At 37.8% G+C, this 72,089-nt stretch overlaps 2 protein-coding genes and 1 pseudogene across 3 annotated transcripts; 1 reads left to right on the plus strand and 2 right to left on the minus strand.

The window, feature by feature from the left end:
• The first annotated feature begins 24,286 nt into the window (after positions 1-24,286).
• On the plus strand, positions 24,287-25,275 carry LOC143604323 (fasciclin-like arabinogalactan protein 12 pseudogene; annotated as a pseudogene).
• A 1,095-nt stretch (positions 25,276-26,370) lies between these two features.
• Positions 26,371-28,754, minus strand: LOC143604325 (zinc finger protein JACKDAW-like). Of its 2 annotated transcripts, none has more exons than XM_077080841.1 (3): positions 28,146-28,754; positions 27,445-27,838; positions 26,371-27,332 (listed from the first exon to the last, which is right to left on the minus strand). In XM_077080841.1, exons 1-3 carry the CDS (start codon positions 28,279-28,281, stop codon positions 26,540-26,542), a joined length of 1,323 nt encoding a protein of 440 aa, XP_076936956.1. In that variant the 5' UTR covers positions 28,282-28,754; the 3' UTR covers positions 26,371-26,539. The 2 variants fall into 2 exon arrangements, with proteins under 2 accessions (XP_076936956.1, XP_076936955.1); XM_077080840.1 differs by having other exon boundaries at positions 27,445-27,844; positions 28,146-28,747.
• A 22,642-nt stretch (positions 28,755-51,396) lies between these two features.
• Positions 51,397-55,607, minus strand: LOC143604324 (MLO-like protein 6). Its single transcript, XM_077080839.1, has 15 exons — positions 55,448-55,607; positions 55,293-55,350; positions 54,919-55,154; positions 54,702-54,818; positions 54,492-54,552; positions 53,816-53,904; positions 53,657-53,731; positions 53,469-53,563; positions 53,266-53,315; positions 52,845-52,885; positions 52,600-52,773; positions 52,442-52,477; positions 52,240-52,307; positions 52,103-52,163; positions 51,397-52,013 (listed from the first exon to the last, which is right to left on the minus strand). The coding sequence occupies exons 1-15, from the start codon at positions 55,568-55,570 to the stop codon at positions 51,597-51,599; spliced, it is 1,701 nt and encodes a 566-aa protein (XP_076936954.1). The 5' UTR covers positions 55,571-55,607; the 3' UTR covers positions 51,397-51,596.
• Between the last annotated feature and the right edge of the window lie 16,482 nt (positions 55,608-72,089).

Below are 72,089 nucleotides of genomic sequence, written 5' to 3' on the forward strand. Positions count from 1 at the left end.
CTAATCCTCCACCTACCGATAACACGATTCCGAGTAATGACGCACCGCCTACGGTGGTCGCTACCGACAGTAATGGCCCTATACCTACCGTAGAGACCAACCGCACTGGACCATCCAGGGGTTGTTCAATCAAGGACTTTATGTTATGCAAGCCTTTAGAGTTTAACGGGTCGGAAGAACCGAATGGGTTAGTGAAATGGTTAGAGAAAATAGAGTCAGTGGTGAATATCAGCAACTGTCCGAGGATTGTGTCGTTAAGTACGCCACCTGTACGTTCACAGACCATGCCTTGACATGGTGGAACACCATAGTACAGACTCGAGGTCAGGCGGCGACAAACCGCATGACTTGGACAGAGCTTAAGGATCTTGTTTTGAAACATTTCTGCCCAAAGAATGAATTGCAGAAACTGGAACATGAGTTGTGGAACCTAGAGATGCATGGGGTGGACCACTTGGGATATACCAACCGGTTTAATGAACTGTCACTGTAACACCCCGACCAAAGGCGGATTATACATCGGGGCGCCACATATTGCTTCATTACTCGCGACACTATTGGTGTCAATATTTATTAATACACATTTTATCGCGCACGCGCAGCGGGGAAAATAAAGAACATAAATCAAACATAAATCAATATATTATAAATTATAACATTCAAACAACATTAACTTGTCTTGATACATTTTAATTCTAGGTCCAAAAGTAAAAACGTCCTACGTGTCCACAAGCTCCAAACAGCTACTGCAAACCTGAACATGTGTTAAAATAAACGTCAAACACTTGCGTGTTGGTGAGAAATCAAGTTTAATACAATACATAGATAATCATAAATCTGCGCGCAACACGTGTATGTCTAGAGTTTAACAAGGGTGTAATCAGATTGTGATCAAGCCTAAGATAGTTCATAGATCATAGTTCAATCCATGCTCCCAATTGAGCATAAAAACGAAGAAAACATCTGTGCAAGTGTAAAACAAAGAAAACCGTAAACGATAGGTCTCCCGTGTTCAACTAATGGTACCAACGGAACTGCGGAATAGGCCGAACAAAGCGGTTAATGATACACACATACAAATAAACAGCCAAGTAAACGTCCTCAACACATGGGATACTGCGCGACTAAAGTTCATAAACAAGTTTAAGACTCAAGTTTTGTATGAACACATGAACATCCCAAAGCATTTAAAATAAAAAGGGATAGATACGAGATAACTCACTTGATAAACGATGCGGTGATAGATAAAGCAAGAACCAACTTTTAAACAAGCAAGGTTAACCTATAATTAAAGATTATTGTTTTAATGATTTGTTTCAAGTCTTGATTATAAGTTAGCATAATTAATAAGTAAATTATAATATATATTACCGGAAAAGCAGGAAGAACAAGGAGGAAGACGGAGGCAGAGAGGAAGACGGCAGAGAGAGCAAGGAGCAAGAGAACAGGAGAGATCAAGTGTTTTGTGTGTGATGTGTTAGAAAAAAATAATACTATTATTTATAGAGAAACCCTAGGAGACATAATCCCTAGAAAAGGGGAAAAGATCTTAAAAAGCAAAAGATATCAAAAAGCATAAGAATCCAAAAGCAAAAGATATCAAAAGATATGGCAGCTGCAGGGGCAAGATAAAGCTGTCAGGGAAACAGTAACAGGCATGGGCGGGTCAGATAAAGGTACTGGTCAAGCATGGCAAAAGCAGATCTCAAAAGATAATGTCAGTCACTTTTTCTACCAACCAATGGGGGTTGGTACGCATGCTGCGCCGAAAGTAACTATTCAGACATTAGATAGGTTAGGTCAACAGCACAGAAGATAAGACAACACAAAAACAAACGGCTAGATTAAACAGAAGATACAAGGGTTAAGCGCGGAAGGCTGAGTGCACGAGCGCGAAGGCTGGCACAACATTCCTTAGCGCACTGCGGGAAGAATCACAAATCCTTAGCGTGCTGCAAGAATTCTAAGCGCATCGCGGGAAGAACATACATTCTTAGCGCATTGCGGGAAGAACATGCATTCTTAGCGCGCTGCGAGAAGAGTTCTTTTCACGCATCGCAGGAACAAGATGTCTTCACGCAGGCTTCCATGTAAGGAGTCTGGCGCGTGGAGCTGCAGACATCCTTAGGCGGGAAGAACCAAAGGACAAGCAAAGAGGAGGGAAACAAGGCGTAAGGGCGGGACGGCGACAAGAGGGAAAAGAAGGCGGAAAGAGAGAAGGAAGAGGGACGGGACGGCGGAAAGAAAGAGAGAGAGAGAGGCGGGAAGGAAAATATATAGTATTATTAAAAGTAAAATATAAGTATAAATATTAAATAATAAAAGAGAGATCGGGTCAGAGAAACGGGTACCTGGGTCGGGTCGGATCGGGGCAGATGTCACAGTCTCCCCTACTTTAAGAAATTTCGTCCCGAAATTTATCTCGAAGTAGGTTGCGCAGAGAACAGGTGCGGGTACTTGATCTTCATTTGATCTTCCCTTTCCCATGTAAACTCGGCTCCGCGCTTGGACTCCCAGCGAACTTCACGATAGGGATACGACTGCGCTTGGTTTGCTTAACCTCGCGTTCCATAATCTCAACAGGCTTCTCAATGAAATGCATAGATTCATCAACTTGAACTTCATCGAGTGAAATGTGAAGGTTCTCGTCAGCTAAACACTTCTTGAGATTGGATACATGGAACGTTGGATGCACATTACTGAGCGCGGGCGGCAGGTCTAGTCTGTAGGCAACTTTTCCCACACGCGCGAGAATCTTAAATGGACCAACATAACGAGGAGCAAGCTTACCTTTCTTCCCAAAAGCGGACAACACCTTTCCAAGGCGACACTTTGAGGAGAACAAGATCACCAACTTGAAATTCGAGAGGCTTTCGCCTACGATCTGCGTAACTCTTCTGTCGGCTCCTGGCAGTCAGCAGATGATCACAGATCTTGGCGATTTTATCAGTTGTCTCTTGAACAAGTTCGGGTCCTGTGATTTGAGCTTCTCCCACTTCGCTCCAACAAATCGGGGAGCGGCACTTACGACCGTAAAGCGCTTCAAATGGGGCCATACCGATACTGGAATGATAGCTGTTATTATAAGAGAACTCGATCAAAGGTAGGTGTGAATTCCAATTACCTCCAAAATCAAGAACACAAGATCGGAGCATATCCTCAAGAGTTTGAATAGTTCGCTCAGACTGACCGTCAGTCTGAGGATGATATGCCGTACTCATGTCCAAGCGAGTTCCTAGCGCAGATTGGAGAGATTTCCAAAAGCGAGATATAAAACGGCCATCGCGATCGGATATGATGCTCAAAGGAGTACCATGGCGGCAGACGATTTCCTTGACATAAAGCTGCGCGGAGATGCTCAACACGGTAGTTTTCACGAATGGGCAGAAAGTGAGCAGATTTAGTCAATCGATCCACTATTACCCAAATGCTATCATGCTTGCTTGCGGTCAAAGGTAACTTGGTAATAAAGTCCATCGCTATACCTTCCCATTTCCACGTAGGAATTTCTGGTTGTTCGAGCAAACCAGATGGGCGTTGGTGTTCAGCTTTAACTTTAGAACAAGTCAGGCACTTAGCTACGAACACAGCAATATCCTTTTTCATGCCAGGCCACCAATAAGTAATGCGCAAATCCTTGTACATCTTATCAGCGCCAGGGATGAATAGAATATCGAGATTTGTGCGCTTCACTCAGGATATCAGCGCGAAGATCCTCATCACAAGGGATCCAGATGCGATTGAGATAGCAGAGAATTCCACTCAGATTAGGGACAAAGAGTGCTTCCGCGCCACACGCTAACTCGGCGCGAAGGTTACCATTACTGATGGATGCGCGCTGCGCGTCACGAATACGCGATTCAAGGTTGCTTTGAATCGGCGCGAAGTGAAGCTGGGTGCGCGGCAATATACAGTTAAGCTGGCAGGGTTTTCGGCTGAGCGCATCGGCTACCACATTAGCCTTACCAGGATGATACCGGATCTCACAATCGTAATCGCTGATGAGTTCGTTCCATCGGCGTTGCCTCATGTTAAGTTCCTTTTGATCAAAGATATGCTGAAGGCTTTTATGGTCAGTGTAAAGGATACACTTAGTACCATAAAGGTAGTGTCTCCAGATCTTCAAGGCAAAAACAACTGCACCAAGCTCGAGGTCGTGAGTTGTATAATTCTTTTCATGAACCTTGAGTTGCCTTGATGCGTAAGCGATAACCTTGCCTTGTTGCATAAGAACACAACCGAGACCTTGGTTGGATGCATCGCAATACACGACAAAATCATCATTACCCTCAGGTAGCGCAAGAACAGGAGCTTCACACAACAAACGCTTGAGCGTCAGAAAGGCTTCTTCTTGCTTCGAGCCCCAAATATATGGTTTACCTTTGTGCGTCAGAGCTGTTAAAGGCAAAGCGATCTTTGAGAAGTTCGAAATGAAACGCCGGTAATAACCAGCTAAGCCCAGAAAGGAACGGATCTCAGAAGGAGAGGATGGCGTAATCCAGTTCTTGATTGCTTCAATCTTGGATGGGTCGACATGAATACCCATCTTGTTTACAACATGACCAAGAAACTGTACTTCATCCGACCAAAATTCACACTTGGAAAGCTTAGCATAGAGTTGCTCGGCTCTAAGCTTTTGCAATACCAATCGGAGATGTTGCTCATGCTCGGCCTTGGTCTTAGAATACACCAGAACATCATCGATAAACACAATCACGAATTTATCCAAGAAAGGCCTACACACCCGATTCATAAGATCCATGAAAACGGCGGGTGCGTTGGTTAAACCGAAGGACATGACCAAGAATTCAAAATGGCCATAACGAGTACGAAAAGCAGTCTTCGGAATATCTTCATCGCGGATACGCAACTGATGATAGCCAGAGCGGAGATCGATCTTCGAGAAACAAGAGGCACCTTGGAGTTGATCAAAGAGGTCGTCAATACGCGGTAAGGGATACCGGTTTTTAATGGTGAGTTTGTTCAACTCGCGGTAATCAATACACATGCGAAACGATCCATCTTTCTTTTTAACGAACAACACCGGAGCACCCCAGGGCGAAGAGCTAGGGCGAATGAATCCTTTAGCAGTCAACTCTTGAAGTTGGCTGGCCAATTCTTGCATCTCAGCGGGTGCAAGACGGTAAGGAGATTAGCAACGGGGGAAGCACCAGGGACAAGATCAACACGAAACTCGACTTCACGAGCGGGAGGGATACCAGGAAGATCATCAGGAAAAACTTCAGGAAAATCACGCACAACAGGGATATCGCGAAGCTTCTTTCCTTCATCGGGTTTAACCACATGGGCTAGAAATGCAATACACTTCTTCCGCATGAGTCTTTGGGCTTCGGCGCAAGACATAAGTTTAAGACCACTGGAGGGTTTTTCGCCGTAGATATGAAGATCACCATTTTCTCGAGGAATGCGAATCATCTTCTTGGCGCAAATAACTTCGGCGCGATTCTTCGAGAGCCAGTCCATACCAATGATAACATCAAAGCTTCCAAGAGGCATAGGGATGAGGTCGATTAGAAATCGTTTTCGTTAAGGTTAAGCGTACAATCTTTAATCACCGAGTTTATTAAAACAGTTTCGCCATTAGCCAATTCAACTGAAAAATCTTCTTTTAAGTTATCGCGCGGGTCGCGCAAGCTTCCGCTCAAAGGCGCGAGAGATAAAACTTCTATCGGCGCCAGTATCAAAAAGCATAGATGCATAAAATCCGTTAAGCAAAAATGTACCATTAACTACGTCGTTATTCGCTTGCGCTTGGTGCGCGGTTATGTTAAAGCTCGGCCACGCGTCACTTGGTTCGAAATTTGGTTCACCGGATTCGCTTGAGTAATCTGAACTTGTAGCCTTGGGCACGCGTTCCGGAAATGACTTGGATCACCGCAGTTAAAGCACGATCTGGGTCGTGGGTTTTGGTAAGTTGGCTGTGGGTTCTGCGGGTAGGCTGGTGGTGTTGGCGCAATCGGATTGGAGGGAGGGGTTCTACAGTACTCAACGGAGTGACCTACGCGGCACATCGGTTACATTGTCGACACGGGACTTGAGTGGGTGATGAAGTCTACAGGTTGGGCAAAAGGGTTGGTTTCCTGTGTAAGGTTTCTTAGTTGGCGGGGCAGTAAGTGCTGGATTGGTTAAGGCATAGTTGTGGACTACAGGAGGTGCTGGGTAGGTTGACAGTGGGTTAGGCGCGTAAACTGGTTGATAAATTGGTTTGCTGGACAATGGGCGGGTTGGTAAGCGCATAGGCTTGTCTGCGCCTACGTTTCTGGTTATGGTTTGAGGGTTCTGGTTTGGTTTCTGTTGGTTCAGGGACAGTCTTGGGTTTGGTCTTCTCAGTTCCCCGCAGGAACAGGGTTCCTGCTCTGACATGGTTGTCGCTGAGCACAGCGGCCAATTCGATGGCGTCAGAGAGGGTTACTGGGTTTCTGGCCCATACAGAATCTTGAATTTCCATGGGGAGACCCCAAGGAATTTCTCTATGGCTCGGCGGGAAGGGGGTAACAAGGTGAGGGACCAGTAAGCTTAGCTCGTGGAAGCGCGTCGCGTACTCGCAGCGCTTCACCGCTGTATTGCTTCAAGTTCCAGAATTCTTCCTCCAGGCGCTTAACTTCGTTGGGAGGGCAGAATTCTCGCGTAAGAATTTCCTTGAATTCCTCCCATGTCATGCTAGAAGCAGCCTCTGCGCCACGCGCATGAGCTACTCCATTCCACCATGTAAGCGCTCTGGATTCCAAGACACTGGAAGCATATAGGGTTCGTCTTTCTGAGGGGCATTGGGTATGGAGGAAAGCGTTTTCAATCTTCTCAAGCCATTGGAGCATCACGGTGGCTCCTTCAAGACCTGTGAACTTCTGAGGGTTACCCGCATTAAAGGACTTAATGTTATAACTGGAGGTATTAGCATTGTTTTGGCTCAAAGCTTGGGCTATTGCGGCGGCCATTTCCTGGGAACGTTGCTGTCTACGCACGCGCGAGGCTTCTCTTCTCTGAAATCGGCGGAGATAGCGGAGGCATTCTATAAAAGTTTTAAATTTTTAGTTAATATCTTGGTTTTAGCGCAAAGTTTTAATCTTATAAAGCTTGGTTTCACGGAGTTAGGTACTATCAAAAGTTAAAGTAAAATAAATGATCCTAAATGCAGACTTAATAAAGGTAACAAATTCGAATCAAGAATCGACAATTCATGTATCACCATGACTTTCCGAATTCCCAATTTAAAATATATGGGCAAACGAGTATTGGAGATTGACGATTCATGTATCACCATGACTTTTCAATCCTCAATATAAAACATACAAGAAAATGAGTATTGGAGGTTGACAATTCATGTATCACCATGACTTTTCAAGTCTCCAACCTCAGAACATAATCGTAAATGGAAATTGAAAATCAACTATTCATGTATCACCATGACTTTTCGGATTTTCAATCCCAACAAACGAATATGTAAGTAAAATCAATAAAAATCGAAATTCACAAAAATCGAAATATCGCGGAATAAAATCATATACTGCGCAAGCGCGAGCATATTCATAAATAACGAGTAATTAACAATAAAGCGCGCAAACATGAGATTTCTCTCATGCGCGAGAAGGGACTCTTAGGTATTCTAGGCCGTTACGTCTAACCACCTATCCTAAAGTCAACGAGCTCTGATACCAATCTGTAACACCCCGACCAAAGGCGGATTATACATCGGGGCGCCACATATTGCTTCATTACTCGCGACACTATTGGTGTCAATATTTATTAATACACATTTTATCGCGCACGCGCAGCGGGGAAAATAAAGAACATAAATCAAACATAAATCAATATATTATAAATTATAACATTCAAACAACATTAACTTGTCTTGATACATTTTAATTCTAGGTCCAAAAGTAAAAACGTCCTACGTGTCCACAAGCTCCAAAACAGCTACTGCAAACCTGAACATGTGTTAAAATAAACGTCAAACACTTGCGTGTTGGTGAGAAATCAAGTTTAATACAATACATAGATAATCATAAATCTGCGCGCAACACGTGTATGTCTAGAGTTTAACAAGGGTGTAATCAGATTGTGATCAAGCCTAAGATAGTTCATAGATCATAGTTCAATCCATGCTCCCAATTGAGCATAAAAACGAGAAAACATCTGTGCAAGTGTTAAAACAAAGAAAACCGTAAACGATAGGTCTCCCGTGTTCAACTAATGGTACCAACGGAACTGCGGAATAGGCCGAACAAAGCGGTTAATGATACACACATACAAATAAACAGCCAAGTAAACGTCCTCAACACATGGGATACTGCGCGACTAAAGTTCATAAACAAGTTTAAGACTCAAGTTTTGTATGAACACATGAACATCCCAAAGCATTTAAAATAAAAAGGGATTAGATACGAGATAACTCACTTGATAAACGATGCGGTGATAGATAAAGCAAGAACCAACTTTTAAACAAGCAAGGTTAACCTATAATTAAAGATTATTGTTTTAATGATTTGTTTCAAGTCTTGATTATAAGTTAGCATAATTAATAAGTAAATTATAATATATATTACCGGAAAAGCAGGAAGAACAAGGAGGAAGACGGAGGCAGAGAGGAAGACTGGCAGAGAGAGCAAGGAGCAAGAGAACAGGAGAGATCAAGTGTTTTGTGTGTGATGTGTTAGAAAAAAATAATACTATTATTTATAGAGAAACCCTAGGAGACATAATCCCTAGAAAAGGGGAAAAGATCTTAAAAAGCAAAAGATATCAAAAAGCATAAGAATCCAAAAGCAAAAGATATCAAAAGATATGGCAGCTGCAGGGGCAAGATAAAGCTGTCAGGGAAACAGTAACAGGCAATGGGCGGGTCAGATAAAGGTACTGGTCAAGCATGGCAAAAGCAGATCTCAAAAGATAATGTCAGTCACTTTTTCTACCAACCAATGGGGGTTGGTACGCATGCTGCGCCGAAAGTAACTATTCAGACATTAGATAGGTTAGGTCAACAGCACAGAAGATAAGACAACACAAAACAAACGGCTAGATTAAACAGAAGATACAAGGGTTAAGCGCGGGAAGGATGATGTGCGCGGAGCGCGAAGGCTTGGCACAACATTCCTTAGCGCACTGCGGGAAGAATCACAAATCCTTAGCGTGCTGCAAGAATTCTAAGCGCATCGCGGGAAGAACATACATTCTTAGCGCATTGCGGGAAGAACATGCATTCTTAGCGCGCTGCGAGAAGAGTTCTTTTCACGCATCGCAGGAACAAGATGTCTTCACGCAGGCTTCCATGTAAGGAGTCTGGCGCGTGGAGCTGCAGACATCCTTAGGCGGGAAGAACCAAAGGACAAGCAAAGAGGAGGGAAACAAGGCGTAAGGGCGGGACGGCGACAAGAGGGAAAAGAAGGCGGAAAGAGAGAAGGAAGAGGGACGGGATAGCGGAAAGAAAGAGAGAGAGAGAGGCGGGAAGGAAAATATATAGTATTATTAAAAGTAAAATATAAGTATAAATATTAAATAATAAAAGAGAGATCGGGTCAGAGAAACGGGTACCTGGGTCGGGTCGGATCGGGGCAGATGTCACAGTCACGATTGGTGCCGTGGTTGGTCACCCCAGAGTCAAAGAGGGTGGAACGTTGTATTTGGGGACTTACTCCAGTAGTGAGGAGTATAGTTAACGCGGGAGGACACCAGACATATGAGGGTGCAGTGACACAGGCTGGTATTGTCACGTATGATTTCTTAAGGAGTGGATCGCTAAAGACGACAGGAGAGTCGGCTGGAGGAAAGCGAGGTACGTATGACAATAGGATCCGGGAGAAACAGCAAGGTAAACGTGCTAGACCCACTGCCCAGAACTACGCCATGACTAGTTCGGGCGGAAGGCAAGAACCGCAGAGGGGAACGTTTCCTAAATGTGGGAAATGTGGTTACCACCATGGTGGCGCGTGCAAAGAGGTGGTGTGCCACCGGTGTGGCAGGTTTGGGCACTACGCACCCAGTTGTAGGACAAACTTGAACAACCTGAACCGTCAACCGCAACCTATCCGTGCGCAATCATTTAGGAACCAACCAACCCAACAGCAAAACCCCCAAGGAAACCAATTGGTGACCACCAGCCGTGCTTGCTACGAATGCGGTAGCACAGATCACTTCAGGAAAAACTGTCCGAAGCTGAATCAAGGGAGAAATGGGCAGCAACCCGCGGGTCAGGCATCGTCGTCCAACCCGGCGAGAAGCCGAGCTTTCGTGATAGGGGCGAGCGAAGCACGTCAGGACCCCAGCGTAGTGACAGGTACATTCCTTGTTTCTGACCATTACGCTTCTGTATTATTTGATACGGGTGCTGATAGAAGTTTCGTCTCCGTTAAATTCCTGTCATTAGCAAACATGCCGGTTAGTGAATCCATAGAACCCTATACCGTAGAAGTTGCTAACGGTAAGACCATGATAGTCAATCAAATTGTTCGGAATTGTCCTTTTATTCTAAACGAACAATCCTTCCTGATTGACTTGTTACCAGTAGAACTGGGTAGTTTTGATGTGATAGTGGGAATGGATTGGTTAGCACGCAACAAGGTAGAAATAAATTGTGAAAAGAAACTCGTCAAAATCTGGGTGTCGGATGACGAAGAAGTGTTAGTGCAGGGTGATAAATCGGGCAATATGATGCCATTTATATCTCACCTCAAGGCGCTAAAATATATGCGTCAGGGATGTGTGGCGTATCTAGCGAGCCTGACGGCCACTGATTCTGAGGAAAAACGAGTGGACGATATTCCCGTGGTACGCGAATTTCCACAAGTTTTCCCAGAAGAACTTCCTGGATTACCGCCAACCCGACAAGTCGAATTCAGAATCGACTTATTACCTCAAGCCGGCCCTGTTGCTAAGGCCCCTTACAGACTTGCACCGTCCGAGATGCAAGAACTATCCAACCAGTTGCAGGAATTGTTGGATAAGGGATTTATTCTTCCCAGCTATTCCCCGTGGGGTGCACCTGTACTATTTGTGAAAAAGAAGGACGGAAGCCTTCGAATGTGCATTGACTACAGGGAATTGAACAAATTAACCATCAAAAATAGGTATCCTCTTCCCCGAATCGATGATTTGTTCGACCAACTACAAGGTGCGAGCTATTTCTCAAAAATTGATCTTAGATCGGGATACCACCAAGTTAGAATTCAAGAGGAGGATATCCCAAAAAAAAACCGCGTTTCGGACTCGCTACGGCCACTACGAATTTTTAGTTATGCCTTTTGGGCTAACAAATGCGCCAGCGGTGTTCATGGATCTCATGAACCGAGTCTGTAAACCCTACCTCGACAAATTCGTCATTGTATTTATTGACGATATTTTGATATATTTAAAAAGTAAAGAAGAACATGAGCGACATTTGAGGTTAATTTTGGAGCTTTTGGATCAGGAGAAGTTGTATGCAAAATTCTCCAAGTATAACTTCTGGTTACAAGAGGTGCAATTCCTCGGTCACGTTATAAACCACCAAGGAATACACGTTGATCCGAGTAAAGTTGAAGCAATTAAGGATTGGCAAGCGCCTAAATCTCCGAAGGAAATCCGCCAATTCTTAGGCTTAGCTGGATACTATCGTCGATTTATAGAGAACTTTTCCAGCATCGCCCAACCTTTAACCCTCCTGACTCAAAAGGATCGGAAGTATGAATGGGGTGAAGAGCAGGAAGCGGCGTTTCAAACGCTAAAGCAAAGGTTGTGTCAAGCGCCAATCTTAAGTCTCCCCGACGGAGACGATGGATTTGTTGTATATTGTGACGCATCCCGTAAAGGGTTAGGATGTGTGTTAATGCAAAATAAAAAGGTCATAGCCTATGCGTCTCGACAGTTAAAAGTTCATGAGAAAAACTACACTACTCATGACTTGGAACTGGGAGCAGTCATCTTTGCACTTAAAATCTGGAGACACTATCTCTACGGTACAAAGTGCACCATATTCACTGATCATAAAAGTTTGCAGCACATATTCGATCAGAAAGAACTGAATATGAGACAACGAAGGTGGGTCGAATTATTAAGTGACTATGACTGTGACATACGATATCACCCCGGCAAGGCTAACGTCGTAGCCGATGCCTTGAGTAGGAAGGATCGGGTTAAACCATTGCGAGTGCGGGCGTTGGGAATGATAGTCCAGTCAAACCTTTCGGATTTGATTCGAGTCGCTCAACGCGAGGCGTTGAAAGAGGACCAATTGGATAAAGAAGGACTTTACGGGAATGAGAAGAATTTCGAACAGCGTGTGGACGAAATTCTCTATTTCAAAAATCGGATTTGGATTCCGACCCTCCATGACCTTCGTGAATTAATCATGGACGAAGCGCATAAGTCGAAATATTCCATACATCCGGGATCTGATAAAATGTACCAGGATGTGAAAGAATTTTACTGGTGGCCAGGTATGAAAAAGGATATAGCCACATACGTCGGCAAGTGTACGACGTGTGCGAGGGTTAAGGCGGAGCACCAGAAACCTTCGGGAATGTTACAACAACCAGAAATTCCGGAGAGGAAGTGGGAACAGATCACAATGGATTTTGTGACGCATCTCCCCAAGACGCCCCGAGGTCATGATGCAATTTGGGTAATCGTGGATCGATTAACCAAATCAGCACATTTCATTCCAATTAGGAATAATTATAACACTGAGAGACTTGCGCAAATTTATATAAATGAAATAGTGTCTCGTCATGGCATCCCCATCTCGATCATCTCCGATAGGGATAGCCATTTCACCTCCAAACTTTGGCAAGCTGTCCAAGAAGCATTGGGAACACGTATTGACCTAAGCACAGCTTACCACCCTCAGACCGATGGTCAGTCTGAGAGGACCATTCAAACTTTGGAGGATTTGCTTCGTGCCTGCGTACTGGACTTTAAGGGAAATTGGGATCAACATCTCCCACTCGTTGAATTTTCCTATAATAACAGTTACCATAGCAGTATAAAGGCAGCACCTTATGAAGCATTGTATGGGCGGAAGTGCCGATCACCACTTTGCTGGTCTGAAGTGGGAGACCCGCAGGTCATTAGATCGGATCTGGTCCAGGAGACGACCAGCAAGATTCTTGAAATTAAGAACAACTTGAAAGCCGCGCGGGATCGGCAGAAGAGTTATGCCGATACCCGTCGAAAACCGTTGTCATTTGAGAAGGGTGAAAAGGTATATTTGAAAGTATCATCGTGGAAGGGTGTGGTTAGATTTGGAAAGGCGGGGAAGTTAGCCCCGAGATACATTGGACCATTTGATATTATTGCAAAAATCGGTCCTGTAGCTTACCGATTAGAACTGCCTGATGAACTAAGTGCAGTTCATAATGTGTTTCATGTGTCAAATTTGAAAAGATGTCTGGCGGATGAGACATCGGTGTTACCCTTAGAGGGTGTTCAAATAAGTGATAGGCTCAACATTGTAGAGGAGCCCATAGAAATAGTAGACGGGAAAATCAAGCAACTTAGACACAATAAGATCTCGTTGGTCAAGGTTAGATGGCATTCGCAACGAGGCCCAGAATTTACTTGGGAACGAAAGGACGAATTTCGGAAGAAATACCCCCACCTATTTCCTCAAAAGGAAGTAGTTGACGCGTAAAATTTCGAGGACGAAATTTTTATAACGGGGGGAGAATGTAACGATTCCGGCAAATCCAGGTATACCCTAGCCGGTATATACTATTTACGTGCTATTTAATATTGATTATATGAGTTATAGCACATTGATACGAATATATATGGTTCACAGTATGAATCATACTCAATTATATAGTGAATCGTATTGGAATTACAATTAATAAATGATCGGTTATTGAAACCCGAACGGATCGGGAATTACATTATAGACGATGTATATAATGTTTAGTGATATATACGAAGTATTAATGCTTCGGGATAGGTGAATTATAGCACAGAAAAAGGATTTCGATTTAATGGTACGTCGGTACGCTAAACGAAACCTTTAACACCAAACCAAGCAAGAGACGATCAATCAAACCGAAAAAGATGCACAAATACCGACAATATGATGTTTTAATGTCATGGGTTAAGTTTTTAAAGTTTTTAAATCAGTTTTATGTAAATTTTATTTTAACCCGAAAAACGACCATTTTATGCTCGTTTTAAGCCGAATTACGAGTTTAAACGAGAAACGAACTGAACCAGACTATCCACAACATTATCTGGATTGTGTAATCCAAATGTGTGGCCATGGTTTGAGATGTGGGCCCCCCACACACCACCAATAGAACCGGCCACCCACACCCCCATTACACATTACATTTTCTTTTTTTTTCACATCAACTCTCTCAATTCTCTTCATATCTTTCAAGCAACCATCTAATTCCTTGATCTCTAACCAAAATCTTCAAGGTATACTCATGTTTTAAGGCTTAAATTCTTGTTTATAACTTTATAATCTTGAGAAAAGGAAGTTTCATGTGAAAAATGGGTGAAAACCCGAGATGGAACCGATTCTCGTGTGATCAAGGGATGTATACAAGTTATACAAAGGATCTTGATCTAAGTGATGAGTTAAAAGTGTTTAGAACGAAATTTTACGGTTGAAATCTTGTCAAATGAGTTTTCCAAGTGGAAGATGGGTGAAAACCCGAGATGAAACCGACTCTTGCACGATCAAGAGATGTATACATGTTATACAAGGGATCTTGGTCCAAGAAATGAGTAAAAAGAGTCGAGAACGGATTTTTACGGTTAAAACCTTTGTTTTTACATAAAAACCGACACTTTGAAAGAAATGGTTTGATTGTTGGTATAGTTTGCTTGGTATAGTGTTATGGTGCTTGTAAGTGTTGTATCTAGCGGCTAGCAAAGGCTAGAAACCGAGATCCTTGCGATCTAAAGCTAGAAAACACAAGATAGTTCGGTTTTCGTGTGTATATGAGATTTGGACAGATTTTCGTGTGCTTAGAGTCGGGTCACGAAATTTCACAGAGATGATCTACACATGAAAATATGAGATCTGTGAATGTTTGGTAATTTTTGGATAAAAGATAAATATTTGGTGAATTTAATGCTCGGTTTTGGCCAAAAATAGTGAAAAATAGCTAAACATGATGAAAAATTCTGGAAAATTTAAGATAAGCTTTTTATAACATATAAAATTCACCCACAAAATTTGAGCTCAGTTGGAAAAGTCTAAGTAGGCTTTTCGGTGAAACGAGTTCTAGGGCTTTCTAGCTCGGTTTTGGGTGAAAATGGCTTGAAAAATAAGTTTTAAATTCTGGAAAAATTCCAGGAAGTTATGAGGATGACAGAGATCATCCCAGAAAAATTTGGGATTTTTCTAAAGTGTTTTGTTATTTTTGACATATTTAGTGTTTTAATAAGATTTAAAAATAGATAAATAAATGTAAATATAGGAAAATAAATCTGGAAAAATTCCAGGAAGTTATGAGGATGACATAGATCATCCCAGAAAAATTTGGGATTTTTCTAAAGTGTTTTGGTATTTTTGACATATTTAGTGTTATAATAAGATTTAAAAATAGATAAATAAATGTAAATATAAGAAAATAAATCTGGAAAAATTTTGTAAAATTTTCTTTCTGTCAAAATAAGTTTTGTGCAAAAATTCAAGACCCGAGACTAAACGGGTAATTATTTGTGCTAAAAAGAACGTAAAAACAAATATTTAAAGCTTAAAACGTGTAAACCGGCAAAGTTCGCATAAGCGAGCTGACTGGTACACGAAAACTTTAAAAATGGACTATTTTCATAAATCTAAGTAAATTAAGTAGAAATAAATCATCCGAAAATAATTCGGATGATTTGGGTAATTTTACCCGATTTTACCGTTTCCGGCACCGAAATACCGGAAGCGGGCCCCGCGGCCAAACGGGGTGTCAAACCGAGCTATAATTTCATCACTTTAACTAAATTGACTGTCAAACTCTAAGCAATGTTACCATCTGAGTCCTTAGAAGTGTCGCGGGGTTAACGTTGTCCCCGGATCGAGTACAGTACTGGGTTAACAATGTCCCCAGATGTACCGATTAATACGGATTTAGTTTATGGGAATTATATAGTAACGACTAGATATTATATTACAGATCCAGGCACGTAGCTGTTCATTGTATTACCCACAGACTCACAAAAAGGTGAGTTTTCACGAGCCCCTTTTAATGAACTGTTTTAATATTTTTCCCGGGCGGAAAGCATGATTGTGTTAAATTATCTAAGTACATACCGATCGTATGGAAACACTTGTATATTTTTATATATATATATATGGTATGATGCATAGAATAGATAATTTGTTTATCGGGTGGAATTGTTCTGGGGTAACTTAGTTCCCAGAGGGTTATTGGATATATTTCTGGGTTAACAGTGTTCCCAGAGGGTATTGGATATGTTTCTGGGTTAACAGTGTCCCCAGAGGTTATTGGATATGGTTCTGGGTTAACAGTGTCCCCAGAGGGTATTTGATATGTGCTGGGTTAACAGTGTCCCCAGGGGTTATTTGATATGTACTGGGTTAACAGTGTCCCCAGGGGTTATTTGATATGTACTGGGTTAACAGTGTCCCCAGGGGTTATTGGATATGTTCTGGGTTAACAGTGTCCCCAGGGGTCATTTATTGTGTTTTTGGGATTAATAGAGTTTTCATTAACGAGCTTAGCATAATTTCATCGTTAACATATGATTTTTATACTGATCTATGGTTTATTTAAATTAGTGAAACTCACCAACTATTCGTAGTTGACCCGTTTTCTTTACATGCTTTCTAGGTATGCCCAGGTTGGAATGATTGATATGTGCTTAACTATCTGTGCTACCTGTTGGAAGCTTGCTGCTCTGTATTTTGTAATGAATATATATTAATGTCTTATTGGTAATATATGTGTGTGACACCTAGACAATAACGCAACTCGCAACAATGTAATATGTTATAAATTAATGTAGTGGTATTTTCTTTATAAGCAATGCTGTTGATATCAGATGTGTCTGTTGCATCCCGTGTACGTTTCCGCTGCGGTTACGGGGTGTTACATTTTGGGCGACCGAGGGTGAGAACACCCCCCCCCCCCGCGCGATTTGTGGGGAGATAGGGGGACAACTATTTGTCGCTCTTCTCTTCTGCTTCTCTTATTATTATTATTATTGATTGTGTGATATATATATATATATATATATATATATATATATATATATATATATATATATATTAGACTACAACACCATTACATCTCAAAAACAAAAGCATACAATTTGCTGATTGGGCGCCACATAGCGCAAAACACCCCATTTTGTAGGCCCTCTACTACACATAGCCTAAACATGTTAGTTTGATTTGCCGTCTTTTCGAATTGGTGTTTATAGTTTGGCTAATAAATCTTAGATCACGACTTACTTGCTCGAGGAAGCAAACTTAGAACGTGAATGAGAGTTAGAAAAATGAACGAAATAAATGATAAGGCAAGTTATTGTATGTGAAAAAACTAAGGGTGATTTTTTTAAATTAATTGTGCTTTAAAATACATAACAAAATTGGTTACTATAATGAACTATGAGATGTTGAGAACTTAGAAGGGATGAGTATGTTTATTTATAATTTCTTTTAATTTTGAACAGTGTTTTTTTTGTTTATGAAAATAGTATGTAATTTGTAAGTATATAAAAATGCAAGGGAAAAGATAGCACCACGGGTGTATAAGGTTTCATTGGATATTAACAAATCCATATTACTTCTTGATCATTATCTTTAAACCAGTAGAGATCGTCGTGACAACGTCTAGCTAAAAAGATAGTCATCACCTCTTCACATCTCATATAATTTTGTAGTGATCGCTATTTTAGCGCCACATTAAGAAGCCAATGAGCCCCATAACATCTTTATATAGTTAGACATCACCAATAATCATCTCACTAATTTGTGTAATGATCGCCTGATAGCCTTCTCACTAATTAATCTTGGTAGTTATCTCATCTACGCTTATCATTATTTGGGTAGTGGTCACCCCTTTCAAGTTACATGCATAAAGTTGGTAAATGATAGGTCCTTACAATTAATAAGCACACCGACTCATTTTATTTAACATATTACTCATGATTATAATCTAACTTAAAAATCATTGTATTATCATTTTAACCCGTGAAAGGTGTTAGACTCATTTTGCGTAAGTATGTGGACCTAGTTGTCGTATGATTAACTTTAAAAAGGATGTAATGCTTATATAGCCATTAGCCAAACAGGGAGAGGGGGTAACAAAGTTGACTAGTATTAGTACAGCCGATCCATGGTCGCACAGTCTATCGATTTTGTATCAACTGTGGGACGGCTAGTCTGCCTTTCGTCAAAGAATAAATTTGTTTCAATAAGTCCAAAACTGTTCTCTTTCCATACCTTATTCAATGACCAAGTCAGTTCTAAATTCTAATCAAGTGGGATCAAAGTTGTTTTACTAAATATCATTCCTTATGTTGAAAGATTTGGCTTTGTCTCATTCCCCAATTTACTTTATCTATTTGTAGTTCATGCTATTTATTTCTTGCTGAGCAATTTTGAATCTAAAATTAATCTTCTAAAGAAAGATTCTTTCAAAACCTTTGATCAAAAATAGTGTTGAGAGTTTATAAAATCGCACCTGACTATTAAGCCAATAAACTGTCAGAAATGAATCAAAAACCAATCTGTTTGAATCACAGACTAGCCAACTTATTTTATTTTTGACCAGTGTCAACGGTTTGCAAACGCTGATGTAGCGTTTTTTAAGTTCTACTCAATCACCTTTTCAATGATTTTTCTCTTTACATAATACATATTCTTTTATTGTACTTTGCTTTTTTATAAATTAGTCATTCTATTTGCATTTTAGATTCTTTGTCAATTTACAAAATCCTTCAGATAACTTTTTCACAACTCTATCCACTCCTCGTTCACTAACATGCTCAAAGCACCATCAACATTGATGCCAAAATTGGAATATTGGATATCCATCAGAAATGCCACAAGACTTGTAATGTTATATCAGACAACATTATCTATTCATCAATGTCATAAACAGTATAGTAAAAAGATCAAACAAATAATTCAAATAAAAGTGACTCGCTTTTAGAGTGAGACAAAATTTAAAGCATATTAAGTTATGTCTGGCACATAGTTTCTTTTCATTCTGTTTTGATTGTTAAATCTTTAGCTTAAATTTTGTGAGCATAAGTGCAAAAAAGAAAAAAAGAAAAAAAAAAGACACTTATTTAAAAGACCATTTCAAAATAAACTCCGTGTTTTTCAGTATATATTGCCATTTGATTTAGCGAAACATCATTTCACAATAATCAGATACATGATCGGTTAGTGTTTGAATAAAAACGGCGATATTGGGTAAGTTCCGCAATTAAGAAACGAGTTTATTTATGTAATAATATTAACTGATGATAAGTTTACTTGGTCATATTGTTGGTTTTTCAGGGTTAATAGTTTTGTGCAAGAAGACTAGTTTCATTCACCAAGTAGTGGCATATATTCTTCTTAAAGAGGCCCTGCGCGATATTGAAAGAGACTATCATTCAGTTTTATCTATTTCGAAGTAATATATTTTGTGTTTGTTTGGTTGTCTAAGCTCATTATACAACATTAGTTCTAAAGAACATGAATATCTTGAAACTAATCATGATATTCTAAATATGGGTTTTTGATTTGATGCTTTCAATTGGCATGATCACGAATAGTTTGAATCAACAGTTTTGTTTCTCATCGAAGTTTTATTGTTCTCTTTGTTCGTCATTGTGATATGGATTTATGTCATATGTGTGTTAGAACTTTGAGTTAACTACACAAGTAGTCCATGTGGTTTGGGAAAAATAACATGTTTGAATACCAAACAAAAACATTTAACTAGTTTGGGTTTCGTGCTTTCAATTTCGTAGCAACTTTGGGCATTAACAGTAACTTTATTTTCAGTTCAGTTCAAATGGGTAAAATAACCTTTAGTATTGAAAAAAAAAATAAAATATAATACATAAATTAAGTGTAACAATGGGGCTGTGGGTGCCATTCCATCGGAGTGGTCGTTCACATGGCAAGTGATGGATGACCCGGCCTTTGGCCTGGGTTCGAATCCTGATACCGCCTAGATTTTACCGTGTGTTTCCAGACTCATTCTGGTTAACTCGACCGTCGTGCCTTCGTGTGGGTTGGGGCTGTCGGGTTTTACTAGGAAAGCCCAAGGCAAACTCGGATGCCAGCGTGGATCCGGCTAAGACAACATAGTCTGGCCTGAGTGGGGTGGTGGGGCTCCTCTCGTAGGAGTTGTGATTACCCTTAAATGAGACCGTTTGAAAAAAAAAGTGTTACAATGGGGCCCACTTCTTGATGTCACATAGATGTTATTACTTTATTAGCCCTTCTAGGCTTCTTTACATTTCCAATTTTCCATGATCTTTGTTGTGCTCTCAAGTCCTAAGCCAAAGGTGTGATTTTGGGCTTAGAGATGGGATAAGCTTATATTCTCGCCATTCGAGGCCCAACCGCCAACATTGAAAACATGAACAGTAGGCAATGTGTTGTCATGACTCATAACACAAGGGTGTTTTGGGTGCCAAATCAGTACATTAATATCGGCTACACTGCATCGGGGTGTTAATGTGATGGAGTTATGAAGGGGGTGGTAACTGGTAAGCCTTTAACAAGTGTTATGGATGTTTAATGTGTTGGGTCAATTCAAACAACTGGTCAAACTTTTTATTTGTTGTTTCTTTATGTCTACTTCAAAACTAGCTATTAAAGTTAGCTAACTCACAACGCTTAAGTTAACATGTGAGTCAGTTAAAATCACATTACATAATTGACAGAGACTTAATGCTTTAACTTACACATGCTAGTTAACATAGGCGAAGCTTCTTTAGCGTCCGGGGTGGCCCCGTCCCCCCTGTTTTTTTGCGCAGTAGTGTAAATTGACCCTTTTACGCACGAAAATTTTGTATACGTAGTGTAAATTTATCCGTTTTTCCCCAAAAATTTGAGCCCGGCCCCCCTCTTTTATGGTTTTTTAATACATATTGAGCCCCCCCCCCCCCCCCCCCCCCCGACAAACTCATCCAAACTTCGTCATTACTAGTTAACCAAAACACATAATTAACAACCTTATAAGCTAGTTATCCGGTAAATAAAAACATATAGCTCGAGAACTGATTATAACGACGAAAGATATAGTGAAATGGTAATTTTGTCCTTCAATTAATTATTAAATACTTTATCTTAGTTTTCGATAATGCGTCTAATTCATAATTATAAATTCTTTTGCATTGGATTTAATCATTTGGAGCTAACTTGATTTAGTTTGGCACACTCTTTTTTCAACAAACTTTTTGGTTAAGAAATATAACTTCTATAACATATGGACTTTAAGCAGCGTTCAGTGGACGGTGGTGGGCTATCTTGACTTTCTACGAAGACAACCGGACGAATGACGATACCGATTAAATTACTAAGAGCCGATGAAATCCCACATGGACTTTAAGCAGCGTACGGTTGACAGTGTTGACAAAGGAGCAATGAGATGAAGGGTGATGCCAGGCTGGCACGACAAGTCCCGTGTCACAAAAGTTCAACCCGAATCAAGTGTTGTATCCCAATCTCCATCCCGATTGCTTATTGTCATTGTTATATTATTATTGTTGTCATTGTTTTCTCAATGACTATTCTTTTATCGTTATTAATAATATTTGTATTATTCTTTTAATAATAATTGCTATTAATAATTATTATATTTATTAATTATTAAAATTTTAATCACTGGTGTAGATGCAGAGTGAAGGAGAAAAGAGACTTGATGTAGATGAGAGAGAGAGAGGCATGTTGCGAATTATGGAAAAAAGAGGGTGACTGCAATGTTGATCATCGTGACTCACCAGTCAGTTTCATTTGGAGAAGCAAAGAGAAAATGTGTGCATGGCATGAGATAGGGATTGAGTTTCTATTGACGATAATAAAAAGTCTAATTTTCTAATTGTGTTGACTCGTAACTTATTAATATTATGTTACTGATATTTATTTACATTTAGAGCAAGTGTTAAACATGTATGATTTTTAAATTAAAGTAACTCAATTACCTTTAGTCCGAGTGTCCAACCATACCATTGAGCATAGCATTGTAACTAGATAAGTTTTGATATCTAATAAAACTAAGAAATTTATTTAACTCTCTATTTATACACAACTTTTTTCATCAATTTATATCGTTTAATATATATGACTTCTTACGCATTGGAAACCTTAAAAAAGAGTTGAAATCACATTATTATTATTATTATTATTATTATTATTATTATTATTATTAGAGATAGAAAGACATGACCCCGTTTGGATATTTAACTTTCTGTGTTTCCTGCCTTTCTAAGCAAAACTTATTATATGGGCCCACTCTTTATGGCCCATGATAGAGTGTTTCCGTTCCACTTGTAAATAATACAACCACCATAACAAACTCGCATATTAAGAAAGTTAACCAAAGATATAAATCATTACATGTTGTATTTGAGTATGAAAAGTAAAACTCAAATATTTGATTAATCTGAGTTACATTAATGGTATAATATGAAAAACTCTTGGGACATGTAGTGGATTAACTTGGTCGGTTTGATTATTATAATTCACCTTTAAATTACACAAGAAGTACGTAAATACATAAAAACACTCATTACATTCACATGCAAAACAATTACAAATGAATTCAGTCTAGCAGCGATCATAAGTTGGAGTCAACGTATAAGCATTTAGTCAAACCCTACACTGGGTTGTGATAGACTACGGCTGTTAGCCTTGCATGATTGTCATAAATAGGTAAAATTAGTTGATCACCAAAATACTTGTGATTGATCTAACATTAAACAATGTTGCAAAAGTCGCTAGACGGTTCCTAGGCGGCCGACCCCCTTGGAGGGAGTACTCAGAGTACTCGGGGAGTACTCGGACATGGTAAATATAAAGAAAATTAATATTTGGTTATTATATATATGTCAAATATCATAAGTTTACTAATATTTATAACAAAATAGGTGAATATCAATATAAATAAAAGAAATACATTTTTAAATTTAAAATATTTTAAAAATTACTAATCATTAATTAAAAAAATGATATTTGTTCTTTAACATTATTGAAATAACAATTATGTTTTATTTTTTTTGAGTCAAAATCGGTCCAAGTTCACCGATAAGATGTGATTCTGGCTGAGGTTGACCACATTTGACCGATTCTTAGTAACTAGGCGGATTTACAGAAACTCGCCTCGGTGACATACCTTGTAGCGAGTACTCGGAGAGTACTCGGCCTTGTAATCCTACTTTTACAATATTGATATTAAGTAGAACCTTTGTCATTAAATATGTGTTTTTATCATATTTCCTGGTCTTCAAAGCTTGTTTTTCCGATGATGACAAAAATAGGCGCCGGGAAAAATTTCAAAAACCACCTTGGCACGGTATGCACGTACTTGTGCCGAAAATGGGAATATATGGACGCCCCTGTGAAAGTTACTTGCTCTTAAACGCCCCTAAATTGCATCCCAGTTGAGTGTCGACTAACTTCGGTCAACTCTGATCCTTCCTATGAATGGCCTTCTTTCATGTCTCAACCTACATATATTAGCAACATATGTGCTCATCTACCGCAACACTATGATGCATACGAGTACTCGAAGTTACGAGTCTCACATAATATTTGATACAAAAACATGAAACTTTGGTTGTGAATTCTTAAAGCACTTTAACTCTTCCTCCAAACGCAAGGACATCACAAACACTCATGTGAGCCCAACATCACATTCATTCTTCTCTATTCGAAACATCGAAAGAATTAACAAATCTTTCCAAATCTTTCCCAAAGTTTTTTCTTTCAATGATTCTCTTCTCTATTCGAAACATTGAAAGAATTAACAAATCTTTTCCAAAGTTTTTTCTTTCAATGCTTCTCAAATGCGACGTCTATATTCATATGCTTCACGTATGAGGAGCTGGAGATGGTAAAATCAAAATTCCGCATATATCATTAATAAAACCATGTTATTTTTTCTTCATCATATATATAAATCAGTTTCTAAAACTTATTAAAATAATGTCACTTTAATTAAAAAAAATTAGACATTTGAAATGACAATTTTAACTAAAATCACAACCTATCACCAACTTCAGTTTTTACACATCAACTTAATAGCCCCATCTCACCAAATAATCACAATACTCTCATCCTCCACTTTACCCCACCCTCACCCTCACCCTCCACCCTACCCCACACCCTCTCCATATAAACCCTCACCCCATTCCAACTCATCTCACATTCTCACCCTTAATTATCTTATTCCATCCTTAAAACATTAACAGAGAAAACAAAATGACACCACATTTTGCCTCCTTCCACTACTTGCTACCACTCATCCTCCTATGCACCACCGTCACCACCACCATAGCCCAACCCGCAGCCGCACCCGCTCCCGGACCACCACCACCCACCAACATCACCAAAATCCTAGAAAAAGCCAGCCAATTCACCACCCTAATCCGCCTCTTTGGCATAACCAAAGAGGGAGACCAAATAAACATCCAACTCAACAACTCCGATAACGGCATAACCTTATTAGCACCACCCGATAGCGCCTTCTCCGCACTAGCACCCGGGGTTCTCAACTCGCTTAACGACCAACAAAAAGACGAACTAGTTCAATTCCACGTCATCCCTACATACATTTCCACGTCACAATTCCAAACCCTAAGCAACCCTTTGAGGACACAAGCAGGAGATAGCACATATTATAACTTCCCATTGAATATTACGACTAACGACACTTCGGTTAATCTAACCACCGGTATTGTTAATGCCACGGTGGGGAGTACAGTTTATACTGATGGGCAACTAGCTGTGTATCAAGTGGACAAGGTGCTCCTGCCCATGAACTTGTTTGGTCCTCAACCACCAGCATCCGCACCCGCACCTGAACCCGAGAAGAAGAAAAAGAAGAAGGATGATACGGTCACTGATAGTACTGCTTCGTCTGGTGTAGATTTATGTGTTGGTTTGCATGGCTTGATGGGAGGATTAATAGGTTTCATTGCTACGTTTTATTTGTAACGATGATGCCATGTTGGAAACGTGATGTGGGACAACTCTTTTGCCAGTTTTTTTTTTTTTTTTGGTGTTTTTTTTTTGGGATTGTGATTTAAGAGTAATGGTTTTGTGTGGTGAGTGACTTTTGAATATATTCTGTGACCATTGTAATCTACCGTTATTTTAATTTCCATCATTATTTTTTCTTTTAAAGTTGAAATGAAATTCAGTTTTTTTTCTATTATAATATTTGATTATTGATTATTAAATATGGATGCATGTATGTATGTAAATATAATTATGAAAAAATACTTATAAATTAAGAGGAACAACATGATTTTGTGTCCTAAACAAATGATCGAACAATTGTGAAACTTATTGATTAAATCACATTCACACTTTATGCATGTAAATAACTCGTAATTGTATATTCATAATTATGTGGACTTCATGTACAGCAAAATAGACTATTTATTAAAAGTTGTTTCTTAAAGTATAACAATATAATACTTCAATTATAGAAAATAAAATGCTCAATTTTATTATAGGTTTTTGGTTGACAATGAAGTATATATGTAAAAGCTATACACATTAAAAGAATAACCGATTAAATAAAAAGTCAACATAGATTTTCTTCACTTTTTACAATTTTTCTAGAAGCTAATTACATGATTATCGTCTTCTTCATATAGTTTATATTGATGATCATGTTTACTGGATATGTTTTACACCTCTTTTTTGTTTTTATTTGGTAGTTGATTCCTCTCCTGTAAATTAATTCCAGCATATGCATTTCTTATTTATGTATAATATTATATTATATGGTAATACACTCATACTTTAGAAACGTAGTAGCCGCTTACATTGACTTTTCATTCTGTAGTTTTGGTCCATTTCTTTTAAACAATAACTAAAAAACAAGAAAATTTCGTTCAAACACTTTAATTATTATTTTATCACAATACCTTTGGTACAAATAATATTCCAACCTAACATTCCAATATTTTATATATGGAAATTCCGTATATATAATTGATTATTGTAGTCACATGACATGATGGAGAGATGCACATCCTTTATGTCTCGATAAACGAAGTGCAACAATATTAAAATTATTGTTTAGGTTCACTATTTAGTATGTACGTTAATTTGCCTCAAATTCATTAGCTGGAATATCTCTATCCCCAAATATTCTTGACACGTATCGTTAAGACTCAAGCGTTGTTGACTATTTAACATGTAACATTATACATGTAATTATCTCAATATATATATATATATATATAATTCAATCCACAAGATCGAGTTAACACAAGTGTCATTTTGAGATCAATAACTTGATTACCATATACGATATATAGCACCTTAGGGTCACCTCATTATTATTTTATTACAACCATTCACGGAAACAATTAAATAGATTGTTTACCTAGATAACTAGCTAGATACACATTCTCATTGACTTCCATTGAATCCTATGTTTGAACCATCATTCATCGGACAACTAAACTTGATTAACTCTTGTTGCAAACTAAATGCTCTTCTCTCGTTCCCTTCCACACCAAGAAAATCTCTAGTCAAATTCCCTTCGGCCCCGCCGCTCTTTTCCGTCAGCCCCGACATCATCATCATCAACCCGTCCCCGTCCATTACCCCACTACTGAAGTTCTCGGATCGGTTCAACGACTTAAAACCCGAGAGCTCACTTGTGTTCATGAGTCCAAACCCACTCGAGGTTGTACTTCTCGTTGACCCCATTTGAGACGCCTTTTGCAAGAGCGCAGTGGCCGACATATGTGGTGGTGGCGCATGATTCGTTACATTCGTACAACCACCATAATTATTATACAATGGATTCAAGTGAATCTCATTCTCCCCTTTGGTGGTTTCTTCTTCATCTTTTAAGCATAACCCTTGTGGCATTTCAGCAAAGCCTTGATCAGTTGTTGGCTCCTGACTTCTACACAACCACTGCATCATGTCTGATGATAACATCCCACCATTGTTAATATTATTATTCGAGCTTGATGACCCCAAAAAACGCGAACTTGTTCCCATGTTTTCCATGGGATTAATATTAATAGTATCATGTTGTTGCTGCCAAATTGGTAATCTTGGTTTCATCATCATCAAATCATTTTGGAAACCGATATTCGTGGCGGTGGACATGAATCCAAACGATGTCATTCTTGAATTATCTTCCGTTAATGCATCACAAAATGCTCTATGTGTTATGAAGCTATCTTTCCTATACCATTTATTAAATGTTTAAATGTTTAAAACATAAACATGCAAAATGTTTCAAAATTAACACAATGATTAGTTTTGATAATCTAATGATTAGAATTCGAAATTAATACCTTGAAAAGAGTGTTCCACAATCACATTTGTATTCTCTAGTCCCACAAATTTTACTATGTGCTTTCCAGTCCGATTTAACTGCATACTTCTTCGAACACTTGTCACACTTCCATTTCTTTTCACCGTGTTTCCGGCTGAAATGCTTCTTAACACCGGTGAGATCTCCGAGAGCTCGAGACGGGTGGTGATGAACACAGCTTGTTTCCGGGCATATGTAAACCTTCTTCCTCACAACTTCTAGTTTGTTTCTTTGCTTTAGCTTCCAAGGAAGATTGTGACCTCTTCTATGAAGCTGCAAGTTTTGATCTCTCTGGAATCCCTTGTTGCAAACGTCACACACGAACCGGTTCGTCTCCATCAAAGATTTCGGTGATAAAGCTATTACTTCTGCATCTGGATCTATAATAATTGAATTCAACATATGAAATAAATTTGGTATTTAATCTAGCGAATTAAATTTAAGGGTCATGCTATAGCTACACCACCCCGTTTGATTTCACACCATCAAACGGCCGTTCACAAAATACTCAGATGACCGTTTTGACCAAAAGAGTCAAATTTTGAAAATTAGTGGTAAGAACAGCCGTTTGAACAATATCTGGACTGCCGTTCTGACTAAGAAAGTTTTTAGTCAAAACAGCCGTTTGACCTATATTGTGGTGCTAGATTTCAGACTGTGCGTGTATAGCTGACCTCTTACCTGGGTTTCCAGCTAGATTACGTTTTCGTTTAGCTGAATTTGAATTTGAAGCATTAGGGTTAGGGTTTGTGATGGGGTCATGGATTAAAGGTGTGTTGGAAGGAGGTGGTGATGAGACTCCATCACTGGACATCATTATAGATTAAGAGATATGCTGAGTTTTATGACGATAACAAGAACAGAATAAGGTGCTAAAACTAGATGAAGAGATGAAGATAATGATGATGTATGACCATGTGATTCATCTTCATCAAGCATATATATATATGACGAAATTATCCCGGAAAAACAACCCGGTTGATGACGGAATTTAGATAAAGAATTAATAAGCTTTTCTTACAATATATATTAAAGGTATATATGTAGCTAGAGATCTTGTTTTGGTTTGAATCTTCATCGTCCGACAGAACACGTACACAAACGATGGAGAATATTATTCATACACTAAAACACACACCACAGGGAGAGAGAGTGTGTGTTAAGTAAGGTACACGGGTCGTATGTAAAGTCCGTCAGGCAGAGACTCCAGTGGACCACAATAGATACCTTCTCCGTGAGTTACTTTTGACTTTTACTTCCAACTCGTTTATTAACATTTTCTCATCAATTTATGTTTATAATTACACTTATAATAATTAGTATAAGTGGCTAGTGGTGGCTGAGCATTACGACGGTGAAATTAACATGGAAAAAACATTTTATTTTGGGTAAGACTTCATGTTTAATAAGCGTTTTCTTAAAATTCGAGAAAACATTGGAATACCGGTAGCGTTTATGATAATATCAGTATTGATACCGATGTTTAGCCATAATCAGTTCGATTCATCACAGTACTTATACAGATTCAACACATGTATAACTTATAATACTAAAAAAATACTTCAAATAAATTAATACGATACCATTGGCAACAAATATTTTATTAAATTGTGGACAAATATCAAATTAAATGACAAATAAATATGTCAAAGGAACAAATGACAGGTGAAGACGCTGTTGATGTAAGAGACAAAGAGAAACCCTTAAATTCTCACGAAGTTCAATTTATGTCTAATATCAGACAATACTGATCAAACAACTCGCCGCAACAATTGTAACGTATTTTTCAAAGTCATGTCAAACTCCACTTTAAAATATCATTTAACAAAACATCGGAAGACACTGAATGCAAAAGATGAAGCAAGATCCCCAAGGACCCCGCAATTAAGAACTAATCAAAGATGAATACAACAATGATTATGATATCGATCATTATATAAAATGTACGTTGTGCCGTTTTTCTTTTTCATTTTATCAATACTAATTGGTTGTTTAATTTGTTACAATTTTACCTATCTGGTCATACATGTTAATGATTTTGAACTACAGAACCGGTTAGAAATCATAACTTGTTATTGACAACAACCGATTTTGTCCATTGGGCCGGCCAATATGTAACTAATTAAGTTTAATAACCAATATTTCAACTAGTACTTTACCCGTCCGGTGGACGGGAACATCGACTCGGGAATGTGGCACCCACATTAATGCCACAAGCTAAAAATCTCCATGCAATTGTTGTGAGACGATCGATGAGATTCTTTCTTTTTCTCGCAATCTAATATGTATTTCAAAGCATAAAAAACGGATTTCCTACCTCAACCCTGTTTTCCTACACATTCAACAATCATATATAATACATCAAAATTATTAAATAAAATGACAAAAAACATTGACTTGGCAACCTAACATTACCCAGCCCATTTTCACCCGAAAAAACGATATCCATTTCAACACAAACCAATATGAGTAAATAGATAGCTTTGATTTATTCTTTATTAAACGAAAAGGTTATATATTTAAAATAAAAGTACAATTAGTTTCCCTTAAGAGTAAAAGGAAAAGGACGACCAACTTTATTAAAATAAATACAAAGCAATAAATCAGAATAATCATAACAATATTAATAACATTGCATGAAATGATCTTAAACATTTTCCATCACTACACAAAAAATCAACTAAATTATATCAACTTATTAATACACAGAATAGACATCATAAACATAGTATAAAAAACGTAATCACCTCGTACTAAAAAAGATCATATCAACTATTACAGCTAGGCTTAATAACTGTTTCAGCATTCTGCCATAATTTCCCAACAAAGTCACACATTGACCAACCCAAGAAAAGGTCAAAGTCCGCTACTAAGATTGCACCTAATCAAAAGCTCTCTTTATATGTTTTCAAGAACATCCTGCATATAATATAAACATCAAATTTATGATATCTTTGTGCATTAGCTACTTGTACGTTTGGGGTTCATATCATCCTGCATATAATATAATCTCCTCTTTATGTGCTTTCAAGAAGCAATCCAGATGCAAAATCACATAAATGAACCTAAACACAAGAATGGTAAACTTATTAGGCGAGATGAAAAAAAAATGTTTGGTAAAAGATTCCCGTTATATATACACCACATGACATTCACATAGAGCATGCTTGGAAACCGATTATAAAATGAGTTGAAAGTCACCCAAAACGTGACTTTTTAATGCATAAAAACCTCCTAAATTAGTTTATTCAAATTTATTCTACTAGTGAAAATTATAAACTTAGTCATATTTTACAAGTTAATTGTTCATAAAAGTTTTCAACAGAATAGAGTAAGTGTTTGTATTTGGGTTTACCCGGGCTTTTTTTTTTTTTTTTTTTTTTGTTGACAAGTACAACAAATAACATATTTGTTGTCCAATATCAAGCTCCCCATTATTAATTAGAAGACAGAAAATATCGTTTAGACAATTCACAAGCCCTCATGCCTCCACCGTGCCATCTCTGTAAGAAATCCTAATACACAAAATACAAAAGTAAAATAAAAAACGATCTTAGGCAAGAAGTGGTATTAACAACATACCTATAACCATGAAATTGGTCACCGATTGAGCAATAACTCGATGGATTTTGTGTTTTTGTATGGTACCCCGGGGGGGGGGGGGGGCTTAGTTGTGCCGATTGTGTTCTCCGAAACCTTGCAAATGCATTACATTCATGTTTGTCATGGTTTAAATGTGCAATGTTATGAATATCATAAGAAATGCAAAGCGATTGTCATCTTTCATACATTTTTTCATGTTTTTTTTCCTCTGCTTCTGTGAAGAAACACTAACCAGACCCCGGACAGATTACTGGTAACCTGGGGGTTAGATAGATGTTTCCCACGAGGGGTTAGACCCTTGGAAGATGGTTCTTCTGATAACCTGCAAAACAGACACCGTGAGCTCGTCACTGAGAAGAGGGGGTTCCTCCTTGTGACCACCCTCCGGCGTGAGAATCAGACTAGATTGCTCTTTAAATATAAAAGTATATTAAGAGATTGCTAGAGCAGATATCAGGTATATTATGATGATAATGTGATATGATATGATTATACAAGATGAGATGAGATGGTCATACCATTTGTGGTATTTATAGCCGAAGGTAGGTTTCCAAGGAGGTATGGCCGGCTGCAACAGTGTTCCTGTTCACCAACAGTAGCCTACGCACGTGCCCTGCTGGTAGTTGGTGGGTAGGTAGCGGCTGATAGCGACCAGGCCTGCTGTATACTATTCCTTTTCCACCAACTGTCAGCTACGCACGTGGTATGACAAGAGTTGGTGAGTAGGCAGCGGCTAACAGTGACATACAGTGTAGGAGCATGCTGCTCGCCATACTGTTGTCTATAAGCTGTCGTATCTTTAGTCAGATCTTTTTCCCATACCTCGTCAGGTACAGTACAGAAGATCCTCCTGTATCGTACGGACTGGCTTATTTGGGCGGGAGTATTCCCCCTCCCGCCCTTGTGCGGGATTGTTCCCGGCTTCGCTCATTCCTTCAGGTGACACTGAACGATTGAGAGCTAAGTGCCTTGTGCGTGTAGCCTTGCTGCGCGGGTGGCCTTCCCCAATGGCTTGTATCCGAGGCTGCGGGGACAGGCGGAGTCCTTCACCATTGGGAGGCATTTCCTGCGGGACCAGCTTGCGTACTGCGCGTAAGGACGTCACGTCTCTGAGCATGGTTGGTCCTGCGGATCCAGTTGGTTTCTGCGCAGACGTCCCTGTTTGAGGTGAGTCCTGCGGGTCCAACTGGGCTCTGCTGGGACCTACCTCTTCAAGTCCCCCAAGTCCAATGTTCTTCTCATGCGTGTTTAATAAAGTGAGGTGAACTTTTGGACTTAAGCAAGGGGTTTTGAAAAGGGTTTTTTAAGGTTTTCCATGGGGATTCCTCCCGCGGAAGTCCTTGTCACTTGCAGAAATTCCCGAGTTTCCTGCTTGGTCTTTGGGTATGATGCGGGTAGGTCTGTAACCTCCTCGCAAGTCAGGAGCGTTGAGTCCCACTTGTGTGGACTCTCCATGAGGTTTTGGTAGTTTTGAACATAGTGATCAATTATGTTAAAACCACCAATTCCATCCTGGAGCTTCAAACAACGTAGTTCTCGACGTTCCCGCTATGCGGGGATGTTATTTCCTTTTCCGCAAGCATTGCCCAGAAGATCCTTCTTGGTTTCAATTCCCAGCGGAGCGCTAGGTATGTGAAGGGTTTTGCCTTAACACTGTACCAACGCTCGTCTTACGGTTACTTTACTTCCAAGGTATTCCTGGCGTCAATTCCCTGCGGGTGCTAGGTATGTGAAGGGTTTTGCCTTTACACTGTACCCGCATCCGTCTTATAGTTACTTGGTTGCCGAGGAATATTTGGCTTCAATTCCCTGCGGGTGCTGGGTATGTGAAGGGTTTTGCCTTTACACTGTATCCGCATCCGTCTTACGGTTACTTGTTTGCCAAAGTTTACTTGGCTTCAATTCCCTGCGGGTGCTTGGTATGTGAAGGGTTTTGCCTTAACACTGTACCCGCATCCGTCTTACAGTTACTTGTTTGCCAAGGTTTTACTTGGCTTCAATTCTCTGCGGGTGCTAGGTATGTGAAGGGTTTTGCCTTTACACTGTACCCGCATCCGTCTTACGGTTACTTGTTTGCCAAGGTAAGGGGTATTTTCCCGCTTACTTTTTAATATTTTCAGAATTTGAATTTTGAAATTCGAAGGGTTGGTGGAAAGATAGGAACAGTCCAAACCTCTGAAACGTCGTGCGACGGTTTCTTCTGACTGTGTCAGGACGTGCAGGAAGTTATGGTGACGTGACAGTACATGGTCATTCCAGACGCTTTTCAGGCGCGTGGGCGCGATTTTTCGGGCGCGTGGCCGCGAAATTGCTGGCACACGTCCTGTCAACAGCTGTTGCCAGCCTGCTCTTTGCCACGTGTCATAGTTTCATTGCACCTTCGATTTCTCTCTCCTCCGCATTAAATTCACCGCATTAATTGCGATTAGTATATAAAGGGGGAGAGGCCTCTTTGTAATCCACACTTTCACCTCTTCTTCTTCTTAGCGATTTCCGGCAAATACTCCCCTTTTCAGGCAAGCATTTTCCCGAAATCGCTTTCTTCTTTCTGCAAAATGTCTTCTCATGATGCTGAAGCTGTAGCCGACGATAGGAGTACTGCTGGCGAGTGCCAGTGTGCTCTACCTGTCGATCAGTACCAGTACATCGTCAGGAAGTTCATGCTTGAGTCTCTTGAGCCTGAGTTTCCTGAACCCCACCAAACTGTGTACGATGCCCCCAGTGGCAAGATCGGGGTATATGCTGCATTCTTTGTTTATGGGAACCTTAGGTTCCCATTGACAAAGTTTATGTACCGTGTCTTGGAGAGGCACGGTGTGCACCTAACCGAGTTGCATCCGATGGCGATTGCCAAGATCCGGCACTTCGAGTGGGTGTGCCGGATTCTGGGTATTGAGCCCTATGTGGACCGCCTGATGACCTTCTATACTTGGAGGTGCATCCAGGGGTGGTACACCCTGACGACCCGTATCAAGGGTTTGAAGATCTGCGTGACCGAGCGCAGTCTCCGATCGTGGAAGCGGGAGTTCTTCTACATTTCTGCCCGCGCCATCCCCATTGCCATGAAGTTTAAGAAGGGACAAGCGCTTCCGAGCCTTCACGCTTCCAGCTACCAGGAGGCGGAATGGTTCGCGAAGATATCCCGGGTCCAATCTCCGGTTTACCGGTTTGCGGAGTCCGGGATGGTGATGCTGGGGATGAGCCGGGTATGGAAGGATGCGTCCCGGTTTCCCATCCTTCTCGAATACGGTTTGAACTCTATTCCTTATGGTATGTCTTGTCTTTTTTGCTGATTTGAGTTTGTCTTCTAACTGTTTCTTTTCTCAGAGGGGAACGATTTGGAGTCGCTCCTGTACCCGCGGGAAGCTGACGGTCCCGTGCGGGTGGGCACTCGTGCTCTAGACGAGAATGAGTTGCCCATTCTGGAGCAAACGGCGGATCAGTTTGTGGAGGTCTATCCGCCGGGCCAAGAGATCCTGAGCCACCGGCGGCCAGGTAAGGCGATATTCTATCCTCAACCCCTCAATGCTGTACCCGCTGCTGGAATTCCTTACATCCTGTCTTCTTCTGAGGAATCCGCAAATGGTCCTCCGCTGGTGCGGAAGAGGAAGGCTGCCGGCGGAAAGGGAAGCAGAAGGTGGCCTCCACAGCTGATCCGGTGCTTCTATCTGACACCGAGTCAGATAGTGAAGAGGTGGCGGGGCACCCCGGTGGTGAGAAGACCACTGCTCCGGAGGCTACAAATGTTACCTCCGGAGAACCAACGTCGACGACGGTGACCGGCATCAAGAGACCGGCTCCATCGGGTTTGTCCCCGCCTGTCCGTACGTTCAGGCTCAAGAAAACCCGTAAGTACAAATATCCTTGTTTTTGTAGATTTAACATACTTCATAAATTTATTGCTTTAACACTTATCTTCTTGTGCAGGCGTGGATGTTGACGCATTCCCGGGTTTAGCGCATTCGAGTACCTCTCCGCCGATGACGGTAGGCTTGGTCAGCCTTCCTGAGGCGACGACCCAGGCGCCTGCGCCTGCTTCCGCTGGATCAGTTGCTCAGTCCCCTGAGCCGACTGTTCCAGCCAAGATGACGTCACCGCCGGTGGTAAGTGCGATATTTACAGCATCTTTCACCGAGCCGGCGGTTACGATTGCTGCAGATTCTGCGGCAGTGACTGCGGCGGCTGCCACCATGCCCCCGCCACCGGCACCGACGGCCGGCCCATCAGGTACGCATGGGAGTATTCGCCAATCTTTGCCACCTTCCCATCTGCCTGACCTTTTGGATGGGTTTCCTTTGGGTTCAGGTGATGGGTTCGGCGGCTATCGGCCTGTTATAGACCCTACAGGTGCGTAGGGTTCCTTTGGCCCTTTTTCACTTATTTTTTATCATCTTTTCCTAACTGCTTTTTTGTTTTTTGCAGTGTCGGATTCCAATGAAGTGTATGTTCCGCGATGGAACATACGCCGAGGAACAACCCTTCGTACCCCTGTGGAGTGCGTGGAATGGGCTCGCCACGCTGCTCCCCATGGTGCGTTGGGGGAAGCCATGGCTAGCTACCAGGAGGGTAGGCTAACCAATGAGCTTCGGGTTCTCCAGGCCCGGATGCAGCCACGCGTCGAGCTGCTTTGTCGTGAAAACGACAAGTTAAAAGCAGCTCGCGCCAAAGACGTATCTCAAGCGCGGGCTCTTCGGGAGGAGAACCAGATGTTGGCCGCAGCTGCTGCGGAGAAGGAGAAGGCCTTCAAGGCCCTCGAGGTTGAGGTTCAAGCGCGACTCGAGGCCCGCTCCAAGGCTGCCCAAGCTGTTAACGAACAGCTTCGGCTGGCTAAGGAGACTGCGAGGAACGCAACCGAGAGGGCCACCAAGGCTGAAGCCGTTGCTGAGCCTTTACGCGTGGAGAACGAGGAGCTCAAGGCCAAATTAGAGGCTCTCCAACGTGCTCATGATGCCTTGGCAATGGAAGATGCCAAGAAACTCCAGGAGATCCTGGACCAGAGGGGCGTGCTTGATCACACCGAGCGGAAACTTAAGGGCGTTGAAGAGGCTGCTGCAAAGGAAGTCCTGCTTGCCAACCTTAACAAAAGCGCAGCCGAACGCGCCTGCACCCAAGCTCAAGCCGCCCTCCAAGAAGCTCTGGTTGCCAAGGAATGGCTTCTTCGAGAGGCGTTGCCTCAGGTATGTTTAGCTTTACGTCTTCACGCTTTCCTTTGTACATAGAAAAGGTGTTTGACACTTGTATATTTTCTTTGTAGGTTGTGCATCGGGTCTTCTCAGAGACTACTTACGATGATGCCATGAGCGCAGCCCTCAACGCTTCTCACGAGGATGGGGAACGGGCCGGCTTCCTGCTTGGTCTAGGGTTCGTTGAGAAAGGCTTCCCGCCTTCCAACTTCCCTTTGTACAATGTTGATACTGAAGCCATATACGACCAAGCAGTAAATCAATACGCCACCTTCCCGCATCCAGTGGTGGAGAAGGTGAACCAAGTAGCTGCTGCTGATGATGGGTTAGCTATCCTTAAAGCTTTCCTCGAACCGCCCCGTTCTGATGGAGCGGGTCCAAGTGGAAGCGGCCCTGAAGCCTGATCCTGAAGATCCCTTCCCACTGCTAGGATAGTCTTGCACAGATGTATTTATTTTTTTCTTTTCGTAGGCGGGTAGTTACCCGGCCATTCTTGTAATAATTCATTTGTGAAATATAAATCTTTTTGCGTATAAGATTGTTATTTCCTTCTTTGGGTTCCTTGCTTTATAAACTTATGACTTGCATACTTAGTTTAAATTAGCAATTTTCCAAGTGTTTAGAATAAGTTAACCTGTTGAACGTGGTTGATAATGGGTTAAAGTTTTGCTTCCTCTTTCGTGATTGTGCGGGTAGAACCGTCACTTGCACTTAGAAGGATGGCTAAAGTTTACCCATATCTGACCTGCGTGTAGGTTTTCCTCATCTTTTGAGGATAAGTTAACCTTTGAACGTGGTTGATAATGTGAAGTTTGCTTCCTCTTTCGTGATTGTGCGGGTGGAACCGTCACTTGCACTTGGTAGGATGGCAAAACTTTACCCTTATCTGACCTGCGTGTAGGTTTTCCTCATCCTTTGAGGATAAGTTAACTTTTGAACGTGGTTGATAATGTGAAGTTTGCTTCCTCTTTCGTGATTGTGCGGGTGGAACCGTCACTTGCACTTAGTAAGATGGCAAAACTTTACCCTTATCTGACCTGCGTGTAGGTTTTCCTCATCCTTTTGAGAATTTTGTTTTGAACCGTTCGACGCGCGGTTGTTAATAGGTTAGTGTCCAGTTTCCTTTCATGATTCATGCGGATAGACCGGCACTTTCATTTAATGGAATAATTGAACTTTTCCCCTTTAACTGACCTGCGTGAAGGTTTTCCTCATCCTTTTGAGAATTTTGTTTTGAACCGTTCGACGCGCGGTTGTTAATAGGTTAGTGTCCAGTTTCCTTCCTGTTATTGGGTTTGTGCGGGTAGGACCGCCTTCCCACGTAACGACTTCACGTAATGTGAATGCCGTCACCAGTGTTGCATAGTTTAACCGTTCGACGCACGGTTGTTGATAGGTTATTGTTCAGTTTCCTTATTATGATTCGTGCGGATAGACCGGCACTTTTATTTTTGGGTGCTGAACCTTTCCCCTTCAACTGACCTGCGTGAAGGTTTTTTCACATTATTGGGTTTGTGCGGGTATAACCGCCTTCCCACGCAACGACTTCGCATAATGTGAATATCGTCATATTAGTGCAGAAAAGTAAAATCATCAGCTTCGATGTTCTAAAGAGAATCATTTCCATTAGAAGTGGCTCTTGGCCTTCTTTACAAATTGGAATTGATTTACATGCAAACTGTGTAAATGAGCTCCCTTCCATGTTGTTGGGATGGGAGTGCCATCGAGCCGATACGCACCTGGTTCGGGATCTCGTTCTTTACGCAGCATGTAGTCTCGATATTGAAGCTGGAATTTTTATTCGTGTTTTCCCCAGCTGGGGTTCTACACGCACCCGCCTGCTCAGCCTTTATTGCGCCACGAGGTGCGCGAGCGTCCCATCTCTGACAAATGCTTCAACCATGTCTTTTACGTCTATGCATTCTTCAGTGTTGTGGCCTTTTGTCTTGTGAAAGTCACAGTATTTGCTCCGATCAGCATCGTGACGATGTCGGATTATTGGAGGCTTTGGCCACGGGAGCTCTTCAGTGGCGAATATCTCAGTGACGGTTTTGGTGAGTGGCGTCCATCTGGAGTTTCGGTGCGGCTGTACATTATCCCTTCCGCCCAATCGATGTTGCAAGCCGGATGAGGTGTCAAAGTTTACCCTTGACTGCCAAATGCCTAGCTTCCGCTTTTTATTTAATCGGGCGGTGAGGACATTGTCTTCTCTCGTCTTCTGAGTGTAGAGGTTTGTGCTCTGTGGGAGATCTCTACCTAGTTGCTTCTCCGTTTCCGCATAGCGTTTTGCTGCTGTCATGATGGCATCCCATGTGGATGGCATACCATCTTTACCCGTTAGGGTGCGGATGAGCTCTGGGTCATGCGCGCCCTGGATGAAGGCTGCGCGAACAAGATCTTCGCTGATATTGCCCAAACTTAGCTTCTTTGAGTTGAAGCGAGTGATGAAGTTTGGCAGAGATTCATCTTCTTCTCGTATGCATTTGAGGATTGTCCATTGCTCCTCGGTATACTTCCGTTGCTGGCTGAAGTGTTGGCTAAACTTCTGCTGGAAGTCTGCCCAGTCGTAGATGTGGTTGACCGGTAGACGATCAAACCAAGCTCTAGCAGCCCCAACAAGCGTCATTTGGAACATATAGCACCACGTGGGTTCCGTCCAATTGCTGACGGTTGCCCCTGCTATGAACCTGTTCAAATGATCGTCTGGATCAGATATACCGTCATATGTGCCTATGTTAGGCATTTGTTTGGCACTCCTTGGGGCGATTGCCTCCGCAATGTCCCTTGCAAATTTGGACGTTCCTGCATTTGCAACGTTTGGTCTGAACGTTTTGGAGAAGTCTCTTGGACTTCCACCTGTGCTTTTTGGTTTGAAGGCTTGTCCAAAATGCCTTTTCGGTTGGGATTCCATTTCCTTACGCTTCCCTTTTGCCCTATGGCGAGGGTTCGCGTCGGAGTCGGATTCCTCCGAGTCATCCTCCCAGTATTCGAATTCGTCGGCCTGTTGTATGGAACGCAAGCGTTCGTTCAACTCGGCCTGGAATTCCTTTTGTCGTGCCTCCGCCCATGCCTTGACTTCATCGAGAGTTTGGCGGGGGAGTCTTCGTTTCTCAACCTGGGTATCAGTGGATCCCAGTAGGCGATCATTTACTGCACTTGCCCCAGCATGAGTAACTGGGGTAGTGTTCGTAAAATTTACTTCACTTGCCCCGGCTTGGATAACCGGGGTAGTGTTTGTAAAAACTGTGTTACCGGTACTTCCCCCCGTAGCTGGGGTTGTGGTTACCGGAATTTCTCTAACCATCTTTGTAGAAGTTTGAAAAAACTGGAGAAAAATGAAGTTCTAGCTTTATGCACGGATGGCGCCAATGAAGAAACACTAACCAGACCCCGGACAGATTACTGGTAACCTGGGGGTTAGATAGATGTTTCCCACGAGGGGTTAGACCCTTGGAAGATGGTTCTTCTGATAACCTGCAAAACAGACACCGTGAGCTCGTCACTGAGAAGGGGGGGGTTCCTCCTTGTGACCACCCTCCGGCGTGAGAATCAGACTAGATTGCTCTTTAAATATAAAAGTATATTAAGAGATTGCTAGAGCAGATATCAGGTATATTATGATGATAATGTGATATGATATGATTATACAAGATGAGATGAGATGGTCATACCATTTGTGGTATTTATAGCCGAAGGTAGGTTTCCAAGGAGGTATGGCCGGCTGCAACAGTGTTCCTGTTCACCAACAGTAGCCTACGCACGTGCCCTGCTGGTAGTTGGTGGGTAGGTAGCGGCTGATAGCGACCAGGCCTGCTGTATACTATTCCTTTTCCACCAACTGTCAGCTACGCACGTGGTATGACAAGAGTTGGTAAGTAGGCAGCGGCTAACAGTGACATACAGTGTAGGAGCATGCTGCTCGCCATACTGTTGTCTATAAGCTGTCGTATCTTTAGTCAGATCTTTTTCCCATACCTCGTCAGGTACAGTACAGAAGATCCTCCTGTATCGTACGGACTGGCTTATTTGGGCGGGAGTATTCCCCCTCCCGCCCTTGTGCGGGATTGTTCCCGGCTTCGCTCATTCCTTCAGGTGACACTGAACGATTGAGAGTTAAGTGCCTTGTGCGTGTAGCCTTGCTGCGCGGGTGGCCTTCCCCAATGGCTTGTATCCGAGGCTGCGGGGACAGGCGGAGTCCTTCACCATTGGGAGGCATTTCCTGCGGGACCAGCTTGCGTACTGCGCGTAAGGACGTCACGTCTCTGAGCATGGTTGGTCCTGCGGATCCAGTTGGTTTCTGCGCAGACGTCCCTGTTTGAGGTGAGTCCTGCGGGTCCAACTGGGCTCTGCTGGGACCTACCTCTTCATTCTGCAAATAGAAAAATTGAAGTTTGTTAAGTTTGAAATGAGGTTTTACTAAATAGTAAAATACTACAGAAAATGCATTTGTAGCAAATGCAAAACAAATGATAAATGATTGTGATACCTAACATAAGCCCCAACAGTAGTCAGATATAAGCCTATTACACATTTACACATCCCTGCAGCATTGATATTTCGTGATATAAAAGAACATTAGGTGTCTTATGTAAAAGATGAACAATAATGAAAATAAATACAATTTTACAAAATAATAGTATCACACCACAAGCGTCTTACGTAATATATAATAATCTCACAATCTAGGAAGTATAACCAGCAGTATTACTCATCCAGTAATATCATACAAATTAGATTTAAAATTGAAACAAAGGAAGTAAGAATACAATCCTAGATTTGGGGTAAATATCGATGAAAATTGTTACAGAAACAAAATAGTTAGGCAAACCTGCAAAGTCCAGCATAAGCACAAACAATGATGGGTTTGTGGACTGAAATCGCAACCAAAGGGAAATCGAGAAAGAGAGATTTTTGGACGACGACGATGGCTAAAACTTGCAGCGAGAATGTTAATTGTTTTCCTACTGATTCAGGAAAGATCAATCGTAAATTGAGAATGTAAGAGAAAGAGAAAGTGAGGGCTGACTTGAGTGCAGATATATAGATTTAGGGTTGGGAGGTTACCCACGTCAACGTAAAAAGGGGTGATGAAACCTCCCTCCGGTAACTCCCCTGGAAACTGCCATTTTATGATTTTGTATGGCTAAGATTTAATTTCAAGGGTGATCTATGATTTTGTACGGCTAAGATTTAAATTCACTCTTCTTTGGCCATATAATATATAATACCTGGTTAACCGGTATTTACACCACTATTATCCACCACTAACATTTTAAAATTATGAAATATTAACTGATAGCAAAAATTAATTGTACTATGCATAAATTAAGACTTGAAAGTTGAACCTAAACACTTTTTCAAGAAATTGTGCTTTCATTGCTGTATGCTATAATCTCTTAAAAACTTACTACATATTTTTAGGTATAGTATATTGATATGTCTATGAATTAAAAAAAAAGAATAAAAGAAACCCATTGCCGTTATGAATTTTAATATATTATTTCTCACTTATTTTTCGCTTTCATCACGTGTCGTGGATTATTATTTTTTGAAAAGTATTGTTGTATACTTGTATTATAATCACATCATATATATGAACACTATGCAAACTTATTGAAAAACATTATTCAATCACGTCTGGTCACCTCGGTTTAGATTTGACACCATTCTACCCCACATTTTTGAGGGAAAAGAAATACATTTATATCGATTCTATAAACTACAATATCATGTTTAATCTTTAACAAATGATGCAATTGTAAAATCATCGAATAAAACATTTAACTGAAACTCCCTGAGTTACGAGCCGTAAATATAGTAAAAGGTCTTTTGACCCAATAGTATCCAGATGTAATGTAATGTGTTATTTTTTTAATAGATTGAGGATTCTATTCCTGTCATGAACATGTGGTGTAGATTTAGGAGTAGAGATAGAATATGAAAAACAAAAAGGTTTGCAATAAAAAATATTGTTGTGAAACAAGCCTAATAGCTAAATATGTGAGAAAGAGATGTAGGGAGAAAGATGGAGATTTCATTAATATGGTGTGTATTACAATAAGATACAATGATATGTATATATAGGAAAAGATAACTTGGATAATAAGCCTAATCTATATTAGGAGTTGATAACCATAATATCAATATATTTATAACACTCCCCATTGGTTATCAACTTAATACGCTTGAAAATGTTGCCTCATTAAAAACCTTGTTAGGAAAACCCAGTGGGACAAAACCATAGCTAAGGGAAAAAGAGTGCAACGCATATTGTTTCCCCCTGATTTATATATCCTTTAAAATGGTATATCTTCCGTGAAAGTTACCCAAAACTTTTGTAGTCAATCATTTGCGTCTTCGTCACTTGACATTTGAATCTTTAAGTTGAATAATGTTGTATGATCTTCACGTGAAAACTTCTATTGCTTCATTTGGTAAACACTATGACCTTGATGTGTTTCTATGCATAAACAAGACTAACCACGTGAAATATATGTTTTAACCTGTTGTGATGTCTCCTAATAGAACACATGCTAGTAATATAAATAAAGAAAATAATAATCATATATAGCTAACAGTACAACATAATGCACAAATGCATTTAACTATGGTATTTCCGAGTCAATAATATTCATATTTAGATAGACAAGTCATTGTTAGACATCCTTTAACATGCTAACAGGATTCAATTTGTCCACGTTAAAAGGTCTTAACATTTTCTAGATGCACTTTGATGGATTTATAAACATATAACTATACATATACTCGAAGTATAAGTCGAACAATAATCATACTGTGTCAAGGTTTTTCAAAAGAATTTTCTCTTTAAAAGCTCATAAATTTCTCTCAGTAATATGTACATCATGTGATTCTAATGACCTTTTAAGAGTGAAATTTTGATAAAAGTATGACTAATTATATTCAACTTATCTCCCTCTTTATCAAAATATCTCTTGATTTGTGCCAAGCTCAATTTGAATAGTTTAGTCCATACGTAATAAGCATAAATCCATGCATTTGCCAATCCATCATGGACTTCTTTTCAACTTGACAAATTATGCATACGCATTCACTTTTCCAAGATTTTTGTTGCATAAACTTGCTCATTAACACATCATTTTGTATCACATATCAAAAATCCATATTGTGCAATTTCTTTGTTTATTGAGATATTGTACTCATCATGTACATTTTATTCTATGTGTATGCTTATTGATGCACGATAATTCCATAGTTAAGATGCATCAATTAACCTTTCAAATATTCAACTACCTTAGAAAACTCTTCAGGAGTCCCATTTATGCTCAACATATTCAATAACCGCAACATATTCAAATATGACTCTGTACACAAAAATCAATGTGTTCTCGAGAACTTACTTTACATGATTTGTTAATTCAAATTGTTCAAAAACTTTCTTGTAAACTTTCAGTATCAACTGAATCAAAATATTTATTGGACGCATATGAATTCTCTCTTTATATTACCGGATATTTTAGTTATCGGAAAGTCATTGCTTCCACCATTTGAGAATGTGTTTTCTCAATCCTCATAATTAATCATGGGCCTTTGCAAAAAAAAAAAAATTGTGCCATCAATTTTGCTTTATATCACTTGATGAATTTTCATAACTCATATACAAGACCCGTTTGTATCTAACACATTTTACAACTTTAGTTGTACGGACTGCTAGTCCAACAAACTTTCCGTTATTTAGAGAATTCAACTATGCCCTGTTTACGTTTTTCCACTTTGGCCAATCATTTTTTTATAGGCAGATTTAGAATCTTGATCCTCATCATCATTTCAAGCGCTAATTATATATATATAAATAAAATTATAATGACGTCGACTTTATTTCGAGTCCATATATCTTTGTAGACATGATACAATATAATTTATTGAGAGCTCTTTATTTTCAGGTACCTAAGGTTCTTCAAGAACCATCATGTCTAATCTCTTTCAAGAGATCTTTTACTGCACCTCGACTTGACAATCTTTATTACTTGCTCCAATTTTCGAGAAAATTTTAACTTTGGAACCGATCAATCTACCACGCTACAAGCGTGCATTAGAATTATTATCAATTTGCGTTTGTCCTTCAGGGACATTTATTAATTGGAGCATTAGCAGTTCGTATAGGTGTCTTAGCTAGACACTCTCTTTTGGTAAGTGAATCGTCTGGTAATTCATTTGTTGATCTTTATTCATGAATTATTGATGGTCGGGCAAGAGTCGTGTATATTATTATATTATTTTTACTTTTAGTTTAAATATTATATGAACTTTGGTACTTCAAGCGTGTTTATGTGTTTCACGATACTTGACGTTAAGGACGCTTATCGGGATGAATTACGGGCTTGGAACGACGATGTAGAAGACTCATAATGATTGGCAGGCTTTCCGATGCAAGATAAATGAAGAAAATTCTGTCAGACACCCTTAGCGCGGCGTTAAGGGAGTTTAGAGATACTCTAAAGACTCACATCAGGAAAGCAGACTTTAGAGATGCGCTAAAGTCTCATCCCATAGACTTTAGAGCCGCGCTAAAGTCCTCCAGAACGGGAAAATTAAACCTAACTCTATTATATTGAGTTTTCAGCCCCCATTCGAGATATCCTTCATTCCTTCAACCAAGTACAAGCCCTATGACGATTTTCTACCATCCTGAAGCCTCCGGTTCGTCCGTTCATTGCATGCTTTCATCCTCTTATCAGATAAACGAATCATTCGTGATGCAGATGTCAGGCTAAAACCATTGTATTCACTTTAGGCTAGGGTTTTGTGTAAACTAACTTTGATCAATAATAATTCATTCCAACTAAATTCATTCCAACTAAATTTGAACTTTAGTTCATATAATTTAGTTTGAGGATCAATAATAATTCATTCCAACTAAATTTGTTTTTCAACTGCTTTAAATCTCCCCCCTAATGTTGGGAATGTTGATTCACTAAAGTGAAAACTAATGAGCCATAAGCAAATATCTCATTAATGGCTCTAAGTATATAATCATATATAATATTTAATACCGACATATATTCCCAACTTCCTTTGTGTTCTCATCTTTGTGTCTTGTGGTGGATTAATTTCAATATATAATATTAGATGAGAAATACTTGGCTACTGACCAAAAACCAATTAAAATGGGAAGGAAGTATCATAACTTGTTGGCTTGATGTGAATTAATTTTTTAAACATGTAATCATATGTACTCAAATACAAACATGAACCTTTGCTCTCGTGATAATTGCCTTTGTAACCAATTATAGACGTTGAGTAATCGTCTTTAACAATTTGTTAGAAGTTCAACACTTATTCCAATGATCAATATTAACTTGGGAATAAAATTCATTATTATAACATAATATAAATATACCAATATGGAATAATATGTTTGCTATCTTATTAGCTAAGCCATAAATCATGCAAACATCAAGCTGCCTTGATAACCATTTAGACGATGTATCGATTTTCAAAACACTAAATGGTATCATGTTAGGATATGTGTATCCTTTTCTCAATAGGATTTACACCCCTCCTTCATTTGGTAACTAAATGATTTCCCTTGAGAGCAATATTATTATGATGAAATTTGGTTCCTCAATAAATTTCACATCATTGACTCGGTGTGGTCTAACCGGTCACGGCATAAGATAATCATGATCCATTAACTTCAGGTTTATGATCGTATATGTATCATGCTTCTTTAGTACAAGATTGTAAATATGAGTGAACATTGTATGATCGTTTCAAACGATCATGGGATTTCACTTTTGTATTTCCAGAGTTTGTTCTCGTATATGATCAATCTCTGCCACATGTGGTGGTCGATCTCATTATTAGCATGGGCATCATTATATATTGATGATCGATATCATTATTAAAATAATCACCATTACAATTTTCTCAATTATGTCCATGATTGCAATGATCAATACGTTGTCAAATTCACTTCAGGAATGGTATAAAACCAAACCATTTCCATGGTTTATTCATAACTTTCTCCAGCACGGATACTAAATCACTTCAAACGTTTCATACGTTTTAATGATATGCTACTTCGGGAGCGTATTTGAGGTTTGACAAATGAAAAATGGTCTTATCCATGTTTTTCCTCATAATTAATCTTCTCTTTATATACTAACAAGTATTGAGAAAGTAATTACATGATTGAGTTATGTAAGATTTATCATACTAATATTTTATAATCTTTCTAATAACATCGATTGATAAGTAATTACATGTATAATAAACCACAACTTTTGTAAGCATATTATGCTTGGGGTTTCATTACTATCATATCTAAGCACATCTCTTTCACAAGAGTAATAATAAATCACAACTTTTTGTTAGTTGTTTGATTTGATACTCTTTATATTATCAAGATATAATACGAAGTATATATAAAGTCAAATCATACAATACATCATGTTATAACATTTAACACTATAAAAGTTATAATCAAACTCTATAAAAAACAAGTATTTCTTGCAAATTCCTTCTCTAAAAAAACACAAATATTTTAAAAATACTTTTTTATATTCGATTTACGCACTTCTCTATCTATGGTCATATGGCAAAAACTAATTACCATAATAACAAAACTTGAATAGGAAAACACCAATTCAAGTCTATATTCTTTATATCCATTTATTCGAACTTAAATTTGATTATTATTCTCTAAAACATAATATTGTTTTAAGTTTCACCATGAAATATACTTTCTCTTTTTATTTAATTAAAAATTGAACTTTAAAGAGAATGATAGAAAATTTAGCAACGTGGCTACCAAAAAAATCTTCAAATAAATCAATTCCAACAGACTTCATTCAATCATTTGCTTAATGGTAATTATTGTTGTTTTCTTTTTGCATATATAATAAAACAAACAAATAATTAACTGTTTGATAAGGAAAAACTCTACAAGATAGAAGTTTAAGATAGACCCTGATTAATAAACCATGAATTTTCAATCACCTCATTGATAAATTATCTACATGACAAAATAATTTAGTAAACCAGAGTTATAAAATAAATGTATCCTGTCCTTATCTTTCTCTTTTATATGCTTTCAAGTTTTTAAGATTTGTCATGATAATAAAGCATATGAATTAATATATAGAATTTATATAAACTTATAGTTATATAAAGCATGCAGAATGATCTAAAACTTTTTATATTACTAAAAATAATTTTAGTAAGTACATATAATATTCATTACTAACAATCAAAACTTTATATGCATTATAATTAACAGTGAATTAAAATAACCAAGATAGTTTTTTTTCCTTCTAAATCAAAACTATATTATTAACAATTAACTCCTTTCTTTCGTATTGCAACAAATAGTTTTAAACAAACAAACTATTAACATATTAACTACTAAAAACAACCATGTCTTATATAAAGAGAAAATATATTACTGTATTAACTAATTAACATGTAATATCATATAACTAATTTGAAGAGTTATTACGTATAACTTTTAAGGTTTAAGTTATGGGGTGGCATGGAAGGAAAACTAGCACCACCTCCATTTGTTTTATGCATGTTATCGGATTCAAGTAACAGATCTCAAAACGTTTAATTAAACAGTAAAGCATATTATTACATATATATAAATCTCTCATCCTCCAAAATTGTTTCGAGTACAATAAGGGATTACTTTAAGGATTATTTTTGAGAGACTTCAAATAACAAAACAATTCTCTATAATGCAACCCCAAATCGTACGTTCTTTGAGAGATTTAAAAGAAGAATAAAGTAAAATCTCTAACACAACTTAATTATGCATGAATTATAATAGGGTTTATGTTTTGAGAGAACAACAAACAATGCTTACAACACGATGATGCGATCCAACTCTAAAAGCACTTCGTGCTGATAACGTGTTATGAAACAAGCCTAATAGCCAAATATATGAGAAAGAGATGTATGAAGAAAGATGGAGATTTCATTAATATGGTGTGTATTACAATAAAATACAATGATATGTATATATAGGAAAAGATAACTTGGATAATAAGTATAATCTATATTAGGAGTTGATAACCATAATATCAATATATTTATAACAAACATACAGTAAATACATGACTGCATTCCATCATTTCACGTTAGGGTTCATTGCACCAAATGAATATTACTATTAAAAAAACCATGGACTAGATGAGATAATTGGTTAGACCTAACTTTAAAACCCGTCAAGGATAGAAAAGAGTGTCACGTATTTGATGAAAGATCACAAACAAGAAATCAAAGTCTTCAAGTCCCACACGTGATGATAGAAGAAATATCACAACGGTAAAGATGGTATCTCATGAAGAAATGAGCATTTTTTTTACAAATTGGAAATAATTTTTACATGCTGAGAAATGCTATATAATTATAAACCTTTGGTGAAAAGAAGCCTATTTAAGTAATCTCTTACTTAAAACTTAAGCTTTTGCTTATTTATATTTAAAATAGCTAACCTAAGTTCTTGCTCGAGTTAAAACCCATAGGAACTCCATTGGTGTTGAAAGAATTACTATGCTTGAAAATTATGGGTTTTTGAGTTCTTTGTGAACTTGGGCTTAGATGGTGAATCTTAATCATTAACTAGTGTTTTGGACATCTTTTAGATTATAATCACTAAACTTTTCTTTAACTTTCCTTTTATGACGAACACTCCCCTCTATATCTTTTAGATTGCATCCAATTAAATACATAGAATGACATTTAAAACTATATAAAGATATGATAATTTATAAATTTACCTATACTAATAAAAGAAAATAATTATGGACACATGTCATTTTAAGGTTAATTCCCACTATCAAATTCCCTCCAAAATTCTTCTCTTCTATTGATGGAAAAGAAAAAAATCTTGGTTTTAAATATAGTATTAATGCCATAAATTATGTTTTAAACATACTTAATTTAAAAATAATATTAATATAATAATTATGTGTCAAAAATATATTTTCTTTAAGATTGAAATGTATAAATAAAAGAGTTTATGTTTAAATAGTATATTAACATTCAATTTTTTGAAACATCTTCAAATTAAAAAAAGCTATAATAATTTTGTATATTTTTTTATAACTATTTAGTCTTAAAAATTTTAGACAAATTTTCATTTTTTATATTTATTATAAGACTATTGTGATAGTTGAACAACAGTGTGTTTATAAGGACAACATGAAAATTGTTTAAAAAGGAAAATGTGTCTTTTTTGTCTATGCCGGGTATGGAACGTATAACATTTTTGTGAAAGACTTTGGCTACATTTTTCACATCGAAAGGCCTCATTGCTTCCGGTGACATTGCTTCATTATTATATACCGATGGTAGAACAACTCATTCTCGATTTAAAATTTTTGATGATATAAAATGACTATATTTTTAATACATTTTTTTACATAATATAAAGAGACTCAATTATTATTTTTTATTTATATTAAATTATTCATTATAATTTATATATTAATTATTCTCCATGAAATGGTAATTACTTAACGACAGTTTACCTATTTTGCCAAAAATAAAAATGCAACAAAATGTACGATGTTAAAGCAATTATTTTGGTTTAGATATGTCATAAGAGAATAATAGTACTAGTCTATGTCTATTACTATATACAGTTGCAATAGGCTATGTCATTGGAGGCCCATCGTTCTAAATTTAAATAACCAAAAAAGTGATCTAGGTCGGATCCTATCCTAGTTTGGGCATAATGGTCCAGTCCAAGCCCGATCCTTATTTTCTTAAAAAGAAGTTGTTTCAATATTTCAATTAAGATCATCCAAACTTTTTTTTATTTCTTTAATTTCACCCAATTTTCTTTAGTTGTTGCAATAAATATGAATAATTAGCTTTTTTAATTCCAACATAAATACGAAGTACCTGACATAGTGTCTCAAATTTGATCGGCAATTGACTAGGGGCGAACTGGAGCCCTGATAAGAGGTTGTCGAGTGGTGAACGATTCATGGAAGTGGCGATGCTAGATTAGAGGAAGGAAAAAGGAAACTACCATTTGAGACTTGAGTTGTAAGAAGTGAAAACTAAGGTTTTTACTTTCTTTTATAAAAGCAAAAATAATGTAATCATAAAGATATAAAAGTTTAAATGTTAGGACAATAAACAAGAAAATATAAAAACTATTTAAAAAAATGGCATAATACATATAATGAACGTAAACAAAAACAATACTGAACGTTCATGGATGACACAATTGAACGAATATAAACGAACTTCTCACTGAATGCTTCTTTGAGTGTTTGTTTTTTCCTTTTTATTTGTTGTTTGATTTTCTTTTTATCTTTTTGGTAAGTTTATTTGAATTTAAAATAATTTTATATCACATATATATATTTTTTTATAATTTATGAAATGCTTATCAAACCATGGCGGAATGCGAGTTATTACACACAAGTTGAATTAAATTAATCAACTAAAACTAATTTTCTTTATTAAATATCTTCTCATCCAATGCTTCTAAGTTCTAAGGGGGTGTTTGGTACAGAGAAAAAGAATGGGAAGAAATGGAAATAGAAATGGGAGAGAAATGGAATTTGAGAGAAATAGAAATGGGTGGAGAATTGACAATCATTTCATTTGTTTGGTACAATAGAGAAATGGGTGGAGAAACGGGAGCAGAGACGTGATTAGGGTTCCGCCTCGGCATCATCATGGTGGAGAAATGGTGGCTCAGAGACGCGTCGCAACACCGCGAACGGAGTAGAGCGTCATCATCATCGCCGCGCAACATCAACACCGCGATTTAGGGTTCCGCCTCGCAACACCGCCTCGCGATTTAGGGTTTCGTTTTGGCTCAGAGACGCGAACGGACGTGGCTGCGGCGTCGGCCGCCGTGCCGGACGTCGGCATCATCATCACCATCGCCGGTCGGAGCATCATCATCATCATACGCGAACGGAGTAGAGCAGAGACGCGATTTAGAAGCAGAGAGAATTCCATTTCTCTTCCAAATGGAGAGAATTGGATTTCTCTACTTTTTGCCTACACCCAATTCTCAGAGAAAACCAATTCTCCGCCCAATTCTCCGCCTAATTCTCCCAAACAAGAGAAACCTAATTCTCCACCCTCAAATCTCTCTACCAAACACCCCCTAAATTCTAATGTGAGAACTGAGAAGAGGACAGACTAGAAACAATATTAAACCATCATAAATAAAACTTACACTACACAAAGCTTATATATTAGAAAATGTATTATCATAACTGATACAATATCAATCAAATAGTCATATGCTGATCATTTTGCTACATATATCTGTTAAAATATTTAATCATACATACATGTGGTTCATCTTCAAAAGAAGAATCTTTAGGAGCCCCTAGTCTATCATCACCTCATGTTCAATCTTAATAGTGGCATCAGAACATGATGCAACTTCTGATAAACTAGGTTCATGGACCTGGTCCATACTCTGGTCCATGTGGCTGAGTTCGATCTCATGATGACAACAACTTGAGTCTCCACTCGTGGGGCAGCCTACCGGGTAGGATGGGCCATTAACACGATAAGTCTCATTATGTATGTTTAATCCAGTCAAGGAAGTCTGATCAAGGTTGTCAATATTGCTTCTGTAGTGACTTAAGAGGTGAACCGGGGACAAACTATGGCCGCTGGATGGTGTCACTCGACCCGATTTCTTGTTTTCTTTTATCCTTTTTCTTGCGGTATGGCTCCATTTTCGCAGGGCGCTTGCAACTCTGTCATTGAATATTGTTGGTTTCATAGTGGAACCCATCTATAATATATATAACCAAAGTTATAATAAACCAACTATATATATAATGTTGATAAATATTTCATCAAGTTACACTTTGAAAAATTCACCTGTGTGACAAGGGCATATAGAGGAAGAGTGACATAACTGCAAAGGATCTGGATTAAAGCCCTGAGATATTATATAAATAAACTATTTAGTTTTCTACAGGTTTTTACAAATTTAGTAATATTGAAGCATAAAATACCCCATTGTAATTCTGATGATAATATCCTCCATATGCTCATGAAAACAAGATTTGAATCCAAATTGATACTGAATATATCACAAGAAAAAAAAGAACAATTTAACAAGATATTATTCAATATCAAATATTACTTTCAGTTGGAGTCATGGTTATTTATTTATGCATGGTTAAAGTTTGGAGCATGCATGCTCTTAACTCTTACTGCAGTCCATGAAAAGAAGGCTAGCTGAAATGTATTCTGCATTTTTCATATTAAAACACAATTTAGTTATGGATCTGCTACGCCTAGTTGTTTCGTAAATCTTCAAAACTTGGTGATTTTTCTTTAAGTGTAGAAAATTGTAGCACGTATATAATAACCTGAAAGAGAACAAAATTGAGGAGGTGGAGAAGGAGACGAGGGCGGTTGAACCAAAAGAGACCATCATCGGGGTGAACCACCGGTACACCCTTCACAACCTCTCCTCTTTCTTCAATCTTTAATCCCATTTTTGTGATTATTACTTGTAGTTTTGTACCCACCACTAAAACAATCTTCACAATCAATCATTAGTAGCCATGTATATATAAACCATATAGTTAAGTACTAATAGAGTAATGCTTACAATCAATGGGGTAAATGGTAGCCATAAGTAAGAATACCATCCTGTCCAGACAGAGAATTATAAATATTATTGTAAGAGAGAATTAAAAAGAGGGAAAATCATCAAAATTACTATCTTCATCATTGAGTTTGACAATATGATTTAGACTTTTTAAAAATTCTTAATCAATCAGTGTTTGACATATGTCCCTTAGCTCAATGCGTAACATATTTCCATACGATGCAGTAGATTCACTTTTTTTTGCGTTAGATGGAAGTCTACTGGTTGAATGTAACAATTTGTTAACAAAAAACTAAATAGTGTAATGATAGTTTCGTAAGAAAAATAGGCAAGCCTAATTTGTCCAACGAATAAGTCTAAGATGGTCGATCATGTTGACGATTTTCCTTTTTATGCCTTCTAAAAACACACGTAAGCTCACCGTGAGTATTGAAGAGCAAGAACGCCACAACAGATAACCAAATCGGCGCACTGGCATGAAAACAAGAAAAAGCAATTAAAAACAAAAATACTAATTATGGCTATATGTTATAGGCTTGGAACCACAGGTCGCCATTTCAGTGATGGATAGATGAGTTTGAACCAACATTAATATAAATTAGATTGTGAAATATAGGTAGCCACCTGATTGCCACAACCACTTTAAAATCTTCTTCAAGTGATCTACTGATGTATTTTTGAAAATCAAATCTTGAGTTGATGTGTGGTGCCAGATGTGCCTAAAAACAAATAAATAACTTATAGTAATTAAGATAAAAATAATAATCTAAATAACATGGATTATAAATGAAACTAATTAAAGGCTTGGTTACCATGATGAATCCATGCCTTAACGTCAAGTAATCAATTTTAGCCACTGATCTATTAAATTGTCTATAGAAACAGACCTAAAATAGTAGTTAAAAGGTTGGTATTTGAAAATAGTTGATAACATGAACATGAAGATATAGCATATATAGAAATTAACTTACAATCCAAAGCAAAACAGGGGATTGGCTCCAAAAACTCACGTGTCTTCTTCCAAAAGACGTGTCTCTTGTAAATCTGAATCTTTTTGAATCTATATCATATACAATTTAGGGTTGTTTAAATTTGGATATCTGAAATGAAGATACATTCAGATAATTGTTTTCGGTATATGAAATTTTGGATACTGAAACGGATATCCGAAATTTTTTCTTTGCATAGTTTAAAAAATTGAACATAATCAAATCCAACATTTCCGCATTGATAATTTAGCTTGTTAAAGAAAGTCAAACACAATGCAACATTGATCTAAAAAAAGCCAAACCTAATATTACTGGTTTGCTACATTTTTCCAAAATAACAGTGTGAGAAACGTTACCTAATAATTAAATTTAGAATTTCGGGTTTCAGATATCCGCACTATTCATTTTTTTTTAATTACTAACCAAGTCCGAAAATTCATATATTCAACAAATATTCAATTTTTGAATAATTCAGATTCAGAATTTTAGATTTTTCATTCGAATGTTTGGATTCGGATCTTCTTTCACGCCCATAGTATAACTTTTAGCTTTTAGCACAAGCTTAGCTTGTCTAAGTCAAGAGACCTCAAGTCAATTATGACCCATAAGTCCATCACACAATTGTGTGTTCCATGTGAACATTCGAAGTTGTACATACCATGTGAGAATAGATACTCTACCGTTTTTGTTTCCTTTTCCCATTGTTTCCACCTTCTCATCTATATACCAAACATAACCAAATAGTTAATATGCCTTCTCCATGCACAAGGTCATCTTAATTGGTAAAAACATTATAAAACATTTAGATGGTTTAAATTTGTTTCATTGCGTTCTTGGCAAAAGATTTAATGTTCTATAGTTAGGTTACCTTCAATCTACCAAAAGTCATAATGAGAATACAAGAAAAAACATGAGATACAGCCAGCACGAAGATGAATATATGAAGTTGATGGACCCCATCATTAGACATAAACGACACTTTTCCCTGCATATTACAAAATAGGTCAAATTAATCCGTGTCTTAAACTTCATACTAATTATATTATTTTATCAACAAAAAACAAATAAAACAATTAACATATTACCTTTTCTGCGCATTTGTCGTTGCCGTTGCTTCCCAACAGAATGCGACGGTGGATGTCACCAGCCCCGGACCAACCAAGGAGTCTCCGACGACTCGTTACATTTTCATCTGATGCCTGCTCAAACTTGTTGCTGCATGGATGCCAACTGGACGCTGCGTTTTCTGATATGCATATTTGTGTAATCGGAGTTGTTCCTACCGTCAGTAGCAATGATATGAATCCAAGCAACATAAGTTCTACGTACCAAAAGAACAAGCAACATCACAATAAGTGAATTTCAAAGTTTTTTTTTTTTTTGAAAAAAAAAACTCAAATTAAGCAGCTCAAATATTATGTTAAGAATAATTTGTTATTTGCAATTAGTATATATGTACCTGCTTTGATCTTTTCTAGTGACTCATATAGACCTGGTTTCTGTTTCTTCTTGATCCACTGATTTCAAACAAATTTTAGTCAGTAACAAATAATAATAAATTTAATAATTAGAAAGAAACAATATGTAGCTAGAGTTGTATATATATATACTTACATGTTCAATTTTGTGGATGATCTTTTCAATAACAATGGAGATTGCAACCAAGACAATACAGACAATAGCCACAGCCCATGTAGGCGTCTCTTCCAAAGATCTTCCTGCGCTTGCTCCTCCCATAATATAGGAATCTGTTTAAAAAAGAGATATCGAAATGGCGGTCACGTAGTGTATATATGTTGTATGCGCACCATTTCATTTAATATATATAGATATATAATTTAATTAATGACATTGACATAAGAGCAATTGCAATTTTCTTTACAATTTATAAGGAAGAAATTCAAGGCCGATATTTTGGCTCTACAACGCGTGCACAAGGAAGACGACATGTGTATGCTTTTAAAGTTTATATATTGCCTTAATATTTTGATCGAGTTATTTTTTAAAAATGCTAATACTCTATTATTAACCGATCCATACCAGATAAACTAAACTTAATTAGTTAATTTCTTTTTGAAATTTGCATGTATGATGTATATACCAACACTGGCGGATCCAGAAATACTTTTCAAGTGGTGCACTACGTTTAGATACTTCAATTTCATAGAGTCGGTGATAAAAATTTTTGGGTCTGTTTGAGGTTCGGGTCAGTTCAATGGTGAGGGCAAAGTTCATTACATAATAAAAATACGATAAAATAATAAAAGAGACATCGTCATTAGAAATTAAAAACACATATCAATCAATCAATCAATTATACCCAGTGAAGTCCCACCAACAACAAAGCTATAAGTAGGGTCTGGAGAGGGTGGGATGTAGGCACACCGTACCTCTATCCAAAGGGATAAAGAGGTGGCTTCCAGAGAGACCCTCAGCTCTAAAGTGCATATGTATAAAGCAATACAAAGGAAATCAAAGTTCAACAGTAATATAAAATACTAATAATAATTATAATAGTAATAATAATAATACTATATATATGTAAAGAGAATATCATTCTGGTGTGTGACCAAAATAAGGAAAATAGAAGCCCTAAGGTATTCCTTTCTCCATAAAAATTCTTAACTTTAATTCTACTTCTCCAAAAATTCCTATCCTCAACCATGTCCTCGGAGAGGTTTAGGTCTATCAAATCATGCCTAATCCTCTCGTCCCAAGTCAATTTAGGTCGTCCTCTACCCCTCCTTCCTTCTATAGTAATGCTTTCTACGGATCTAACAGGATTCGTCGTCTGTCTTCTCTTCACATGTCCAAACCATCTCAATCTCCACTCTCTTATCTTGTCTGCTATGTTCGCTACCCCTAAAATCTCCCGAAACACAACGTTTGTTATTCGGTCTAACCTTGTGTGGCCACACATCCAACGTAGCATTCTCATTTCTGCTACCTCCATCTTCCGCACTTGTGCCTTCTTGCTGGCCCAGCAATCTGCTTCGTATAGCATTACAGGTCTAACTGCAATCCTATAAAATTTTCCCTTTAGTTTAGTTGTGAAACTTTTGTCGCAGAATATACCTGTGGCTGCTTTCCATCTACATCATCCTACCTGAAATCGATGGGTCACATCACTGTCTAATTCCCCATCACTCTGAACAAATGACCCTAGATACTTGAACTTCTTTACCTGCGGAACCTCCTGCCCTTCAATGGTGATCTGTACGTCCTCATTGTCATTTACCCCACCAAAATCACAGGGAAGGTACTCCGTCTTAGAGCGACTAATCCTTAAACCTTTTGTCTCTAAGGTTGTTCGCCACTCCTCAAGCCTCATGTTTAGATCTTGTTTCCTTTCAGCAAGTAATACAATATCGTCTGCGAATATCATGCATCACGGGAGCGTCCCCTGAATCGACTTTGACAACTCATCCAAGACTACTGCAAAAAGAAACAGACTCAACGCTGACCCTTGGTGAAGACCTACCTCTACAGGGAAGAAATCAGTATCCCCCACTGGCGCACGGACACTTGTTGCACTCCTGGTATACATATCCATAATTATCTCTATGTATTTCCTGGGTACTCCTCTACCCTCCAAGCCCTCCCAAAGCACCTGTCGAGGCACACTGTCGTAGGCCTTTAGGTCAATAAACACCATATGCAGGTCACGCTTCTTCTCCCTATACTTTTCCATCAATTTTCTTAATAGGTGTATTGCCTCTGTGGTGGAACGACCCGGCATGAAGCCAAATTGGTTCACCGTAACCTGAGTTTCTCGTCTAAGTCTAACCTCAATCACTCTTTCCCATAGCTTCATAGTATGGCTTAGTAGTTTGATTCCTCGATAGTTACCACAACATTGGCGTCTCCTTTGTTCTTATAGATAGGAACTACAACGCTACTCCTCCACTGGTCTGGCATCTTACCAGATTTGAGGATACTATTGAAGAGAGTAGTTAACCACATGGCTCCTTCCTCTCCCAGGCACTTCCACACCTCGATGGGTATGTTGTCTGGGCCAACCGCCTTAGCCCTTCCCATCCTCCTAAGTGCAGTCTGCACCTCTTCTCGTGTAATTCGTCGGCAGTAGCAGTTATTCGGTTGTTGTCGTTGTTAGGTTATGTTGTCATGTTCTTCTTGGTAAGCTCTCCCATTGTTAAAAAGATTGTTGAAGTAGGTTTGCCATCTTAGCTTGATATCCTGCTCCTTGACCAGTACATGGCCATCTGTGTCCTTTATGAACTTCACAGGCCCAGATCTTGCCTTCTACGCTCCCTGGCTTTGGAAATCTTAAACATAGCATGTTCCCCCTCTTTTGTTTCTAAACGTTCATACATCCGTTTATAAGCCTCGTTCTTTGCGTCTGCCACTACATTCTTCGCCTCTCTCCTAGCCGTTTTGTAGATCTCCCTCAATTCAAATCGCTCCTCCTCATTCGTGCACCTCATAAGCTCCATAAAACATCGTTGTTTATCCCTTATCTTGTTTTGTACGGCCTCATTCCACCACCAAGACTCCTTATGCCCACCTGCCTTTCCTGTTGTGACCCCGAGAGTCTCCTTTGCTACTTGAATGATCTTTGTCGCCATAGCTTCCCATATATGAGTTGAGTCCCCATTTATTCGATCTTGCGTCTGCACTATGAGTTTATCCTTAAACAGTCGAAGATTTTCGTCCTTCAAATTTCCCCATCTAATTCTAGGTGTACCTTTCTTCTCTCGAACAATCAACCTATTTCTGAAACCTATATCTGTCACCAGCAGTCGATGTTGAGCCACAACCGTCTCCCCAGGTATGACTTTGCAGTCCTTCCACCAACATCGGTCTCCTTGCCTCATCAAAAGGTAGTCAATTTGCGTTTCGCGTCCGCCACTGCTGAAGGTGATCAAATGAGAATCTTTTTTCCTAAAATAAGAATTTATAATACCTAGGTCATGAGCCACCGCAAACTCTAGGAGATCTGTACCGGTCTCATTCCTATCACCAAAACCAAAAACCCCATGTACGGCTTGAAAATCATTATTAGCCTTACCAATGTGTCCATTAAAATCGCCTCCTATACAAATCCTCTCACCCCTAGGTATGCCCCCCTACCACTGCGTCTAGGCAATCCCAAAATTCTCTTTTTTCCTGATTCCCTAAGCCTACATGAGGCGCGTAGGCGTAGACTACTGCCACTACTTCCTCCCCTAGTACTAATCTCAACACCATGATCCTGTCATTATGTCTTATCACCTCCACCACATTATTGTGTAGTTCCTTAGCCACTAGAAACCCCACTCCATTCCTAGCTCCATCAGACCCCGAGTACCACAACTTATACCCATTACACTCAGCACCTTTATGCCCTTTCCACTTAGTCTTCTGGAGGCATGCTATATGAATCCTACGTCTTTTAAGCACATCTACCAATTCTAGCAACTTACCATTTAGTGTTCCTACATTCCAAGAAGCCAAACGCAATATGTACTCCCTATCTTTACCCTTTCCTACACCCCTCGTTTCAGGACATGGTCTCAAGTAATAGTCATGGTTCCTACGCTCAATGGTTCCAACTAATCACACAAGCACAGGCAATAGACCACCCAATCCAAATAATAATAATAATGATGATGATAATAATAATAGTAATAATAATATAACAGTAATATAATAATTATAATAATAATAATAGTAATAATAATAATAATGGGTAAGGTTCACCGGCGTTTTAAACCCAGCACACTACTCTGATTCTTTCCTTCGAGTTCCGATCTGTTCCGTACGACTTTATGCAGCGGTGGCTGCCGTAAGATATTGTGCAGGTCCTTGGAATTTAGTGGGTGTAGCACCGGAGTACAGGTCGTCGGGAATTAGCAGCGGCTCGTGAAGTGTTCTCCGGTGAGAAGCTCAGGTGTTGAAATAGCTCCGATGAGGAGCTAGCTAAAACAGAAAAAAAAAAAAGAAAACTAGCTCTGGTAAAGGAGCTCCGATGTTGTCACTTCGTTGTCTCAACCCACTGTTTGAGCTTTCAGTCGTATATAATGAGCAACGGTTATATCAGATCTGGAGTTGACGGAGAGAATATTGAGAAAGATCCGTTAATGGGCGGCGTACGGCTGAGTGAATATGTTTCCCGACGAAAATGGGCGGCGTACGGCGGAGATAGCCGTTGATTTACACCGTTTGCAAAAGAAATAAGAAGTGTACGGGGAGAAAAAACCAATTTTCTCTTCAACTATGTGTTCCTGTAATAAATTAAAAACACATAATATAAATAAAATAGTCTTTTCGAATTAACAAACTAACAAATTAAAACTAAAATTTAGCAAATAACTTAACATTTAACAACATCAAGAACAATTTCGAGCTTCGAGGAAGAGTATAAGGCAAGAGGATTGGAGGAAAACAGAAGGTGTGTGGTCGGCCGGAAAAGCAGCAGGCAGCGGCGGTGGTCGGAGAATGGTGGTGGTATGGCAACCTTGTGACTAAGTTTGAAGAGGGGAGAGAGGCAGCGTATTTGTGTGCTGTGTGTTCTATAAAACCTTAAATTGATATAAGACTATGTGTAGTGGCTTTAACTCAATGTTTAGTTAAATTGCCACCAAGACGTCATGTAGGCAAAAATGAATTCACTAAAAAACTCAAGAACATGGCGTAAAATATTCAAGAACAAGGCGTAAAGCTCATCTTAAATTAAGTGTAGTGGTTTTACCTTTTAAGTTTTAACCAATTGCAATTATTACTCAATCACTCTTTTTATTTACTTAGTATTTATAAATATTATAATTTTATAAATAAAACTACACAATAAATTTCTAGAACATTTTAATAAAATAAAAGTTACAAGCACATAAGAAAAAATAATCGATATTTGATAAAATTCGCTGCACGTATACTTACTACTTAAAGTGGGTTATTTGGGTCGAAAACATTCATCGAAAACATTCATCACGGGTATGTTTTGGTTGTTCGGGTTCATAATTGCTAGAGAGAGATGTAGAGCATAAATAGCTTGGTATTTTTTTAGTGTGGTGAAAATAGTTAAAGTTATTGATGTATATAGTGTAAAAGGTGTAATTTTTTATTTTTATTTTTTTTAATCTGCATAATAAATCTTAACAGAATGAAGAGTTTGGAATTAAAAATTTTCTTCTCTCTCTTTCGAACACCTAACGGTTTGTTTCTTTAGAATTCAAAATTATAATTTAATCTTTGTAATTGTTCTTCAATAAAGGATTACTTATATAACTTTCATAAAAGAAACTTATTGATTGCAAGATAACGGCGGAGAAAATTTGTAGCACCAACATCACAATTACTCGTAGTGGTTCGAACAATGACTTGGCAACCAACACAACATTTTGGAGCCCCATTACTGTACCAATATGGGCACTATGAGGGCATAATGCTGAATTAGAAAGAAAAAAAATCCAAAAAACTCACCTAAAAACCAGAATCGAACCCATGACCTTAAGTTTACAAAACCAACTGCTTACCAGCTACACTAGCTCTTGTAACATAAATAGGGTGGTTCCTTCCTAATTTATATGGTAGTTCATTTAATATTTTCTATATAGTAATACACTATTATTTCGAAACTCGGGTGTGTGACATCCCTAAATTTCCAAGAATAATATTTAATGTATTATTCGTTAACGATGGAAAAGTTTACTAGAATTGGTAGAGAAATGATGACATGATAATAAGATGGTTCAAATAGGCTAAGTAGATGGAATTAATTATGGACGAAAAAGGAAAGATGGGCCTTAGGCCCATGGGCGTAAGGGAGTATAAATACCCCTTAAACCCTAATCCTTTCCATTATTATCTATCACTACATCATAGCCTACACCTTGAGAAACACACACACCATCCTTTAACCCGAGCCTAGATTCAAAGTTGAAAACCCGAGCTTGTTGGTGCTAGATCGTCGTGTCAAACCTAAACAAGATCAAGACCAGCTCGTGTTCGTTGAACGACTCGTTTAACGTACGTTTATATTTAGAAATCGTTCATATAGGTTCGGTTTGGTTTGGGAAATCATAGATCTGTGGTAGTATGGTAAAAACGAATCCAACGAAGCTAAACTTACTGAAATTGATTTCAGTTTGATAAGCTAATTGTTATTATGAAGACCCGTAACATATACACATAAATCGCACCCTGTAAACCAGATGTTTTGAAAGATTGAATGGTTAGGGTTTGTAGGCGCTGCTTAGACGATTCCAATGATACCTAAATCATGATTTTTGGTTAAGAAATGAAGTTTTAATCGCAGATCTAATATAGTTTGACTGTTGGGTGTTCTTGACGATTTTGACTTTGACCCTAAGTCAAAGTCTGGATAAGAACAGAGATGATTCGTTATGATTGACCAATTCGTTACGCATTCATAACGAATGGGACCCAATTCGTGAGACTTGATAACGAATGAACTCTTAAGTTCGTTATCTATCCATTCGTTAGATAAGATAACGAATCTGGTAATTCGTTATATGCTCATTAGCTATGCTAAGGTAACGAATCAGATGATGTTCAGACAACGAATTAGCATAACGAATCAAGTAACGAATCAGGTGATTCGTTACTTGCCAATTCGTTATGTGGGGATAACGAACCAGACGGCGAATCAAGTTATGATGAGATAACGAACTAGAATAGCGAATTAGACCACGAATCAGGCTTAATTCGCTATAAAGATTTAGTTAGCGAATTAAATAACAATTTAATTTTCTAATGGAAAATGTGTTAAGATAGTTAATGTAAATAAAATTTTTCCAAGTTGACCTGGCAGCTCGACCTCAGCCAGGGGCTCCGCCCCTTGGACCCTGCTAAGGGTTGCCGCCCCTAGAACCCCGCTGTCAGGGGCGCTGCCCCCGAACCCCCGTTCGTTGAGGGTTATAATTAGACCAGGAACGCGTTATGGGTAGTGATAGTTAATTGATACGCATAATTGTTATACATCTAGCCGTGCACAGCCAAAGAAAGGAGTAACCATTAACGGAAGAAGTAACCGAGTTCAGGTGAGTTTCTAGTCCCATTTCCTTGTTATGTTTTCGGGGCTGTGTGCATACTCGATGTTACAGTTAATACACTTAACTTAAATGGTAAGTGTATGCCATGTATGATATATATGATAGATACGATTGATTGCTTGTCGGTACGTGAACGATCTTCGGATATTGCATGTACCGTTAGGTTATAAATAAAGATATGGATATTGTGTGTAATGCAGGGATGATTACTTGACTATACGTTAACGATCTTCGGATATTGCATGTATTGCCAAGAATAGCGGTGATTGTCTCCTTATATGGATATTAAATGATAACTTATATATAGAGTTCCTTCTATGGATAATATATAGAGTGTTCCTTAAATGGAAAGCATAGTGTTCCTTTAATGGAAAGCCCCGTGTTCCTTTAATGGAAAGCCCAGTGTTCCTTTGATGGAAAGCATAGTGTTTCTTTAATGGAAAGCATAGTGTTTTTTCTATGGAAGTATATAAGATGTTCCTTCTATGGAGAATATAGATAGTAGGGTAATAGTAATAGTTCTTTTAATAGATATTATGTGACGTCCTCTTATGAATATTTATACAAGGTTAAGATATGTATGTATGTAAGATATGTGTATGTATTGTCTGTCGCCTGATTAACTAGAACTCACTCAGCGTAGCTGACTTTTAGTATGGACGCAGGTATATATGTTTATCGAGAAGGCATGAGGATGACACATGGCATGGATTGAACGACTGGAATATGAAGATAGAAGAAACGATGTTTTAACTATGATGTCTTATGTTAGGGTTTTAAAGAAAAGATTAAATGTTTTGTAACGAATGATTAATATATTATATTCCGCGAAAGTTTTAATTAACTCTGATTTATAAAACTGTGTTTTTGAGTAAATCCGACGCTAAAATAGGGTTACCAGGAACGGAGCCTTACAGGGTGGTTCAGGGGAACCATCCGTTTCTTATATGAATCCGCCCTTATATACCAAATAGTGATAATACAAAGTGTTGGAAATAAGGCCCCAAACTCAAACACGAAACACATGATACATTAACAACTAGTTCGACTCTTTTCTTTATTACGATAAAACTAAAAAGTACTTGATTCAAGAAATTACAACGCCTTATCAATCTCTTTATATATATTAGACGCAAAACCTAAACTAGCTATGACTCGAACACTTATAAACTTACTCTAATAAACTCAATAAACATAATAACTTTAAACAATTGAAAAAACTAACAATAGATATATGAGTTACCACTTTAAACATCTTTAAAACATGGGGAGAATTTAGAATTATACATGAGAGTAGGGCACGATACTTTGACAGTTTAGTAAAAGACTTTTTGATAAAATTAAGAAGCTTATCTAACTATTTATATAATTGTCTATCATATAATCTTAGGTGTCGCTCTCAGGTTGTTTCCCCTATTCTCTAGAGTCATCGGATTGCTTGATTTATAAATAGAGGCTTCTCATGCATTTGACCCGAATTCGTGGGTATGGTTTCACCCAACCCAGATAGTCTTTAAATGGGTTATAATAACATCTCTTTTAATTGTAAAACTATTTCATAAACAAACAATAATTTTCATGAGTCATGGGTCTCACCAAACTCGAATAACCCTTAAACGGGTTATAACATTTCATTTATTTATGAAATAACCCCTTAATTATCAAAGAATAACTTTCACGAGTTATGTGTCTTACCAAACTCTAATAGCTCTCAAATGTGTTATAAGATCTCATTTATTGATAAACACTTTCATTATCAAACCCTAATTTAATTTATTTGCTTTACATGTTCTTCGTTACTGGTTTATCATCTCCACCGTCGGTTAACTTCCAATACTACCCATCATCGTCAACTAAATCAACGCCTCTTTTTTTATTAGACAAATATTTGTGTTCATGTTTGTACATTTAAAAAAATCAACATGCTCGTGTTCGTTTATTTTTGTTCGTTAAAAATCTAAAAAAACCTAAACATCTCAACTGATAAAACCCAAACGTTAAAAAATATAATAACAAACTAATATATATGTATTAAATTAAAACAAAACTACATTAAAAAATAAAATAATCATCATAAATTAGCAAAACGATTAAAAACAAAAGTTTAAATAAACTCCCGTAGCACGGGAGGATCAAACTAGTAGTGTTATATATAGATAAATTTTATAAAATTAATTGGTTTTATTAACTTTTAAGAACCAATGGCTCTTTTGCATCAACGATCATCTTTCACCCCGTCCCACACTCATCTTTGCCCCATTCCCGCCCGCAAAACACCCTGAAAACATACAAAGGTGGTATGTTGGGTGTTAATATGTTGATGTAGCTATGGGCATTGGCCGATTACATATATCCTAGGTATAGCCACTTATAACTAAACATATAGTCTTTTTAACTAGTTTTTTTAGTCTTATAAAAGTTCACAAAAACTAATGTATATTAAGTTTTACAAATGTTTGTATAACAACTAAAAAAATAAAATCGTTATAGCTAAATATGAGAGTTTATATGAAAAATCAAATTAGCCAAAGTTCTTTAAAATTTATTAAAAAAGAGACCAGAAAAAAATTATGTTTTTACCGTCCCACCAATTTTATATTAGTATTGATTAGAGGTTTATAGACGAATATTTTTATTGTTTATATAAAGTTTAAAGAGAAAATTAATGTTTTAGTCCCTGTGATTTTTAAGCGGATTCATTTTTAGTCTCTGAACAAAAACTTGAACTGCTTTACCTCCGTCAGTTTCAAGTTATATTTTCCATCTAAATATGTCTGCATTTACAATTTTGCCCCTTATTGATTTTTTTACAATTTTCTTTTGTTCATGCATGTCTAAAAGACGTAAAAAGTTCAAATATTTTTATAAAATGTCTTTTTTATCAATATAACTTCCACCAATCCACCACAAAATCCAGAAGAAGCACCAAATCCACGTTTCGAAAGTGAAAGTTATATTGATAAAAAGGGCATACTTGTTTATGAGTTTAAAAAAGAACATAAATGGTGGTGGATTGGTGGGAGACATAAAAGTTATTTTGATAAAAAAGACATTTTATTAAAATATTAGAACTTTTTATGTTTTTTAGACATGCATGAACAAAAGAAAATTGCAAAAAAATCAATCAGGGGCAAAATTGTAAATGTAGGCATATTTGGATGGTAAATATAACTTGAAATTGACGGAGGGTCTAAAAGTGACTGTGATTAAAAATCACAGGGAGTAAAGCAGTTCAAGTTTTTGTTCAGTGACTAAAAGTGTCAAAATTTTCTCAAGTTTAAATAAGAAAACGTATTTTTCTTAATTTAGTGTCAAAATTAAAAGCGGGCTTCATATATTGTGGTCCACAACTATTGCAAGTTATATTGTTATCGGCTGCAAAAGAGAGAACGAGGGCAACGAGGCTATATTGTGGACTCCGTATCTACTTTTAGTTTTATATGGTCTTGTTTAATAATATATAACTTTAATGATCTCTCTAATAGAAAAAAAATGATATTTGTAAAGAATATATATATATATTTTTTATTTAGCAAGCATGATATTGAGGCTAGCTTGAGCAATAAACTAACAAAATAGCCTTGATTTTTAAAAATTATAATCAACTAGAATTTGACAAATGTTCTTGAGCCTGATTAGAATCTTGGATTATAATCCTTGCGCATCATGTTTTTGGTGTGCTATCATTTTGTACATATTTTTATCATACAATTACTCTTTTATATTTGATCATTTCTATTGCATTTTTATATGATTAGACATTTAATCAGCTTGTTTGTGAATTTGTAGGAGCATTTAGGTTAACGGTGTTAATCGAGCAAAACATAGTTAAAAACAGAGTCACCCAAAGATTTTCTAGGCGTGACTGTGTTTACCATAAGTTCACTTGCATCACTCCAGAAGCTAAACCCATATCCGAAGTACACATCGTGCCTTGGTGATTCATGATCAACTGGAAATGCACGCATGTGAGTGCCATACACACACTGATGCCGCCAGGAATAGTTGACACAACCATGTGTGCTTTTATGCATGTTCGTGCACAACCAGATTGTTAAAAAGTTGGATATCGTACAATTGGTATAACAATGCTTTAAATTCAATTACTCTTGCATATACGAGAGATCCTTGTTAGCTCTATATGATCTTTAGCGATTAAAATTATTCGCTAAGATTTTCAGATTATTGATCTCAAACTTATCAAAAAAAAATATATATCAAATTTTAAACCAAATTCATGAGAATTCCATATTTGTTAACAATTTAAAACTTCCAACAATATTATTATTATTATTATTATACTTCTTAATATTAGATAATATATTAAAATATTCAATGTTGATACACGTAAATGAGCATACGCTAGGTAATCGAAACGGTATCATCTAATATCATATCTATACCCGAACCTAATCATTGTCCCGTCACCTTACCCAAATGATTCAGATCTCCGATTTCTTCCTCGGTTTTGGGATTTTTATGTTATTCATATTTGACTCCATCCGGCTATCCTAGAATCAAGAAAGCAAGAAAACAATTTTTTTTTACATGAACGTTGTAAAGGACAAAAATTAGAGAAAAAGTGTGGACATGAAGTTAACCTTATAAAAAAGAAACACATACCACAACTTATTGCATCCGAAATTCTCAATTCTAAATAGTAAAAGAAAAAAATAACAAAGAAATGAAATGAAGTGTTCAACATCAATTGATAACATAGTGTGAAACCTAAATATATTTTTCTGATGTTAGTTCAATTTTCAAATTCATTGCAAGAACGCAAGAAGCTCATCATATACGCACGGCCCACACCCACCTTCATTTATTAGTTCATGGTCCCAACTCGACAAGTAAACAACCCCATGATTGTAACATGTCACATAAAAGTTAGCTTACATTGTCGCTTCTAGATTCTCTCCTACAAATATATATTTTATATGAATAATCAAAACATGTCAAACATTAGCATACCGCATATATATACAATTATAGACTTTAAGGACGTGTTTGGTTTTTGAAGCTGTGGGAAATAAGCTATTTAATAAAAATGACTGCATAGTTACGAAATTTAGTTCCTAAATGAGTGTATAAGTTACTTAAAATAAAACTCAAGCTTATTTACATAAAAGTTTTAACAACAAAAAAACTCATAAATAGGAAAACCATTGAGTTCAAAACATGGGTTCCGGATGATAAATTCCGGTCTTATGCTTGGGACAAACCGTCTATGACGTTTCACATTATCTAGACTCATTAGAGATATTTTGCTTTGTTACTTATTTGTTTCATAACTTCATACGTAGTCATCCCAAATTATTACTTCTCAAGGTTAGGCTACAAAATTGTTACTTAATGGCAAACCTTTAGGACCATTTGCATTATTAACTCTTATCTATTCTATACTATATACAAAGCATGAGTTAGGCACCTCTTAAATTTTAAGAGGTACCAAATTCATTGTTTTATATACAACACCTAATGTACCAAAATTTAAAAAACTAGGGGTAATTAAGTCTTTACGTTATAAATATCATTCTTTCAAAATATACTTACAATTTTGGTTCTTTAACTTTACTACATTTTTTGTAAAGTTTAATAATAGTTACATATATGCCCTTTAATTCAAAACCAACTACCCCACGACTTTTTAATGGGCATAACTTTTTCACACGCTAATATTTTTTCAAAAAAATTACGTCATAAAAACGAGCATTTTATTCTCGTTAATTTGGGTATAATATTGTTATGGTTTTTAGTTTTAAAAATTTAGCATGTTACGCGCTTACCATTTAGAACCGGGTAAAAAGTCGAGTCGGGCGAGTTCGGGTCATTTATAAAAGTACAATAGGGTCAGAATGAGTCGATACAAAAAAATGGTTATGGTTCGGGTCGAGTAGAAATGGGCCAGATCAGAACGTTGTAGAGTCAAAACGAGTTTGGGGCCAAAATGAGTTGGTTTAAAAAATGATTTATTTCAAGTTACTGTATATTGGTTAAGCATGTATTAATGTCGGTAACGTGCATTCCAGTCCGGTTACACGTGTTCAATCTTCGATTACACGCAACTGGCTTTGCACGAGTTACACGCCCAACTTTAGGCTATGTGCTCACTGTCATCAGGTGACGTATATACCGACACGGACTATGCGTTAAATATTGAGTTGCGCGTGCGCCCCGCTGCATTGCGCGGGCACCATGCTAGTCTTAAATATAATTATAAGTTTGTCAACAAGTCAATAATTTGATATGCTGGATTTTGTTCCTGTTCTTTGTATTCTATAAAACTAGTAATAAAAAACGTAACTATCAAATTCAACATAAAATTTCTCCCCGGATACCTTTTTTTCAAAATAAAATCTTCACCATCTAGAACTAGAAGACATCAACACTAGCTTCTCTTTTTTACAAGGGTTCCCACAAGAAGCAATAATGAATTTTGTAATAATTTATAGCAACGAATTTCGTTTATTTATTTATTTCAATCTAATATGTCTTTTCTCAAACGGATTTGTGGTCAAGTATATTATCTGTTTAAAAGCCATGAACTCGATTTTATAGTTTGAGCAAACATCATAATCAGCTCGTTATTACTCTCATGGATATATATTTGGTGTGTCTGACTATCTGAGTCTATCCACTTTTACTAGTTTAATCGGTTCCTAGATACGGTGACTCTTGATAGTACAAGCTTCGACAAATTAATGGATTTTAAATATTAGTCACATACTTATAATTTGGTTCATCAAATTTGCTATGTGTTATCGAGTCGGGGGTCTCACCGGAAGCAGCCTCTCTATTCCTAAAGGGTATAGTTAAAGCTGACTACATCTTACCCTCCTCAGACCCTACCATAGCTTTGCTATTTGTGAGATTTTGTGAGTACGATGATGATGATGATGATGAAATTTTGCTATGTGTGGCAATAAAAGGTTCTTAACATATGTATATATTTGTGATTGCAAAGACTATGCTGTGTGTAGAGGATGGACATAACTAAGTAAATGCATCTCCAATCAAATTAATTGAAACAAAGAAATTTGTAGTCTTTGACAAGGTCCATTTTATAATCATGCAAGTGATGGTCCTCTTGCCAATTAAATCATAAATGGTCCTTATTGTGTCGTGGCTCAGTCTTCCTTTGGTGACGGGTTCTACACTTCTACTCCATATGAAATGATGAATTAGTTGGAAGCACTAAAAGTTCAAAAAATAAAATAAAATGATTGGGTTAATTTTATTTGCCACTTTGTGGTATCTATGAAGATTCATTAATGATACAATTCACATTAGCATTTGACAAAACAAGCATAAGTTATTTGATGGTATTTTACATTTTTGTGTACCTTTGGTATAGTACAAGGAACAAAAAATGCCAAATTATTCCGTTATTGTACATGTAACTTTTTTTCGTGACCTAGCTTCTTGCTATGAGTGTTTTAATAATACTAAATTGTCATTAAAAAAATCATAAATGAGACACTCGTTAATCGATTAATGAGTTGCCATGTACCAAAAACATGAAAGAAAAATAGCATAACTTAAATACGTAGAAACTAATCAATAATGTTCTAGATATCAATTTTTGTATATGCATCTGTTTATATCTGTTTATATGAATTCATTTGTGTATATACACACATTAAAAATTAAGCCACATCAACATTATTAACTATTTCTGTTGTGGATAGTTAGAAAATTTTTCCTCTCTTAGAAAACAGATTTATAGTTACAGCTAACAAAACGTTAATTGTTCTATTAAAGCGGTCAAACGCAACATCGTTATACACGATTAGTGAACTTGGACAAGACACGTTAAACTAAAGAACTCATTTTTTAAACATAACACGTTTGACAAGCGTGTTGCACGATATGGCACACCACACTTAACACGATTAAACGAATAGTGAAACACAATTAACACGGGAACGGGAAAGTAAAAGTAACAGAAATTTAGAAATTTAATCAATATTTAATTATTTATGAAACTATTAAACTAAACCATTTTTTGATAAAACGGGACATAGATACAACATACCAATTTATTAACTTATTTAACACAACAAGTTAAACGTGTTTTAAATCGTATCCTTAGCATCTCGATCTATAATCCGAACTTGTTTACCTTCATGGTCAAGTTAATCGGTCGTGTGGTAAGTTAGGACTTAGAGCATCCTCATCTCATTCCTTATAATTATGTGAGGGGAGTTTGCAAATATAGGGTGAGGTTGTGAGTGATTGTGAGTGTAAATTATAGGATGGAGAGAGAAATGTAGTGATTTTTTGTAAATTTGGGGAAACATTGTTTGTCCCTATTTATTTTTTGATATTTGTTTGATTGGTTGTGAGTAGAGGAGAGAGAAAACTGTAATGATAAATGTATAGAAAGTACTATTTAATTGAACAGAAAAAGAAATAAAGTGTTTTTTAGTGTAACTATAGAAATAAGGATATGAAACGGGTTGAGAATTCTCTTAGTCTTACGAGTCATCTAAAGCTGAAAGCGGCAATAGAAGTTGGGCCAGTTAGATTTAGCTGGACTGGACAGTCCAATCATTGTTCATCCTTTTATACAATGATTTAAAAGCTAGACTGAGAGAAACATTCGGGTTTTCCGGGTATGTAAACCGTTTTCAGGTTAGTCAACAATAATAATAAATAAAACCGTTTTCACAACAACTTCGGCTAAATTAATGTCTAGATGTTACAAAAATAAAAATCATTAATTTAACAAGCCAAAGCAATACATATAAACCGTTTTCTTTATGTAAATATAATCTCATTTTTCATTTTAAATTGTTACTTGTGACATCGGATAACTAAAAAAGTATTTAGCTTCTAGGCATCTTGTTTTTTTTCAGGTTTCGCGGGCCGCCTGATTTAGCTTTGGTGACTAAGTTTAGATGGTTGAAAAATCGGATTAAGGATTGGTTGAAGGTTAAAAAGGAGGAGACTACCGGTTTATATGAGGCAAACAAGCGGAAAATTCAGTTGCTGGAATCTGTGGCAGTTCTAAGACCGCTATCTCAACGTGAGTTAGAGGAAAGGGCAGAGTGTATGGTGATGGTGGAGGCGTTTGAAATTGTGAAACAAAAAGATGCCAGACAAAAGGCGAGAGTGAAGTGGGCGGTTGACGGTGACGACAACACGGCGTATTTTCACGGTATTCTTAATGCAAACATGTCCTCTAACAGGCTGCACGGCTGGATGGTTCAAGGTTCTTGGGTTTGTAATCCGACTGTGGT

Source organism: Bidens hawaiensis, unplaced genomic scaffold, assembly GCF_021521415.1.
Source record: "Bidens hawaiensis isolate Kalapana, Puna unplaced genomic scaffold, B.hawaiensis_p1.1 tig00064748_1, whole genome shotgun sequence".
Taxonomy (NCBI): Eukaryota; Viridiplantae; Streptophyta; class Magnoliopsida; order Asterales; family Asteraceae; genus Bidens; species Bidens hawaiensis.

What these genes read in the sequence shown, in the direction of transcription:
- LOC143604325 (XM_077080840.1), bottom strand. Translation starts at nt 28,281, where the DNA reads ATGATGTCCAGTGATGGAGTCTCATCACCACCTCCTTCCAACACACCT. An exon ending in TAATCTAGCTGGAAACCCAG is followed by an intron (nt 27,845 to 28,145) that starts GTAAGAGGTCAG and finishes CAATTATTATAG; the next exon opens with ATCCAGATGCAGAAGTAATA. An exon ending in TGTGGAACACTCTTTTCAAG is followed by an intron (nt 27,333 to 27,444) that starts GTATTAATTTCG and finishes TAAATGGTATAG; the next exon opens with GAAAGATAGCTTCATAACAC.
- LOC143604324 (XM_077080839.1), bottom strand. Translation starts at nt 55,570, where the DNA reads ATGGGAGGAGCAAGCGCAGGAAGATCTTTGGAAGAGACGCCTACATGG. An exon ending in AAAGTGGTTGTGGCAATCAG is followed by an intron (nt 53,316 to 53,468) that starts GTGGCTACCTAT and finishes TTTTCATGCCAG; the next exon opens with TGCGCCGATTTGGTTATCTG. An exon ending in TACCATTTACCCCATTGATT is followed by an intron (nt 52,774 to 52,844) that starts GTAAGCATTACT and finishes TTGATTGTGAAG; the next exon opens with ATTGTTTTAGTGGTGGGTAC.